Here is a 71,140-nt window from a genome sequence, read left to right on the forward strand (position 1 = left end):
CCAGCTCTGGAGACTGACACAGTGATCTCAGCGGCTCTATTCCACATTGCCGGGCGACGCCGTTCCATGACAGTCCGCAAAGGATATTCCTAAAGATGCACAAGCCAAGTCCCGTCCCGTGTCCCCCCCCCCCCCCCCCCCCCCGCCAATGTGCACTGGCCTTGCTCTTTATCATCCCCACATCACACTGGAGGAAACGGGTTCTGAGAGGGGGCACACGCGACCCAGTGCCACACAGTAAACAAGCCCCAGGCCTGACGGCCACACAGCAGCTGTCCATCTCAGCGGGGTTTTTATCTGGCTATTTGCACACTCTGGGATTTCCTCCAGAGCAAAGCCCTTGACATCACTTCCTAAGGAGAGCATTTTCTCGCCTCCCTAGGGCAGGCCAGGCTTCCGTACGCCCTGCCTAGGGTCTGCGTCCTGCTTCCTTCATTGCCGGGTCATGCTCTGGAGTCATATATGAATATCCACCACGTCTCTCTCCCTGAGCAGCCTGAAATCGCCCGGAGGTCAGGAGGTGCTGCTGCCCTACTCAGTGCATCCCCTGTACTCACCCTCCCTCTCCTTACATAACTGTGTCCCCCATGTCAAAAGGGAATGGGGGTGCGGGGGGGGGGGGCTGCAGGGGCTGGAGATCTGGTTCCATTGGCAGAATGCTTGCTTTGCATGGGTGAAGCCCTGGGTTTGATCCTCAGCCCTGCATAAACCAGGGGCCGTAATGTGCTCCAGTAACACCAGCACTCCTGGGGTCAGGGGTGAAGGCCAGAGCTGGAGAGATGGCTCAGAGGTTAAGAGCACCTGGGTTCCATTCCCAGCACCCACATGGCAGCTTATAATTGTCTGGTAACCCCAGTTCCAGGGCATCCGACCCCCTCTTCTGGTTCTGTGGGCACCAGGAACTCACACAGTGTACAGGTGTACATGCTGGCCAAACACCTGTACTCATAACAAATAAAACAATTCTTAAAAAAAAAAATTCAAGCTTATTCTTGGCTTAGTAAAAGGGCAACCAGACTCTGTCAAGGAACAAAGAACCAGGTCTTTTTTGGGGCAGCTGCCCAGCTAGCCATAGCGGTCTCTCTTAGAATCTCAGGCGAACCTCTGCGAGTCTGAGGCCAGCCTGGTCCAGAGTTCCAGGACATCCAGGGCTGTTAAACAGAGAAACCTCGTCTTGAAAAAGGCCACATTCTGGCCTATGCAATAGACGAGAATGGAAATTGCTGGGCACAGAACAGAAATTCCATCCAATACTGGACGTGCTGGGGGTTCTGGGGGAAGGTGAATATCCACCCTCTAACCGGGCCCAAAGCAAAGAACGCCTTGGCTGTCATTCTCGGTTTTTTTATTGGTTCTGAGATCAAAGGGCTAGGCGAGCTGGGACGGGCGTAGAGCTCAGGAGGGCGCTGAAAGGCTCTGCCCCGGGGCAGACATGCTGTGTGGGGTCTGCTGGTGGGCTCCCTGGCCCACCCAGCCAGCAGCGGCTGGGCACATGGCACTTGGCGCCTTGCATGTCCTCTACCGGCTTTGGCACTGCGGCCTCCTCGCCGGCGGGCGCCCCCCTTTTTTCCAGTTGCAGGAGTTGTGAGTCTTTCACAGTGCGGAGGGGTGGGGGTCCGGGTGGGCACCTCCCCGGGGTGCAGGCAGGCCCCATCCGCCCGTTGCATCCTGGGCTCTCGGCATCTACTGCGGAGTGAGGCGAGCTCGGCTCTTCTCCCCGCCTGTGGGAGTTGGCAGTCCTGGAGAAGCCCTGGCGGCCTCAGCGGGACATCATCCGGACAAACTCTGGGAAGGGCACAGGAGCGGGTGGAGACAGACAGAGGCAGTCAGGAGCCAGCACAGAACACCAAGGAGCCGCCAAGGCCCCTCCGGATCGCCCCTGCTCCGAGGCTGCGCCGTCCGCCCCCCTCCACCCCGCGTCTTAGTGAGGCAGATCTGGGAAGGGCTACAAAGGCCAGAAAAGAGGAGGTTCAGTCTGCAGAAGAGGGAAGGGGTGTTCTGGGAAGAACGCCTCCTACTGGGTCTGGGAAAACGAATAGGGTTTCACTCAAGGGTGAGTGAGATGTCTTAGGAGGTAAAGGTGCTTGATGCAAAGCCTGAAGACCTGAGTTTGATCCCCAGGACCCACTTGATGGAAGAAAAAAAAAATACAAAAACAAAAACAAAAAAAAAAAAAAACAACTCCTGCAGGTTATCTTCTGACCTCCGTACTCACGCCATGGAACACGAACACACACACACACACATACACACACACACACTTTCTAGATAGATAGATAAATAGATAGATAGATAGATAGATGAAATTAAAACATTTCCCAAGTGGAAAATATAACAAAAGGCACCGGGCACAAAGAACAGCGTATTCACGGGATGGCCTCACAGGTTCACATATCTCGAGTATTTCAGAGTGGAGGAATGGTAGATGCTATGGCAGGGCTGTGGTCAGATGTCAGGGGCCTGAGGTCAGGTCAAGGAGTGTGGTCCTCAGAAAATAGCATGAGTGGGGAACAGACAGGTGGGGCAGACGGACACAAGGATGGATACATGTATGAACAGATGGGTATAAAATGGATGGGGAAATGTCTGAACAGACAGAGAGACCGATGGAATTATGGGTGGAAACACAGGCAGCGGGAAGTGTATGACTATATGGACAAAGTACAGAGGTGTGGGGGAACAGAGAGATGTGGGCAGGGACAAGATACTGAGATGTGTGCGCGGATGGATGGATGGATAGCGGAAGGAAGGGATGCATGAATGGATGGATGAATGCATGAATCAGTGGTTGTGCGGATGGCTTTGAGAGATGATGAAAAACCTAACAGGCATCCGGGCAGATGCAATGGACAGGTGATGGCCAAGTAGATGGAAGGAAGGCGAGGAGGAAGCGTGAGAGCTTGCCTTGGATTGGTGACGGCATGGGGCATGCGCAGTCAGGGCGCTCCCCAGCTGGCTTGTTTCTCACCCACTTTTAAGCCCCGCCTACCTTCAAAGTCCACTCGTCCATCTCCATTGAGGTCCACATCTCGGATAATCTCCTCTATGTCTCGGTGACCCACCTGATGGCCCAGGAGCTTCCTCATGGCCTCTCGAAGCTCACTGGTGCTTATCTCCCCATCGCCGTTGGTGTCGAACTGGAGAGGGTGAAGGGAGGGGAGCGGGCGGCGCGGATGGAGGGCAGACCTCAAGACTGAGCAGTGCCCCCCACCCCAGGGTTCCTTCTAGCCAAGTTCCCTCCCGTGGCCAGGGACCCAGGAACTTAGAACTCTTCATAGTCATCCTGAGCCTGGGATTCAGCCTGCCCACCCCTGCCTGTCGCCAGCTGCCACTCACCTCCCGAAAGGCATCTCTCAGTTCCTTTACACCAATCATATCGGCTGTCTCCGCCAGGAGCTTAGGTCCCATTAGTTCCACAAAGTCATCAAAATCCACATGGCCACCCACTGGAGCAGAAAGAAGGGAGTAGGTCATCCTCAACCTCCCCCACTGCCCATCTCTCTCCAAGCAACCTCCTTGGTCTCCTCTGTAGGAAGATTTCTCTGGTCCTGCCCGGGCCCTGCAGTCGGGACAAATCTCTCACCCATGGTCCCATAGTCTTTTATAAAATAATCACAGAGGCTTAATATTATTTATAACTGCTTGGCCATTAGCTCAGGCTTATTACTGACTAGCTCTTACACTTAACTTAACCCATAATTCTTACCTATGTTTAGCCATACGGCTTGTTTTTTTGTTTTTTTTTTTGTTTTTGTTTTTGTTTTTGTTTTTTTTTTAGCTGAGAATCGAACCCAGGGCCTTGCGTTTGCCATATGGCTTGTTACCTTTTCTCAGTTCTGCCTTCACATCTTGCTTCCTCTGTGTCTGGCTGGTGACTCCTGATTCAGCCTTCCTCTTCCCAGAATTCTCCTTGCCTGCTCACCCCACCTATACTTCCTGCCTGGCAACTGGCCCATCAGCGTTTTATTAAACCAGTGTACAAGGGCATTATCCCACAGCACTCCCCCATCTCCAGGCCTGGGGGGTGATCGAGAACAGTGAGGACAGACCACAGACAGGTGGCTCGTCAAACAATGACTGGAGGAGCGGCCAGGGAAAGGGAACAGTCAAAAAGTGGATAAAAAGGGAACAGGAATAGGAGAAAGAAGCATCGGGCCACGGAGCAGGGTGAAGAATTTCAGAGATGGAGAGGCCAAGACGCTCTTGGAAGAAGGCTAAAAGAGCTTTACTTTAGCTGTGCAGATACAAACTCAGCTTCCAAGGGACTCTCAGGAGGTGGAAGGAGACAGGGCTGCTGACTAGGACTTTCAGCAGGGACCAACTGCAGCATGAGGAAGAAATATGAGGCTGGAGGGATGAGGGCTGGGGGACTCCAGCATAGCATTTATTTGTGTATGTGTAATGTGCCTACTGTATGCAGGTGTATGTCCTTCTATAAAGGCCAGAGGTCAATGTCGGGCATGTTCCTCCATTGTTCCTACCAACATATATATATATTTCAAAACAGGGATTCTCTGTGTAGCTTTGGTGCCTGTCCTGGATCTCTCTCTGTAGACCAGGCTGGCCTCGAACTCACAGAGATCCACCTGGCTCTGCCTCCTGAGTGCTGGGATTAAAGGCGTGTGCCACCCACCACCGCCCAGCTCCTACCTTATTTTTGGAAGCAGGGTTTCTCACTAACTCGTGGCTCACTGATTCAGCTACAGTACTAGACCAGCAAGGCCCAACTAGCTCTCCCTCTCCAGTGCCGGAGTGATTGGTACATACTGCCTCACTGGCTCTCTCCCCAGTGCTGGTGGCCATGTCAGAGGAGCAGCAGATGGCAGTTGACATCAGGGTGTCACCCCACCAGGAGGCAACTCCCTGATGGTTGATGATAGGCAAGGCCCCGAGACCACAGACCCCGGAATGTCTTTTGCTTCTGCTCTGCCTTCACATGTTTGCTGCTGTTATCTTTCTCTGGTATCTGGCACGGTGTGAATGGGTGTGGGGAGACCCCCACTGCCTGTAATGTAGTGTGTTTATCTCATGAAAACATCTCACCCTACTGGGCATTTTTACCTGTGGCTTATTATGAAGATGATTTCCTCTTAAGCTGTACTGTCTAATTGATAATAATAATAATAATGTTAGTTTAAATAGAGTTTTGGTGATTAAATATATAAACAAGGGAGTGTCACACTGCTACAACACATGAGTTTCTATTGAGGAGCCATATAGACTGTGGCTTAGGTTAATGATTAAGAAAAACAATTGAGGGTTGGGGATTTAGCTCAGTGGCAGAGCACTTGCCTAGCAAGCACAAGGCCCTGGGTTCGATCCTCAGCTCAAAAAAAAAAAAAAAAAAAAAAAAAAAAAAAAAAAAAGAAAGAAAGAAAAACAATTGAGTCCCAGTTAGCCCAGCTGGCTTAAATTCTTTTAATCTTAATGTTGGGAGATGTGTTCACAGGTTTCAGTGCAACATAGCTTTGAAAATAACTTGAAGTTAGACTAAGATGTTTTTGTCAAATAGCTTTGAGGTGAAAAACCCAAGAAGACAATCTAAAGGTTTAGAAAGGCACGTAGTCAGGGAACAAGAACAATTATCGTTAGCTGATGTGCCTTTCTTCCTAGGACTGGTTGATGACCAAAGGTGATGATTAATTCCTTATACTCATTTCTGCCCTCGATCTCCTGTATATAAAAAACTATTGATGAGTGGGTATGCACCCTAAAGATTTAAAGTAGAGCTGACTGATTGTTTTTCATGTATAAAAGTTTAGGTTTGTGATTCCTTATAAGATTACCTTTTGCTGGGGTGTGGTGGCGCACACCTTTAATCCCAGCACTCGGGAGGCAGAAGCAGGAGGATCTCTGTGAGTTCGAGGCCAGCCTGGGCTACCAAGTGAGTTCCAGGAAAACACAGAGAAACCCTGTCTCGAAAAACCAAAAAAAAAAAAAAATTACCTTTCAATATAAGTAATAAAGTGATTGGTCCTCTCTTTGTAACTGCCAGTAAAAGAACACCTTGCTTGCTTACATTGTTAGTCTATAACAAATTGCTTGGGTATGAATGCACGTGGGTTCTTGGGGTAATTTATTTTCACCTGTAATATGTAAAATGTTTAATCATGAAGGGATATGGAAAACATGCTGGTTTTTACTTGTATTCATTGTAATCATTCACTTGAGAAATAAAATGTAACCACATTGCAATTCCTATATTCCTTGAAAAATTTTTTTGGGGTATATAAGCTGTAGAGAAAAAATATATAGTAGAAGAATAGAGAAGAATAAAGAAGGAAATCATCAAGAGAGTGTGTGGTGTCTTTTCCCTAACTCCCTCAGATAAAAAAGTCATAGTATGCTGACTCTGTAGGTTCCCTTTGAGCCCTGTGCTGGTGGGGACTGGCCCCCCAGGCAGTGAAACTCCAGCCATCATTACCACCATCATCATCATTGTCATCACATCACATCATCATCACCACCACCATCATCACCACCACCATCATCATCATCATCACCATCATCATCATCACCATAATCACATAATCACCATCATCATCATCATCACTACCATCACCACCACCACCACCATCATCATCATCATCATCACTACCATCAACACCATCACCATCACCACCACCACCATCATCATCATCATCACCACCACCATCACCACCACCACCACCATCATCATCACCATCACCACCACCACCATCATCATCATCATCACTACCATCAACACCATCACCACCACCACCACCACCACTATCACCATCATCATCATCACCACCACCACCACCATCATCATCATCATCGAGACAGAATCATATGTATTACAGGCTGGCCTCAAACTTGCTATGTAGCTGAGGGTGACCCTGAACTTCTTCTTTTTAAACATTTTTTTTAAAGATTTATTATTTTATTTTATGTGTATGAGTTTTTCACCTGCATGCATGTCTACACTCCATGTGCATGCCTGGAGCCCACAGAGCCAGAAGAAAGGGTCAGAGCCTTATGGAGTTACAGTTATAAGCCGCCGTGTGGGTTCTGGGAATCAAACTTGAGTTCTCTGGAAGAACTCCAGCCCCCATGTAGAACTGATCCTCTCTCTCCATGTCCCGAGTGCTGACTGTGGCAGTCTGTGTGTGTACCTGAGACAGGAAGATCCCTCTAGCCAAATCATATGCATTCCTGAGGACCAAACCCTGGCCTTTGAACATGCTAGACAAGCGCTCGACCAACTGAGCTACATCCTCTGCCTGCAGTGCCTATTCTGTATCAGCTTCTTGAGTGGGCTGACACTCACTCCATTGCCTCCTGCGGCAGCTGGTGTGAGTCTACCCCATGTGGGCCCCTTCCCTCCCCATGTCCCTCCCCTTCCTGCGCTTCCTTATTTAATAGATGCCTTGAACCCAGATCCCTGTTTCTGGAGAACCCATATAAAGACAGAGGACTTCATTATGCTAACGGCATCCCCTGACTTCTTACTGTGAGCCACGTTTTGGGCTGTTACTCACCTATACCATAACTCCTTTCTTTTTTTTCTTTCTTTCTTTATTACGTATACAGCATGTATGACTGCAGGCCAGAAGAGGGCGCCAGATCTCATTACAGGTGGTCGTAAGCCACCATGTGGTTGCTGGGAATTGAACTCAGGACCTCTGGAAGAGCAGTCAGTGCTCTTAACCGCTGAGCCATCTCTCCAGCACCCCATAACTCCTTTCTACTGTTTCATTACAACCCTGTTCACGTGGGAGGAAACTGAGGCTCAGAGGACGAGTGACCTGAACTGGACCACAGAGCTGGACACAGATGTTGGCCCCAGGCCTGTGTGACCCGGAGGACAGGGACTCACAGTTCATGTTGATCTGCTGGGACAGCTCAATGAGTTCCATCTCGGTGGGCATGTAGCCCATGGTACGCATGCAGTTCCCCAGGTCCCGGCAGTTGATGTAGCCGTCCTTGTCCTTGTCGAATTCTCGGAAGGCCTCTCGGAGCTCTGGGGAAGTGAGTAAGGGTAGATGTGGTCAGAGAGAGGACCCAAAGAACATCTCAGGCAAAGACGGCCCCGGGCCAGCACAGGAAGTAGACCCTGGAGTCCTCTAGGGCTCCTGCTTGCCCAGCACGTCCTGTTTTGTGCCAGGGACTCTTCCCACCAACACCTAGAGGCACATGGGTCTCCGTGAGTTCAAGGCTGGCCTACTGTTCTACACAGTGAGTTGCGAGACAGCCAGGACTGTGTAGAGAAACCCTGTCTCAAAATACCAAACCAGCTGGGCATGGTGGCTCACGCCTTTAGTCCCAGCACTCGGGAGGCAGAGGCCTGGGAGAATCTACGTGAGTTTGAGACCAGCCTGGTCTACAGAGCGAGTTCCAGAGCAGCCAGGGCTGCACAGTGCTGTGGATATTGCTGTTTATAAATAAAACACTGATGGCCAGTGACCAGACAGGAAGTATAGGCGGGACAAGGAGAGAGGAGAATTGGGGAAACAGGAAGAAGGAGGGAGAGACACTGCAGCCACCGCCAGGACAAGGAACATGTAAAGATGCCGGTAAGCCACCAGTCACGTGGCAAGGTATAGATTTATAAAAATGGGTTAATTTAAGATAAAAGAACAGTTAGCAAGAAGCCTGCCACGGCCATAGAGTTTATAAGTGATATAAAAGCGTCTGAGTGATTATTTTATAAGTGGATTGTGGGACTGCGGGGCTTGGTGGAACCTGGAGAGAAGCCCTCCAGCAACAGCACAGAGAAACTCTATCTCAGAAAACCAAAACCAAACCCAAACCCACCCACACCTTCCTGTGCAGCTGAACAGCCCTCTCCCCGGGGACTTGCCCTTACCTTCGATCTCTTCTGGTCGTAATGATCTGTCCTGAAACAAAAGAACATGTTGCATTAGCAGTGGCAAGGGGCCTAGAATTCACAACATGCCCATCCAGTGGGGGCCATCCAAGTGGCCGCAGGAGCTAGGTGGGGCGTGACAGGACCTGAGCAGAGGTCTCTCTGGACCTTGAGGGGGAAAGATGCAGTCCCCAAGTCTTAGAGTCACAGCGGAGTGTTGACAGAGGAACCCAACAGTCCCCACAGAAACCAGGCCACCAAAGCACTGCACCCTTCTCCAGACACAAGAAGAAGCTGGGAACAAAGCTGGACCAGAGGCAAAAACCTGTAAATAAAACAGGGCCGGGGGAAGTCACCACCCAAGGACACCAGGAGCAGCCAGGCATCAGAAGCCTACAGGGCAATGGAAAATGGGGGACCACAGGAGGAGAGCAGGCAGGGACCACATAGGCAGCCCCAGAAAGAGAAAGGGGGATTCAGGCTATGTGAGGAAGGGTTGGAGCTGTGTCCTGCATCCTGGGTACTGTCCCCACCTTTCCCAAATGTGACCCCCACGCCTATACCCTGCCCATTATAGGGACACAGCCTAGGACCTGGGGCTGCCGATGTCCCAAGCAACGAATCTGCAACCTCCAGCAGGGCCCATACCTCTACAGGGAACCATAGAAACTTGGCATTAAAACTAGTACCAGAGAAGTCTCCAAAGAGAAAATTTAGGGAAATCCGGGGAAGGGCCCTGATGGTGATAGCCGGCACCCCAGGCCTGCCAAGAAAGGAGGCAGGCAGGTACAGAAGAGATACAGGCGGGCATCCATGTTCCAGCTCTCTGCCTTCAGATGGGAAGAGTACGAGGCAGATCTGTGACCCCAAGGAGGCTCACGGCAGGGACAGAGACCCGGATCATTAACGCAGACGTATAGGAATGCTCTAGTGAGTGCGAGGCATCTCGGCTGTGCGCAAAGGTTTCGGTCAGTGGGGCCAAGAAGGATGGAGACAACGGGGCATGGAGACAAGGGCTCCCGGATACCGGCACCCGATCTGAGGATCCTGTCCAAAAGAAAGGGCTGTGCTGCCATTCAAAGTGTGCGTGAGTTTGGAATGAGCAGGCTACCGACTTCCCGGGTCCTCCCAGGGGGCATTTCCAGCTGAGGGCAAAGAGTTCCTTGCAGGGAGTGCCCTCTCCACGACAGTGATGCAAGGATTTTCCCTTAAAAGGCTGGCAGGGCGTCTGTGCCACAAGGGTCACCCCTGCTCCCAGACAGAGACCTGTGTTCCCGGACATTCTCGGGTGGCCAAAAGGACGCATTTCCACGTATCCTAGCACCAGCAAGTGAAAATAAGTGAAGAGCAGTCACCCCTTACTATCAGTGGGGGACTGATTCCAGAAACCCCAGGCATGCCAAAATCCAAAGACGCTCAAGTCCTTTACATAAAATGGCATGCTATTTGCATATAATTTACATCCCTCCTCTGGTACACTTCAAATCATCTCGAGATGACTTATTCTATTTATATGATGCAAATGCTATGCAAATAGTTGCCGTGTTGTATTGTTTAGAAAATGAGGACAAAAAAATAAGCTGGGTGTTTTTCAGTGCAGGTACCAGGCTTTATCTTTTACCCTAAAATTTTTTTCAAGATTTATTTTTATTTGATGTGTATGGGTGTTTTTCCTGTACGTGTACCTTCAGGCCTGGTGCCCTAAGAGGCCAGAAGAGGACATCAGATCCTCCGAAACTGGAGTTACAGACAGTTGTGAGCCTCTGCTGAGTTTTGGGAACTGAACCCAGGTCCTCTGCAAGGACAGCAAGAGCTCTTAACTACTGAGCTATCTCTCCAGCCCCAGAGGAAAGGGTTTTTTTTAACAATTTATTTGTGATGTGTTTGTGTGTGTGTGTGTGTGTGTGTAGGTCAAAAGATAACTTGCAGGAGTCAATTTTTGCCTTCGACCGTGTGAATTTGAGGGTTGAGCTCAGGTCATCAGACTTGGCAGCAAGCACCTTTACCATCTCAGCAGCCTCAGACGTCAGTTTTAAAAATACTGTTTCTTGCCAGGCAGTGGTGGAGCACGCCTTTAATCCCAGAGGCAGAGACAGGCAGATCTCCGAGTTCGAGGACAGCCTGGTCTACAGAGTGAGTTCCAGGACAGCCAGGGCTACACAGAGAAACCCTGTCTCGAAATAAAATTATTTCTTGATCTACTGTTGCTTGAATCCCCAAATGTGGGGCCCCAAGGAAACGGGGAACTGGATGTACGCATGTGTACACAAGTATGCAAAGTTTCCTCGGTGGGACAAGCTACTTCACTAGAATTGGGCCTCTCCCATCCCAGACCCTAGGCGGCTTGCCGCTCTTCCAGGCCGAGTTCTGCAGGTCTGGGGAGGGAGTGCCCACTGCAGACCCTTCCACTCTGTTGTGTTCCCAGATTCCAAGGAGAGGCAAAGTGAGGCCCTCACTGCCTCATGGTGAGCCTGCAACAGCAGCCCTGGTAGCTGCTCCCAGGCTCACTTAGTGGCCCCCCAACCCCAGGCAGGGCCGTGGAGGAACACGTGTTGTGTCTGGAGCAGTTTAGTTACACACTGATATATGCACTAATTCCGGGGGTTGGGGGGAGCAGGCAGCATTGGGAACATACATTGTTCCTCCCCAGTTTGTGCAGACAGAAGAAGCCCCCAGAACCTAGAGTCAGGCAGACCCAGGGGCAAAAGAGGTAGCTGCTGCCTCCTAGCTGAGGATCACTCCTGTTCATTAAGTAACATGAACTCCATCATGGCCTCCTCCTCTGTAACATGGCTCCATGCCAGTACCTACCTCCTAGGGCCTTGGTGGGCGTTCCTCAAGGCAAGCATTTAGCATCTGAAATTTAATCAGTGCAATCTACAAATATTTGTATCCATACCATCCTCATTACCCGCTTCTCTGTGACAACTCAGACACCTTAGGAGGCTGCTCAGTACAGTAGCCACACGTGGTTACTTACATTTGAACTGGAGGGCTGGGAACTGCAGGGCTGGGGCATAGTTCAGGATAGAAGACATGTTTTGCATAGACAAGACCCCAGCTCAATCCTCAGCAAAAACAGAGCTTTTAATTAAAATAAAATAAAAATTAATAATTCTGTTCATAGCCGGGTGGCGGTGGCGCACGCCTTTAATCCCAGCCCTCGGGAGGCAGAGCCAGGCAGATCTCTGTGAGTTCAAAGCCAGCCTGATCTACAGAGCGAGCTCCAGGACAGGCACCAAAACTACACCGAGAAACCCTGTCTCGAAAAAAACAAAACCAACAGCAACAACAAAAACAATTCTGTTCATTAGCTACATCCTTACAGGTCAACAGCCGCATGTGGTCAGTGGCTACCACACTGGATATCACAGTGTAGAATACCAGGAGAGCATCTGAGTACAGGAAATTGCTGGTTAGAGCACAGCAAGTGTAGAATTGGGCTGCCTGAGTTTGAATCCCACCTCTGACACCTGCTAGTGTGACCTCAGATGTGCTACTGCATCAGACTCGGTTTTCCCACGTGTGAAATGGGGCTTTTGTGAGGCAATTCACCAAGACACAGCATAGTATTGGCTTCCTCAGCATACTGAGGGCATGCTGTAAGGCACCCAAAGGATTGTATATGCTTATTTATTTATGTGTGTGCAGGTGTGTGTGTGTATGTGTGTGTGTGTGTGTGGTGTGTGTAGAGGTGGGTGTGTAGGTGTGTGTGCAGGGGTGTATGTGTAGGGGTGTGTGTGTAGGGGTGGGTGTGTAGGTGTATGTGCAGGGGTGTATGTGTATGGGTGTGTTTAGAGGTGTGTGTGCAGAGATGCATGTATAGGTGCATGTGTGTAGGGGTGGGTGTGCAAGTGTCTGTGTGCAGGTGTGTGTGTAGTGGTGCATGTGCCGGTATGTGTGTGCAGATGTGTGTGTAGGGGTGTGTATGTAGGGGTGTGTGTGTGTGCAGGGGTATGTGTGCTTGCATATGAGCAGTGTGCATGTGGAGAACAGGGGTCAACCTCAACCTTGGGTGTTGTTCCTTAATCTCCTACCGTTTTTTGTTAGTTTGCTTTTTTATGGGGTGTGTGCACACACATGAATGCAGGTGCCCTTGGAGGCCAGAAGATGACATCCGATCTCCACAGAGCTGGGGTTAGAGTCAGCTGTGAGCCTCCTGATGTGGGTACTGGGAACCGAACTCAGGTCCCCTGAAAGAGTAGTACCACTGAGCCACCTCACCAGCCTGTTCCCTGCCCCGTCCGCCTTAGGTTTTGAGACAAGGCCTCTCCCTGGGGCCTGTGGTTCACTGGTTCTCGGCTGGCGAGTGAGGCCCAGCTCTGGAGGCCCTGTCTCCGACTCCTCGGCACCCATCACCGTGCTCGGCACGTTAGTGGGTGACGGGAACTAAATCAATGCCGTCTCCCCAGCCTCTGCTCTTATGATTTTGTTTTAAAAACTTTTATTTACCGGCCGGGCTGCAGTGGCACACACCTTTAATCCCAGCACTCAGGAGGCAGAGGCAGGTGGATCTCTGTGAGTTCGAGGCCAGCCTGGTCTACAGAGCGAGATCCAGGACAGGCACCAAAATTGCACAGAGAAACCCTGTCTCAAAAAAAACAAAAACAAAACCCCCCCAAAACCTTATTTATTTACACTTTATTTACACTTATCTTATTTTTGTCTGAGGGTTTTGCCCGTATGAATATGTGTGTATGATGTACATGCCTGATGCCCATGGAGGTCAGAAGAGGGCATCAGATGCCCTGGGACTGGAGTCACAGATGGTTGTTAGCCACCAAGTGGGTGCTCGGAACCCAACTCAGGTCCTTGGGAAGAACAGCCAGTGCTCTTAACCATTAAGCCATCTTTCCAGCCCCCTGCTTGAATTATGTCTTACTGGTTGACACAAATGCACTTTGGAGCCATGAGTGGGAGACTTCAAGAATCAGATTCACAAGCCGGGTGTTTGAAGACGGGGCCTGCTGTGTAGAGAACCCCTTTTCTCCCCCAGCAACCCCTCACACCCTGTGAAGCCAGGATTGGCCGGCAGCACTGGGCCAACTTACGTACAGGTTGTCTGTTCTCGGCAAAACCCTTTCGAAGGAAAATGCAGGCGGGACCCAGCAGGTTGTGCATGACTGCGCAGTTCTGGGCCAGCATCATGAGCGGTCCCGGAAGCTCGCCGCCGCCGGTGGCCAGGCCCTCCTCACTTGTCTGCACCACCATGTAGCTGGTCTTCTCCTCCTGGCGCATCTTCAGCCAACACCAAGCAAACAAAAAGAGAGGTGAGGTGTCACCTCCCTGTTCATCTGGATCCTCCCAGCCCCGGCCTGGCTGGTGATTCTAGGAGATCCTTGAGAGTCACATGGCGAAGTTCTGAGAGCGTTAGCATGTACAAGGACAGTATATAATTGATCCAACAGATGGAGACTCCAATCCTTAGCTGAAAGAGTTGTCCCATGGAGCATTCTATAGATATGATGCTTGAAGTAGGGTGTTAATTGCGCACAGGCTCACACTCACGCATGCACGCATGCACGCGCGCGCGCGCGCGCGCGCGCGCACACACACACACACACGTATACACAGGGTGCATGCAGTTCAGAGAGCAGAGCACTTCCGCCCTCACTCCAAGTGCCTCACAGAACCACGTCCTTCCCCCAAGTGCTCCCAGTGTCTCAGCTCAACCCTCGGACCTACATTCTGTCTTCCCAGTTTCTCATGGATTCAGCCCCTGCCCCCGCTGGACCCTCCCCCCACATACACTGGAAGGCCCAGAGGGTGAGCAGAGCTGGTTACCCCGAGAATAGGCTCCTTGAGTCTGCTGACTAAAGGTCACAAAGGTAGATGCCATCGCTGACAAATGAGGCAGGTAGGCTGTGAGAGGTGAGGACGGTGTGTGTGTGTGTGGGGGGGGTGCTGTGTGCCCACGCTAAATGGGCGGCTCTATTTACTGCCCACAGGTGCCAAACCTGGTTGATAGCACCGGTAGGTCAGACAAGACCCACCTGTACCCGGATTCCACCTGCTTATGACAGCAGGACTGGGCAGTCTTCCAGCAATTTTCCTTGCCTACCCTCCCTCTTTCCCTGGCTGCATGCCCAGGCTGGCTTGGCCTGCTTGACCTCTAAGAGGCTGAGGCTGGGGCCTCGCCAGCTGACCGAATATAGCTGCGCTCTCAGGCCCCGGCCAGGCTTTCGTCCTCCCCACAGATTCCCACAGTTATAAAAAGTCAGCACTGCCCCACAGACCATCCCGGACCCAGACACAACATATGGCTGGACCCAGGCCTCCCAGCATGCCAGTGCCTCTCAAGAATCCAAGTCCCAGCCCTGCAAGGGACAGCCGCTCTTCAGTGTGGAAGTCTGTAGCAGAACGTCCCCAAGGACAGGCAGGGTAGCTGGACCCCCAAGAGAACTATCTGTCCGAGACACACAGGGCTGTATTCTCTCTGTCCCATCCAGCCCTCTTCCAACTAGCTGCCGCTAGCTGAGCAAAGGTCACGTGTAGACGGGGCAGCCCGTCCCAGAGGAACCTCTCTTCTCTTGTCCTCTCATGCTTCTCCCCAAAGCCCCTTCCAGACCTAGAGGGGGAGGAACAGGATGTCAGTTCCTCAAAGGAGACGCAATGTCTCCGACCAAGGCTCAAGGGGAGGTTGTAGGAAATCTCTGAACACAAGGGATGTCGGACAGACCAAGGCCCACTCCGGCTTGAATCTCGGCTCCATTCACTCATACCTCTGAACCTATGCTTGGAACTAGTAAAGAAAAGAGAGACTCTCCTTCTAAGAAGGAGTCCAAGAGAAGCCCGGGACTAGATGGGGGCGTGTGTGGGAGGGGGGCTAACTCCAGGAAGCAATCTTATTGGAGACGTTTGTGGAGAAGCAGACTTGCCGTTTCTGGCTGAATCTCACGCATGTTGGCTCAGGAGAAGCACAGTCCAAGAAGGAGGCGGCAGCAGGTGGTACAGGATCCGAAGAGGGTTTGATGTGCTGGCTCCGGACACCGTCTTGCCCGCTCTGTGACCTCGAGCGGCTCTGTTCATCCCCCGTGCCCCAGCATTCTCCGCACATGGTGTGTGTGTGTGTGTGTGTGTGTGTGTGTGTGTGTGTGTGTGTGTGTGATCATCTGTATCCGCAAGGTTCTGGTGAGGAACGAGTGAGCTGCTGCCTATAAAGTGCTCCGCACAGTGTTTAGAACACAGTAAGAGCCAAATAAATGAAGTTGCCGTGGTTACGGCGATGGTGATGATGATGATGACAAGGATGATGTTGGTAGAGCAAGTCAAGAGATGTTGGGTGCCTTCTGGCTCCAGAGGAAGTGGGGGAACATCTGCCAATCAGTCAAGAAATGAGAAGGATGGAGAGGAATTTGCTCCCACGAAGAAGGAACCAGCGGTGGCTGGGGAATTTCCACTGCCTCTCTTGATTATAACTCTGCCTGGCACCAAGTTGCCCCGGGAGGCAGCTATTCTTCCCCAGTCAGCCATGATGGCACCTGACAGGCTGGTCCTGCCCAGTTCAGGGCCTGAAGCAGGCTACCTATCCCCATGTCCAGCTCCTCGGCTTCCAGTCAAGAGGCTGAGCCAGGGGCCAATAATGTCTGGCCTGGAACCAGGAGAGGCCAGCCTATTAGGGAACACCATGACCTCTGGCTCCCTAACAATGCAAGCTGGCTGAGGGCACACAGGTCAAAACTCCCTCCTCTGCTCACAGCCAGGGAGAGTTTGAAGGGCACAGGCTTAATGAGATGGGAAGAGGACATTTCGCTGCACGGAGTAGGGAGCCGGACTAGGCAATCTCGAAGGTCATATTTGGGAATTCATGAATAACGTTTCTGGCAGCGGGAGAAAGAAAAAGCACACATAAAACACCAGCTCCGACTTTACACTGTGCAGGCTCAAAATCCCAGCTCTGCTTGCTAGCGACTGAGTGACCTCGGAAACCCTTATCTCGGAATCCAGCTCCCTTCCCTGCCAACTAGCCAAGAGGACTATTTGGTGGAAAAGAGCAAGTGAGATGGCAGATGTCTGATATGCTGCGAATAACCCAGAAAAAGAAATAACTCCTAAGATTTAAGATCACTTATCCCGTGGACCTTGACCCTCGCCGGCTGCATGCACCGTGGCTCGGTGGTAGAGGCGTGGGCTTAGCATGTACGAGAGGCTCTGGGTAACAAGCTCTGCCTGGGTACGGTGGCTCATGCCTATACGATAGTTCCAACCTGCTGCAGCTAAGCCAGGAGGATCTTGAGTTCCAGGCCAGCCTGGGCTACAGAGCAAGTTCCAGGCCAGCGTGGGCTACCGACAGAGGCCTCACCTCAAAAACAAAACAAAACAAATACAATAAACAAGCAGCAACAACCAAACAGGAATCCTGAGAGCAGTGGCGACCATCCCCATGTTCTCCGATTTTCTGCTCTACCCTGTATCTCTGATGACGATGAAATCTTAACATGTGTCCGGTACTACACACTTGGCATTGTGCACAGCACACAATCATTTTGAGCGTTAAATACTGGGGAATGGGTGTGGTGATGCACACGCTTGATCCTCGCACTTTGGAGGCAGAGTTAGGGGATCTTGAAGTCTGGGGCCAGCCTAGTTTACTTAGAGAATTCCAGGCCAGTCACGGCCACACAGTGAGACCTTGTCTAAAAAGAAAAAAGGAAAAGGAAGGAGTTAAGTTTTAGGAGGCAGCTGTATTGCCTCGCACCTGAAATCCCAGTACACAAGCTGCTGAGGCATAGCCTCCAGCATAAGCCCGTTTTCTAAAAGGCAGAACAAAACAACAACAACAAGAGGCCACACATCCGGCCTGGGGGATGTGTAAGACTCTGGGGTTGCTCCCCGTTAATACACACGCATTGGAAGAGGAAGGTAGACATTAGCACTCCTTATTGATGGATGGGCCAAGGAACTCAGTCGCAGAAAGTTCAGTAATTTGTCCAAGATCACATGGCCCGAAAGAGAAGACCTGTGTGCTCTGACTTAAATTCCGCTGTGCGGGGGAAGATGGTCGGATGAGGCAGAGGAGAGGGCTCGTTCTTCAATTCACCTCCCCAAGCAAATGTTAGGAGCCTTTGCGTCCCTGTTTGCCTGTGATCCTCTCTAACTCAGATCGGTGTCTGCCTCCCCAAATCGCCTCCCTAAGAGGCAGAAGCCTCCTCCAAGAGAAGGACCGACGACGATGAGGCACTGGGGATACACAATAGAAATGCCAGGCCTCCCAGCAATCCAAGTAACAGCGAAGATTAAATGGAATTTGATGTGAGCAGCTTAGCCGAATGAGGAGGGCAGCAGGCTAAAAAGCCCCAAGTGTCCTAAATTGAGAGGTCAGAAACCTAATGGGAAAGAGGGGATGGGATCTGAGTGAAGGCTCCATCAACCAATCCAAAAACCTTACACGAGTCACCCGACCCTCCAGTCCCCGCCTCCTCAATTGGCAATCATTTCTTATTTGGAAAATGAAAATCCGGGAGGCAGATATCTTTATCAGTCATGTCTTCTTTGACGCATGAGTCTATGACCTGACTGCAGAGGGCTGGCGATCTAGGCAAAGCCCACCTGAAAGGAACCCGCTGCAGATGCGACCCAGACCTTCCTAAGGACGACAGAGGGGAGAACCCTCGCTCCCCCAAAGGAATTCTTGCAAAAGAATATTGTCCTAGCATATAAGCAACTCACTTATCCACTCAGGAAAGTGACACTCAGGTACACTCCTGACCCACGTATCTCTTGGGCACGCTACTTCTCAAAAGAAGCCACCCTGGTCCCTGAGACCTGGTCCTTTGACACACTCACACCTGACTCAAGAAAGGTTGTGGATAGAAGCAAAAGGAGAAATGTGCTTGGTTAATGGGGTTCCTTCAAGCCCCCCAGTTTTTGAAGGCTTAGAGAGTACCAGCAAAGAGCACAGACCCCCTACGGGCCCCCAGGCCTGCTCCTGGAGGATGTCTGATTCTTTAAGGCTCTACACTGACAGCCTATGAATCCACACTTTCATGTTACACCCCAGAAGTCCCAAAGTCACATGATTTCTTTCCTAGCTCTTGCGTGAATCCCAAATATGGCCTTCCCAGACCCTGCCGCCCCTCAACCCCCACCCAAGGCAGCTTTAAGCCCTAACTTTGGTTCAGAGCCTGCCTAGGACGCAAGAATCTGCTGAGGGAAGGTACCTTGAAGTTAGAACGGGGACACAACCTTGGGCAGACACCCTAGAAAGATGCCCACCCACTCCATGCCGTCTGGGGGCAGGCAGCAAGCTGCCCCCCGACCCCGGCAACCAGGACTTGGGCGCCCCGCAAACATACCTTTCTCGAGAGGTTTCTCAGCGGGGACTTGACACAGTTGCCCATCCTACACTGACGCAGCCCCTCTGGCGATCTCTGGGTCCATGAAGGAGGCTCCTGGGGGGCCAGGAGACCTCAGTCTGGGTCACTGCCAACCCCAGCGTTTCTCTGCCTGCGTCGCTCTTCCTCCAGGACAGAGCTGAGCCCGAGCGCGCGCGTGCTCGCCTGCCTGCTCCTGCTGATTTTTTTTTTTCTTTCCTGGTGGTTTGTATGTGTGTTTGTGTATCTAGGTTTAACTTTCTTAAGGAGACAAAGGCAGAAGAGTGCGTGGCACCGGAAAAAAAAAATCCCCTGGAGAGTTGATGGCAGAGGGCACTGGCGCTGGGAAGCCTTTCGGATCATCAACATCAGATTAGCCCGAGTCCCTTCTCTGCTTCTCTCTCTCTCCCCTTCCCTCAGCCCCTCCTTTCCACGCCGCCAAATATGCAGGGAGATTGCCTTGGGGAGGGGGACCCAAGGTGGCAGCTGCAGCTGGGAATTAGGCCAGCAGATCCAGAAGGGAAAGCTGGCTAGTTTGGACCCCCAAAGCCAGGGTGCCTCACAGCTTGCAAAGCTATCTTCGCACAAACACACACACACCACACCACACACACACACCACACACACACACACACACACACACACACACACACACACACACACCACACATGCATGCACACACAGGACCCCAGGGAGATGTATGCCTCTTCTGAAGAGCAGTGAGCCGGGCAAGCATGCTTCATCAGCCACTGGCACTTCCAGCTGGATGGACAGCGAGGTGGTTTTCGGTTGAGGGCCTGGGAGATCTTGTGACGTCTCTATTACGCTCCATTTTTCACACTTGCCTCATCGTTGACATGGGATGAGGCTCCAGGGCTGGCAGCAGCTGAACCCACAGCTGTAATCACCTCTTTCCTTCTGCTCTCTTTGCTCCGTAAAAGCTCCCTGACCCTTGGGAAGGCAAGAGATGGCCCTGAGGGGGGCGGGATGGAGGCGGTGCTGGCACAGAGGACGCGACCAAGGTCTCTCTGGTCCTCCTCATCCTCTGCCTAATCCTGACCGAGGGTCTTTCACTGGCTTCGTTGGAGTGCAGAACAGGGAGGCTGGTCTTTTGGAAATGATCCTCGAAGACCCACAGCTGCTGGGACTTTACAAATGACTGGATATTCCTCATCCCTCCACCTTCTTGCTTTGGCATGAGAATTCTTCCCAAGCCTCGGATGTTGGAGAGCGGCGATTGTGGCCGGTACCCAGGGATTCCTGTTTCCTTGCATCCAGCTTTGCCCCCAGCAGGGGGCGCCAGAGATAGCCCAGGAGGTTGACCCACGCCCAGGCCCTTGATGCAATCACAGACTTCAGCCCAGACGGCTTCCTCTCCTGGGGACTTGTGTCCTGTTTGGGTGTCTGGTCAGAAATCTCATTAGAGAAGATGACTGGGTGAACTGCCCAGTGGGTGGCACAGACTCCCTCCTAGGAGGCTGAAAGGGAGGCCGCTGGCTAGTTCACCGTGGCTGCGGTGCTGTGTGCCGGGGCTGTCCAGGGAATGGTATCACTAAGGCAGTTTCTTGGTGCCTAGCCTGTGCCCTACTCCAGGGGGAGGGGGAGAAGGGGGGAGGCCACTCCCCGAGGACAAAAGGAGGAGCCCGAGTGGGAACAGCTAAAGGGCAGGAAGGAGGGTAAAGATGCCGGGAAGGGAGGAACAGGCAGCTAACAGAAATGCAAAAACCCAGGAAGGAAGCACTCGGCCGGACCAGGGGTCAGGTTCCGTGGCCTCTGATGAGTGGGAAAGGATCTGGGGTCTGAGGTGGAGGCTCGGCTCTGCCTGTGATCCCCTTCCATCCCTGAGCTTCGGTTTCCTCCGTTAGAAAAGGGGACTTTCCCTGTCTGGCTAATATAGTGCGTACAGGAAAGCCTGTGGTACATAATAGGCACTGATAAGTAATTATTCAAGTGGACGAGGGAAGTATCGTTTGCCCAGCGTTTATGCGCCGGGTGCTGAGCTTGGCTCCGCGAACCAGGAGGAGGGACGGCCGGAGCTGACATCCTAGCTGGTGGGCAAGAGGTCGTGAGGAGCACGGCTCTTTACCCCAGTTAAGACAACCGCTAAGACAGAGACCCACACACCCTGATGAACGACGCTTAGTCCGGGGAGATAGCGAGAGGCTTGCCAACAGAACCTAGAAAAGGAGACATGGGCTACACTGGGTAATAAATAAATAGTGTTTCCTGTAAAACCTAGGAGACAGATTGTCTGGACTACTCTCTAGCCCGGGCTGGCCTCGAACTTATGGAGGAGACTCCTGCCTCTGCCTCCCAGGTGCAGGTGTATAGGTGTGCACCACCATGCCTGGCTTGTCAACTCTTTTTGTTTGTTAATTTTTTATTTGTTTTATTTTTGTTGTTTCGAGACAGGATTTCTCTGTGAAACTGCCCTAGCTGCCCTGGAACTCGCTCTGTAGCCCAGGCTGGCCTCGAACTCACAGAGATCCTCCTGCCTCTGCCTCCCGAGGGCTGGGATCAACAAAGGCGGGCGCCACCACCGCCGCGGCTTGTTTGTTAATTTTTAAAATCACGTTTATTGATTTGTGTGAGGAGAGGCAGTGTGTGGGAGCCAGAAGAGAACTTTTTGGACTCAACTTTCTCTTTCTGCCTCGAGGATCCTGAGTTTTGAACCCCGACCGTCACACTTGGCGGCAAGCACCTTTACCTGCTGAGACCCACATTGGCCTGGAGCTCAAGATGTCGTTGATTATGACCTTGACATGACCTCGTACCCTGGACCCTTCTATAGCTCCCTCTCTGTGCGCCGTCACACTCAGCTATAAATTCTTTCCAGCCAGCAGCAGGGCTGAGGTTGGGCCTCGGGTCTGACTAGATGGAGAGAAAAGTGCAGACTAAGGTGGGTTCTCAGCCCTGGCCGTTGGAACCTGCTCTGCAATCCCTGCTCAGTGGGTGTAGGTGGTTCTCAGAGCACCGAGGCTGTCTACTCTACTCCCTCGGGAACTCTAAGTGGCCTTTAAGACCCACTGAGAGGGCCTGGAGAGAGGACTCAGTGGTTAAGTGCACTGGCTGTTCTTGCAGAGGACCCGGGCTTGGTTCCCAGCACCCACGTGGCTGCTCACAATCCTCTGGAACTCCAGGTCCAGAGGATCCGATGTCCCTCTTCTGAGCCCTGAAGGCACCAGGCACACATGTGGTACACATATGTGCCTGCGGGGGGAAAATACTCATACACATAAAATAAAAATAAGTAAATCTTAACCAGGCGGTGTGGTGGCGCACACCTTTAATCCCAGCACTTGGGAGGCAGAGCCAGGCAGATCTCTGTGAGTTCGAGGCCAGCCTGGGCTACCAAGTGAGTTCCAGGAAAGGCACAAAGCTACACAGAGAAACCCTGTCTCGAAAAACCAAAAAAAAAAAAAAAAAAAAAAAGTAAATCTTAAAAAAAGGAAAAAGATAAAGATAAAAGATGCACGGAGAAAGGGGTCCGAGCTTGGAATGCAGAGGCAGAAGGACCTGGGGCGGACCGGATTCACACCGGACTTTGGGGGGTCTCAGGCTCACTCAGAGCACGAAACAATACTTACACAAGCCCCCCCCCCACCCCGAACACACACCACCACCACTGTCTGGCCCCTGAAAACTGTCCCTTCCTCTGCCTAGCATCTGTCTTAAAGGGCTAGGTGCAGCCTCCACTCAGTGTCTTCTTAGCCCTGGTGACTCCTGCCCCCTGCAGGCCAATCCCAGCCATAGCAGGTGCCGGCGACCTTGGACAATGCCTCTGTCCTTGGAAACAGGAGGCAGACTACGGCAAAACCAACCAAACACCTAACGGAAGCCCACTCTGGGGGTGCTCAGTGGATCAGAGTGCTTCCTGATGAGTCTCACAAACCCCAGCTGGATCCCTGGGACCCACATGGTGGAAAGAATCATCTGAAAGTTGTCTTCTGACCTATACACACGCGCGCACACACACGTGCAGATACACATACAGGAGGATGCACACATACAAATACACACACACATGCACATACACATGCACACAATATATGCACACACATACATACACACATATACGCACACATGCACAGTAGCACACATACACACATACTTTATGTATTCATTTTTGCTTTTTGTTCAGTCAGGGTTTCTCTGTGCAGCCCTGGCTGGCCTGGAACTCGATATGTAGACCAGGCTGGCCTCAAACTCACAGAGATCCACCTGCCTCTGCCTCCCAAGTGCTGGGATTAAAGGTGTGCGCCACCACACCTGGAATACACACATTTTAAGTAAGTAAATGTAAAAAAATTTGAAGTCCATTCTGCTTTGGGGTAAGAATAGGGCTGACACTAGCTTGGGGTTTAAGGTCAGCTAGGGGTCCAGGGGGGCCAGATCTGGGGTTTTAGAGCCTCCTTAAACTGAACTGGGTTGGCAGAGGGCAGGAGGAGGCACGAATGGCTTGACCTTCCCTAGAAAATGCAGCCTGGCTGAAGGTTGGGGGGGGGGCTTCCTCTGAGAAGCGAAGAGCACCTTGTACCCCCATTTTTTTCATCCATCAATAAAATGGCCTCTGGAGCCACACTTTGAACTCTGGAATGAAATAATAGGATGAGAGGGATGAGCTCATCACTGGTTATCCCTGATTAGCAGGGAGACTGGCCCTGGGTCTTGATCAGCTCTGTCAGCAGCAAATGAACTTGGGTGGCACCCTAGTGCCAGGACCCTCAGGGTGGAAGCTCGGGTACAGCATGGCGGTCCTCTGTGGACACTCCTGACAACTTCCCTCCCGGCCAGCACGGTGCCACTCAGGTGGCAGGTGTTACGGTTTGTTGACTATATGACCTCTGGCAGGCACCGCCCTCTCCAGCACCTGTGTCCTCATTTCTAAAATGGGGGAGGACAATGCCAACCCTCCCAGGTTGCTGTGGCGATAACGAGGACAGACTCTGATCATGGTGCAGGGGGCTCTGGACCGAGGTCTTGAGTACCCCCAGTGGTCACTGGAAACAGCTGGAGGCAGACGCAGACACCCAGACGTCCCAGAAGATGCTCATCCAACGGACTAAGCCACGTCTATCATCCATGATGGATACACACCACAAGCTGGCCTTCTCTTCCTTCATCCCCGGGCCCCAGAGGGGAGCTGGTGGGGCAGGAATGATACTTCACAGGCCTTCAAAACACAGGCTTGGTGCGGATGAACCCATAAGACCCAAACCATCATGACCTTGGCCGAACTCTTCATCCGGACCACGGGAACTAGGAGCCCTACATAGCCTAGACACAGGTGATATTAGTCACTCGTCCATTCATGGACACTGTGATCCCTTTACATGTTGGATGGACACTGGGCTGGTCGCGCCTGCCAGCCCCCCACCCCCACCCCAGATCGAGAGAGAGGTTTCTCTAGGATGGGACCAGAGCTGTGGGGTTTATTTGCATCCGTCTCTTCTCAAGCTGAGTGCTCGAGCAGAAGGTTTGTTTGTTCATAATGTGTCTCCTGAGACCCAAAGCCCCATATCACGCTTAACGGAGGAGGTCACTTCTCACACCACAGAGTCTGCCTAGGCGGCTGGGTGACACCGTCCTTAGCCGGCAGAACCAGGGACAGTCCACTGACATTGAGCTCTGGGTCCTTTAAAGCCCTTCTTCACGCGGCGCGGAGGCCGCTTCCCTTACACAGCACTTATTCAGACAACGCTCTTTTAATGACTATTAATGAGAGCAGCCCCATTAATGCAGGCTGCTCTCTAGCCAGCACTCACTGTGAGTCGGGCCTCTGATAGCCTTAATTCTGTGTGAGCCTCGTCAAGACCCTGCAAGGTACTTTTTCCCCCGGTCTCATTTCTGGATGAAGAAGCCAAGGCCATGGAGAGAAAATGCTGCCAAGGTCATAAATACACCAAGTGACAGAGGCAGGGTTGGAAGCCAGAGCTCTAGTACCTTCTCAGCCACCATACCCACACCTCAGCCTCAAAGCCACACTGTCTCCCTGCAGACAGCAAAGATGCCCCAGCTTGTCACGGGAGGAATCTTAATTCTCATTTCCCAAAGTCTATCTGGATACCTCTAGTATGCCTAATCCCGGCTCTCTCTGCCGCTGTTACCAAGAAAAAAGAAACGCATCCTCGGAGTTCATCGTCATCAACAAGAACAGTAATAATACCAGACACAGATACAGCCTTAGCTCTGTACCACGAAATGGTCTGAGCTCTGCACACGTGCCCGCATAAATCATCTGACCTCCCCAGTTCTCCTTGAGACACTATGATTGATTTCTATTTTTTCAAGTAAATAAAAAGCCTTGATGAAATAAAGCAATCCACCTGAGGCCCAACATAAAATAAGTTAAGAGGCATGAACCAAATATGTTTTGCCCTAAGCAGATCCATCTGAAAATTTCTGTATTCGGGGCCGCATTTGGCTGTCCCTCAGCCCCCATCCTGTCTCTAATGCAGAAAAGAGACAGTAAGGAAAGACTAATTCCTTTATGTCCCAGGAGACTCGAGGCTCTGACACAGTAACTCCAGACCGGTTCTGTCGTCCCAGGTCGCTGCTGATCGCCGCTGTTCACACGGATGCCTGGGAGGTGTCACCAGGAAACTCAAATTGAATGTGCTGGGGGTGGGGGCGGGGGTGGGAGTCTGCAGCTCCGTGAGGCCGGAGCCTCCAGAGGGAGGTAGTAAATATTTCATGGGACCTTCCAGCTGCTCCTGACTCAAGTGACCCTGTGACATTTCAGAACGTGGGGCTGGAGAAGAGTCTCCATTTAATGACTGGGAAGTCGGAAGACTGGAGGAGCGGGGTGCTGGAAGGCTCTGAGCCCAGAGAGGGCCTGTGTGGGCACATTCTGCAAGAGCAGGGAGCCGGGGTCCTTTTCCCAGATCACCGGCAAAACTGAGTCATCAGTCTGTGACTGGGCACCTTCCAAACTGCTAGGTCATGGAGCTCCAAAACAGCCCAAATCTTGGCTGTCTTTCCCACCGCTCTCTTCCTACCTAGTGTACCACCAATGCCCGGGCGCAGGAGGTATTCATAAATGCGTGGCACCTGAGTGGCTCGAAATCACCCGCTAACAACGTAGTATTTGGGTCACAACCCAGCCCAGACCCACAGATCGGTCCTAACATGCTACGGTTCCGAGACACTGCAGTGAACATTTTTCCCTCGGCATGTAGCCAAGCTAACTCTCTCAGGGCTCTGCATCCAGACCTCTACTCCTGAGCACCGGTGCGAGTTCGCTGAGAGAACCGCTAACGAGGGCTCCCTGCCGGAACAAAGCCGCGCGCCGCTGGCCCTGTCACACCATCTCAGCAGTCCCGTGCATCCCGAACCCACGTGCAGCCGCCTTCATGACAGAGCCCCACCCGCATAAGCCACCGCAGAGTAGTATTTTGAAAAGGAACGAGCAGATCTGAAGCAGCACACACACGCGCGGCCTCCTCCTTGTAGTGCTGATCCAGCACAGCCAGCCTCGAGCCTGAGGTAGTTTCCTTGCACCAGATCCTACCACAGGAACGCTGAGACCCCCCCCGCCCCCCCCCCCCCCGAGTCTGAAACCATGCCAGCATCCGGATTGAGCCTCTGCAGAACTGACCGCCGCGAGTTCGATTCAATGAACAGACTCGGAACCAGTGGAAAGCTTGGCTTTGCTCAGAAGTTCACAGGCTCCTAGGACACAAGCCCACACTGTAGCCTTGAACTGGATGGAGGGTGAAGCTGTTTGTAAATGCCCGGCTGACTGGAATCCTCGCGGGCAAAGGTGTGGGTGAAATTAAAGAGGTCTCTGGTGACCCTCGGTGGCCTCCCTGGCCCTAGAATGCACACCAACTCAGGCTTGTGTTTTCTGGGTCTTATCCCACAACTGCCTTACTGACATCCAGATGGCATCCCTAGAATGCCATCCTCCTTAACACGCTCCAAAGTTCCAGATGGAGCTGTACCTCTGGACAGACCCTCCACGCCTGCCCAGGCATCTCTTCTCCTCCCCATTTTTCCAATCCCCTAACTTTTCTCAGACCTTTGAGGACACTCTGGGTAACGGCTAGCGTCACACATCTACAAGCAAGTCCCTGTACTCCCAGGCCCTCCTCCCCTTTGCCTACCAGACCCCAAGCCCTTCGCTCCCTTGGGTAGCCAGAGGCCAGAGGAGCGGGTTTGGCACCGCCTCCTCCAAGCACCGCTCACGACCCAGGGAAATCTCCGGGAGGATTGCGGAGGTCGCTCCTGCAGGTGCCAGGCAGACTCGGCTGAGTGATGCCCAGGAAGAGGCCCGGAGTGTGGACAGCGCATAGGGTGCTGAATCAGACACGGGGGTGGAGGAGCACCAGGGCCGCGGGAGGACAAGATGAGTCGTGGTGCGCCCCGACCGGGCAGAGCGAGCAGGGCCAGGGACGCGCCGCCGCCGTAGGGTCCCGAGCGCCGGTGCCCCGAGCGCGGGCGAGGGGCGCGGCCCTTACCTGGCCGAAGGCGGAGCTGAGCATGGGGTGCAGCCGGTGGAGGAACGGGTCCGCCTCGGGGGCACCGGTGGGAGCCGGGTCCCCGCGACCCCGCGATCGCAGGGACCCCCGTAGACCGAGCGCCGGCGCCAGCCCCCGTTCCTCCCCATCGCTCCCGCGGGCTGGCGGCAGCGTCTCCCGGGGCCTGCAGTGCGCCTGGGGCAGCCCACGCCGGCTCCCGCGCGCGCCCTCGTCGCGCGGCACGGGCCGGCACAGGGGCCTCCGCGAGCTCGGATCCCCGCACGGTGGCGGCGAGCTGGGGCAGGGACCGGTCAGTCGGCGGCCACGCAGCGCGGGGTCCCGTGCAGAGCCGTGGCGGGGAGCCCGGCTGCCCCCGCTCGCCGCCGCCGCCTTGAGCAGCGACGTCTTGGACTCGCTCTTGGCGATGTGCGAGCTCATCGCGGCGGGGCCCGCGCTCGCATGGCCCGGCGGGGGTGGTGCGGGGCCCCCGGAGGGCAGGGAGCGGGCCGCCCGGCGGGAGCCGAGCCCGAGGACGCGCTGCAGGCGGGCGCCGTCCCCCGGCCGCTTAAATGCGGCCCCGTCGCCGCCGCCCATGTGACAGCGCAGCCTCTGCGCCCGGAGCCCGGAGCTCCCGGCGGCCGGCGTTGCGGATCTGGGGGGGTAGCCTGCTGTCCCCCGAGAGCCCACCCCCTGCTCTCCCGCGGCCCAGGTGCCGCTGCGCCCCGCCCCTCGCCCCGCCCCGCGCTCGGGGAGTCCCGCTTCCGGGTGCCTCTGGTGGCCAAGGGGGCGCTGCGGCACCAAACAGGAGCGCTAGGGAAGGGGCAGGCGAACCTCCCCAAAAGGACTGGCGGAGCCCCTTATCTTCATGTGTGCAGGATCCCACCGTGCCCGGGGTCAGCCCGTCGCCCCCAAACGCAAGCAAGGGTGCATGCACTCTTCAGAGGGAACAACTTTGGCTCTAGGACCAAAGGGGTGCAGGACACTAGAGACTCAGTCGGGATGCGGGCACTCTGTGACACCACCCCCACACACAGGAGTCAGATGACCTGGAAGGGCAAATGCTAGAAGGAATGCATCTATGCATCTTTCCATCCACCCTCCACCGAGCGCGGTGGGACGATCACCGCCCCGGCAAGTCAGCCACAGAATTCACAGTTGTCACAACAGAAGAAGAGCCAGGTGGCATCTGGCTGCCGTTTACCTGTCCCGGAAGTGCCTGGTGGCGATCAAGTTCCAGGTAGGACCCATTTGCTGCGTCTGTGTTTCCACCCACCTACCCACCCCCAGCCCTTCTAGCTGTTGGGAGACTCCTGCCCTTGGTAGGCAGCCAGGAAGTCACGCTGGGCTGGATTCAGTCTCAAATCCCAGCTCTGCAGTTTGCCATCTGGGTAGCTTGGGCAAGTGTCATCAACTTCCCCGAGCCTGTTTCCCCTCTTCTGTGAAATGCAAATTCTTCCAAACTGATTTCTTGGTGCAACCAGAAGACACGGTATACACGAAAGGCCGGACCAGGTGCTTGGACAGGGCACACACGCGGTGAGCGGGCTCTCTTCCTTCTACATCTCCTGAGGCCCATTGTCCACCGGTGTTTAGTAGTGGGAGAGCTGAGATCTGGAGGTGGGGACTTCTCCCTGTTCTAGACTCGGTCCCTGCTTTATCCCTACAACCCACTCACTGCTTAGCCTCGTTGCCATAGATGGGCAGACTCCCAATATTACACAGGCTTTGAGGAGGTCCCTCTTTTCTGCATGGTGTACTTTCGTGTATGCGAATGCGAGAAAGAGAAATGGATCTGGTGGTACATTCCTGTCATCTTAGCACTGAGCAGGCTGAGGCAGGAGGATTGCTGTGAACCTGAGGCCAACTTGGGCTCCTACCCTTGGGGGGAAAGGCTGAGTGTGGTGGCACATGCCCGTAATGCCTTGGGAGATGCAAACAGGAGGATTCGATGTTCAAGACTGAGAAGAGGCTAGTCCTGGCTTCGTAAAGATTTCCAGGCCAGCCTGGGCTACATGAGGCCCTACCAGGAGGAGGAGGAAGAGGAGGAGGCATGGTGGCATACACCTTTAATCCCAACACCCAGAAGACAGCGGCAGGTAGATCTCTATGAGGCTATCCTGGTCTACATAGTGAGTTACAGGCCAGCCAGGGCTACATAGTGAGTCCCTGTCTCAAAACAGGCAGGCAAGCAAATAAACAAAACACAGAGCAAGCAAATGGACAAACAAAACCAGGATGGCCCAGGAAAAGCAATTGCACAGAACCAATTGAACAAGGAAAATTTTTACAGTTTGTTCCCAGTTCACTTAGTATGAGGAATAGACTTCCCTTATCAAAGTGGCTCAGGTTCTTTTGTTTGGTTTTTTTGTTTTTGTTGTTGTTTTCCGAGACAGGGTTTCTCTGTGTAACAGCCCTGGCTGGCCTGGAACTCACAGAGATCCACTTGCCTCTGCCTCCTGGAGTGCTGGGATTAGAAGTGTGCATCACCACCATCTGGCGGGCATGACTCAGGTTCTTAACAACCAATATGGAGGAGTGGGGTAGGGGTGAGGGGAGAGGGGAGACAAGAAGGAATGCAACCCTAAAGACTCTTGGAACATCTGTTGGGAAATGCAGGGCCTAAAGGGCCCACCCTTGGGCAGCATCTAACCTGCTCCAGACCTGAGAATACCCAGTGTTTGGAGGACTGTGTACGATGTACACACAATGCAGACCTCAGAAGATGAAGAATGGAACCCCTCAGCAGCCGGTCAGCAGCAAAGGGCCGACGAAAGCCCTGCTGTGCTGTGGACTAACCTTTCCGAAACCTAACCACTCCCGAGAAAGACCCGTCGGCCACTTGTTTGGAAAACCCTAAGAACCCGGTCATCTCGCGATTATTAAAGCAAATGAAATAAACCAGAATTAAGCTCACAGAATAAACGACTGAGACATCTGTATTCTCGTCTCAGATCACCCTGGATGTGGGCTGGAACTCCGTTGCGTTTGTAAAATTTGTGAATTTGCTGGGTATCCAACACTGATGTATGTGACCAGGTGTTGTGCTACACATTCTGCTGTACAAAGAGGCACCCATTCAACAAGTACCTGTTCCTTTGTTAAACCGCACAGGGGTTAGAACTTGGGCCTAGCGTATGCTGGGCAAGCACCTGCCCATGCACTATGCCCCAGTTTAGACAGCTATCAGGAAAGGCATCTCTGCAGGGATGTGTGTGTGTGTGTGTGTGTGTGTGTGTGTGTATTGATCAGAAAACAAAAATGAAGTTTAAAAAAAAAGCGATTCATGTATCTTTCTGGGAAAAGAGTTTTCACAGAGGGGAGAGATTCAAATGTCCTGAGGAGAAGAGAACTTGTGTTCAGGACGGCCAAGAGGCAGGAAGGGCTGCTGTGAGCAGGACCGTGACGGAAGGGAGATAGGGGACAGATACTCGGAGGCCTCTGATCACAGGATGGCTCACCGCGACACAGCCTCATCGCCGTGGGTGGTGTCACTGTGGGCGGTGAGTGTGGAAATGAGGCGGCGGCAGGCCGGTGATGTCTCAAAGCACAGGTGAGGGGCGATGATGATGGCAGAACTGGGGTAACAGTTGGGGGAGGTGGTAAGGAAGAGGTGAGATCCAGCCGGGCAGGGGGGCACCTGCCTGTCATCCCAGCACTCTGGAGACTGCTGACACTGGAGGACCAGGAGTTCAAGATCAGCCTGGGTTACACAAATCCCTGACTCAAAGCAAAACAAACAAAATGTAACATCCATTCCCTGTAATCTGTGCTCCAGGAACTTGCAAAAAAAAAAAAAAAAAGAACCCCCAAACACAACAAAACAAACAGAGAAAGGAGAAAGCCAACTGTAATAGAATGGGAACTGGGCAATTAGGGAATTACAGGCTGGGTTCTCTGGAAGCCTGAAACAGAATCATCAGGGAGGGGGGGGTAGAGAAGGCTGCCGAAGAAGTGACATTTGAGATGTGTGTGTGTGTGTGTGTGTGTGTGTGTGTGTAAGGGAAAGTGAATTCTATCATCTGAATAAAGAGGGTCAGGAGAAGGTCGTTCCATACAGAGGGAAGAGTGTGCATCGAGGGCTGAGTGCTCTTGGGAAAGTGCCTGGCAACCGAGGAGGAGGAGGGAATAAAGGTTGTAACACAGGCCAGGAGAAGTGGTTTGGCACCAGACCAGGAAAGACCTGGGATGTGACATTGGAGAGTTGGAGCTTCATCTCACAAGCAATGGCGAATTCTTGAAGAAGCTGATGTGGGGCTATGACGCTAGCAGAGCTGAGTTAATTTGTTTTTTTTTTTTTTTTTCTAAGAAAATGCAGCTATTTTTGGGAAGCCGCTAACAAGACAAGAGGATCAGATCAATTAGATTTGTTCATCTAACAGAAGTTAATGGCGGGGGGGGGGGGGGGTTCTCCTGGTCTCCATCGGGGCAGATCAGGGTGAACTCTGCCTCGGTGTCTGTGTGGGCCAGACAGACAGACAGCTCTCGGGCCACACAGACAGATCGAGGGCCAGACCCTGTGTTCGCCAAAGCTAGATACACTGGCTTCAGGAAGATCGCGCTCACACTGCGAAGCAGTGGGGTGGGGGAAGGGAGGGACCGTAGAGAAGGGGCCCACGGGTCACAGTGTGACTTGGGGAAGAATACGCTTTGGTGTGGGGACCCAGGAAGACAGTCACCTGAGCATCACATACGACCCAAGCGTTGGTGTCTATGGCCTGGACTTCCACGTGGTGACGAACAGGCCAGGCTTCGTCACTGCAGACAAGAAGCACAGACAAGCTACGCTGAGGCCAAACAGAATCAACGAAGAGGAAGCCCAGCGCTGGTTCCAGTGTGATAGGTCATCCTTCTGCAGTGTGTGTGAGGAGGGGGGAGGGGAGAAATTATATTCCAAAAGGTCAGGAAAGGGCTGGAGAGGTAACTCAGCCATTAGAGGCCGGTTCACACTTCTAAATGTCAGGACTTGGGTTCCCAAAAGGCCAATAGAATGTTTTCATTGAGATGCGCAGAACCCGGTAACAACAAAGCATTAATGCATGCCCACTGTGTGCCAGGCGCCGGGAATACAACAGCCAGCGAATATCATGCCCTTCTTCATAGACTTTGTACTATGGATTACATTAAAAATGAGTTATTTACTGCTTGTGTGCCTGAGTGCATGTACGTGCGCCACATGCACGCAGGAGCCTGTGGAGCTCAGAAGAGGCACTGGGTCCCCTAGAACTGTAGCTACAGATGGTTGTGAGCCACCACACGGGTGCTGAGAACCAAACCTGGGTCCTCTGCAAGAGTAGCCGGTGCGCTAAACTGCTGAGTCAGCTCTCCAGCCCCACAATTTACATATTTATATAAAGGGGAGCGCACAGCATGCGTGATGGTCAAAGGTCAGACTGAAGGAGGTCTCTCCCTCTGCCATGTGAGTCCAGGCCATTGCATTCAGTCTGTGAGGCTTGGAGGCAAGAGCCTTGATTTGTCTAGCTATCTTTTTTTTTTATTTTTTTTTCTGAGACAGGGTTTCTCTGTGTTGTTTTGGTGCCTATCGTGGATCTTGCTCCATAGACCAGGCTGGCCTGGAACTCACAGAGATCCGCCTGGCTCTGCCTCGCGTGCTGGGATCAAAGGCGTGTGCCACCACCGCCTGGCTTGTCCAGCCATCTTAACCACTGTTTTGTTTGTTTTGAGACAGTATCTCATACTGCAGGCCAAGTTGATCCAGAATTCCCTGAAGTGTAGCCCAGGCTGGACTCACACTTGTAGCAATCCCTCTGCCTCAGCCTCCTGAGAGCTGGGATTTCAATGATGAACCAGTTAGCTTCATGGATCTTTAAAAGTTTGACCGGCAGGTACCGTGACCTTTGAGAAGAATTTAGTTCAGGTTTAGGGAGATTACAGACATATCATTAAGCGATGGGAAAGTGTCGATGTGGAAACCTAAAATGGCTTGCCTCACCAATGGTGAGATGTAATGGAAATGTAGGCACTGTGAGGTAGCCGGCCACGTAGGAAGCCGTTTTAAATGAACCCTTTGGGTTATACCTACCTCGGTCGCTTTCTGAGTACTTTCACACCAAGCCTTGTGTGCACCATTAGGTGTCGCCTTTATCACAATGGTTAAGTCATTACATGTTACTCTGCCATTTGACCGTACAACTCCCCAGGTGAGAAGTACGCAAAAGAGGAACTTCCTGGAGTTCTGGAAGGACGTCTCACCATGCCAGGGCAGTGAGACAGGGCAGAGGGGGCTGGACCATGGCGTCTGTGGCTCAAGAGAACCCACGGGAGAGTTTGGCAGGGTGAAGGGCCACACTCCCGATGTGTGCGTGGGTCCATCTCTCAAGGAACGTGGCTGTTGGATGATGGGCAGTTAGCAGACTCCTTCAGAGACAGCTCGTGGCTGCTGGAGTCTTGCAAGGCCGTCTAGCAGTGGCACAGTGGTGCCTGGATTAATCCTCTGGCGCTGGCCCTCGTCGACGCTTGTTTCTTTCTGTTGTCAGAATCAAATTCTGCACGTAATCTCCCCTTGTTTCCAGATCACACAAATCTCTCTGTTAGGTTTCAGAAATCTGGGATTACAAACTATTCTCAGGGCTCTCAGTCCTCTGAGTTGATTGGTGAGCACAGGAGAATTTTCTCTTGGGAGGCGGAGGGGACAGTCGGTGTGCTAAATAGAGGATTCCTTCTGAAAATCTGCCTTTGGTCATAAATGTTCATCACTTAAGAGGATTTCAAGATTTTTCAAGTAAAATGAAAAAGAGTGTGGGCTATAAGAATGCATATTTGGGTCAAAACCAAATGGCACACTTAAAGCCAAGCACCTCACTGTACGTAAATAATTCAACAAAAACCACCAAACAAGCAGGAGAGATTGAGCAAAAGTAATTAATGCCGACAAGAACAAACTATTGGAACAGCCTAAGGGTATGAACTATGGTTTTCAAAATGGTGGCATCAGAACCCATTTATTACATGGATGGAGAGAAAAGCCTGTTTTTGTTTTTATACTTAAGCAAAAAAAATCTATCAAATGGGGGAAATTCTGTCCCATATAGATTATTGCTTTTTCTTTTATTACATTTATTTATTGTAGGGAGCACGAAGGTCTTTGTGCTCAGACATGCACCAGGGGAACCCAGAATGTTAAGCACACAGTATGGTCCCTTCAAGGGAAGGAATGCAAAACCTGTTTTCTGCCCAGAAGGCTAAAGCAGCTGTGCTTTCTAGCCTGGGGACCTTTGTGCCGTCTATGTGGCCAGGGACTTTCTGGCCCGTTCTCGTAAACTTGGTGTTCCTCAGTCAATCTACAGAACCTATCCTTTATGGAAGGTGTCTCGTGTGCTTCACCGAGAGTTTCGATGCAGCCACGTCGGATCTGAATTCAGCTTACTCTGTTCCACAGAGAGATTTAGGTATGCTTCGCTTTGCACTCGGGCTTGAGTGAATCATCACAAGAATGGTTTCCGCCAGGTCGTGCTGTGTTTAAATACACCTAAAACAAACAACTTGGGGTCAGACTCCCAAAGTTTGAACTGACACCGGCTACAACACAGCATGCGTGCACGGAGAGGTCAGAGGTCAAGTTGTTGGTGTTGATTCTATCTTTCTACCGTGTAGGTTCTGGGGATCCAACTCAGGCCGACAGACTTGGCGTTAAGCAATGAGCCATCTTGCTGGCGCTGGTTCTATTTTTATTTATTTATTTATTTATTTATTTATTTATTTATTTATTTATATGCCCATCTGAGCTGTGTGTGTAGTCAATGGTATAAAGACTGCCTAGCATGCTTGAGGTCCTGGTCGGGTCCCTAGCTCTGTACACTTGATCTCCAGCTCTCAGGAAAGATCCCCATCATTTCCTAATATATTTTGACTATTCCTCATCCTTTTCTCTAAGGAGAACCATTCTCACCCTGTCTGGAAACTTGACTGGTTCAGGAAATGACAACTCCCCAATGCCTCCCTACCCCCTAGCCCTTTTGAGACGTTATATGTATGGCCCAGGCTGGCCTGGAACTTGCTACGTACAGGCCAAGCTAGGCTCAGACTTACGATTCTCACGTGTTAGCCTCCCAGGGGTGGGAATTACAGATGTACACCACCATGCCCAGCTCCTTAATTCTTCAAAGCTGATGTCACATACCCCACCGCTCTAGCGGCGAAGCTCGTAAGACAGCTGTGGACGACACGTAAGTCACCGTCACATCTATGCCGTTTGCATTTAACAAAATGCAACCCAAGTTCAGATGACCTACTGACACCCTAATCCCAGCGGTCCCCTTTACTGTCCGGCTCCCCCTCCGGCTACCACTCAACTCCTAGCACAAGGACTAACCCTAATGGTATCATAGGTACTCATCTAATATTTATGCTATTTTAAAAATTTTTTAAATATGATTTTTTTTTAAAATTTTGTGTTCATTGGTGTCTTACCTGCCTGCATGTCTGTGTGAGGGCGTCAGATCCCCTGGAACTGGAGTTACAGACAGTTTCGAGCTGTTATGTGGTTGCTGGGAATTGAACTCAGGACCTCTGGAAGAGCAGTCAGTGCTCTTCACTGCTGAGCCATCTCTGCAGCCCTAACATTTATTTTTAAATGTATTACATTTGTTTAGCGTATATGTTTGCACACAAGCACACGCGCCGTGGCAATGCACATAGGGGTCAGAGGCCAGCGTTCGGGCGTCCGTCTCTCCACCACGTGAGTCTTGGGAATCCAAGTTGGGTTGTTTAGCTTGGTGACCGGTGTGTTTACCTCATCGGCTCTCAGGGAGAGACTAACTGAAAAGGATCAAAATCAATGTGGGAGCGGTAGCACACACCTGTAAGGCCAGCACTGGGAGGTGGAGGCAGGGGGATCAAGTAGCCCAAGGTCATCCTTGGCTATATAACAAGTTCAAAGCCAGCCTGAGCTACCTGAGAGACCTGTCCAAAAAAAATTACAGAGAATTGTAACTGGTCTTAGTGGTTGAGATGTAGCCCAGTGAGTAGGTAGACTGATTGCCTAGCACTCACAACGCCCTGGATTCAGCCCCAGAATGTATACATCTGGGTGTGGGGCCATATGCCTGCAACTTCAACATCCATTAGGCAGAGGCAGCAGGCTCAGGGGTTCAAGGTCATCTTGGACCAAATGACAAGTTCCAGGCCGGCCTGGGATACCCGAGAGCCTGTCTCTAAAGGAAAATAGTAGAAAATCAGGGGTTTGGAGATTTAGCTCAGTGGTAGAGTACTTACCTAGCCAAGCGCAAGGCCCTGGGTTCAGTCCTCAGCTCTGGGGGAAAAAAAAATCAGTCTCCTGTGCTTAGATTCAGTAGAGGTTTTTGGATCAAATCCAAAGGACCATCCTACATCGCTAATTTTTCTCCCTCAGACAGGTCGTTTCCTCTGTATACACAGCCAGGACCCTGAGTGGCCTCCAAGCATAGGACAGATGACCTTCAAGGACCAGCCATGATTTTGCCACAGGCAGGAGGGTTCTGTGTTTTAATTGCCTGGAGGTTCCATCTGTGGCTCTTGGAGCGGCGCCTGGCCCTGCACCCAGCCGACTGACCTACTGGTTCTGCACGGTTGGAAACGAAGCGGCTTCGGTAACAAAGTAACAAAGAAGCCCAGGGCGGCGCGGCATGGAAAAGCAGACTGGCTTGAAATTTCCTACGGCTGGAGCCTCTCAACAGACCGAAGCATCAGCTGAGGCACCTAGAAACTCAAAAGTGTGTTTACCTCTGGGCAGGGAAGCATTCTGTACTCAAACACGCACGAAGCGGGGCGCCTTTGCTTCTGAGAGCTGGCGCCGACCACCGTGCTTCCGCAAGAACGTCTGAACGCCGTCTGGGCCGAGCTGGGAGCTTCTCACCTCGCAGTCATGAGTTAAGTTCTCCAAAGCAATGCTAACATTACTGGTGTAAGGGTGGATCCCAAGTCATTGCCGTATCTAGGGAGCTACCACTTCTACAAGGATGTGACTTGCTTGGTAAGACACTTTATTTTTCTTTTTAATTTTTTTTTCTCAATAGGTTTTTTTTTAGACACGATTTCACCGTGTAGTTTTGGTGCCTGTCCTGGATCTCGCTGTGCAGCCCAGGCTGGCCTCGAACTCACAGAGATCCGTCTGGCTCTGCCTCCCAAGTGCTGGGATTAAAGGTGTGCACCACCGCCGCCCAGCAGGAGACTCTTTGAGATGCCCCTGGGCAGATCTCTCTACCCTCTGAGCTCAGGCAACCCTGTTCCTACCCTCCTTTTAGCTTAACGATCCAGAGGACCCCGGGACCAGGCTGAATGAAGCCGTCTCCAGCTAAAACAGAGGAGGGCTTTGGTGGTGTTGCGGGGGCGGAGTCGAACATATTATTCTCTGCCCTATCCACTTTGCTTTCTGTTCCCTTTTTACGAGCTTTCGGCGTTTTCAAATTAATCTTGGAATGGTTATTAATCAGGAAGCCCGCGGTGCCCAAGGAAGGAGAAAGTGCAGACCGATGCAGAGAAAGAAATGCCAGCGAGGGACCCCACGTTGGAGAGACAGACACTGTGAGAGAGCCACTCTCAAGAGGCTGGCGAGGCGTGTGCGTGTGCGCGGGTCTCCGCGTTGGCACCATCTGCCGATTCCTCAGGAGGACGGAACGAGCCAGCGAGCCATGAAGATGCGATTATGTAACGCTGGAGGATTGCTTGTTTTCAAGAGACGGAGGCAAATGGAACGGATTGATTTGTTTGTCAGAGTCGTGTCACTAAAGGAGACCGGTCCCCTCCTCTTCCTAGAGGACCTCAGCAAAGAGGGGAGTGATTCCAGACACACAAGACGCCTGATGACCCACCTGGGTTGGACCCCTGGGACCCACAGGCTGGAAGGAAAAAAAAAAAACCAAAACCTGACTTCAGCAAATTGTCCCTTGACCTCCACATGTGCATACAGAGGCAAAGGCACACAGCTTCCCCCTGCGGAATAAATAAATGTATAAGAAGAAAAAAAAAATGCAAGACCACAATTCATTCCATTCATGAAAGCAAGGCCGTTTCCAGAGCGGTGCTGGCAAATCCTTTTCTGGTTTCTCTGCTTGAAAAATTGACTGTTCCCCTGCTACCTAAAAGGGCACAGCCATAGGAAGGGACGTAATTGCCACTGGCCCTCGCGAGCTTCCCATCCTGCCTGCTTTGCCTGGCCTCCCTTGCTTTCCGGGGATGTAACATCTAATCCTGAGACCCATGCAGTCCTATTACTATGCAGAACTCTAAACATGTGCTTTGAGAGAGGAGGCAAGCCTTCCCTTGTTAAAGATTTATTTTTAATTCTGTGTGTGTGTGTGTGTAGGACAAAGGACAATGTATTAAAGCCGGTCCTCTCCTTCCGCCGTGATGTGTCCCGGGCACCCGCCATCAAACTCTGGTCTTCAGGCTTGGCGGCAACTGCTCTATCCATGGATCCATCGTAGTGCCCCGCCCCCCCCATCACCTTTATTCAACATGGAGATTAAACCTATAGTATCGGATCCACCTGCTCGCTCTTCTCCATGCTGCTTTCTACCCTGGGGCTCTGCTCCCTCACCCTCCAGCTCTTGGGAGCAGCAGGCAGAAAGGGTATAAAACGAGGAGATGAATTCCCCCAGCTCCTGCCCTCCCACAGTGCCTCAGGTTGGCGGTGTCTTCCTATAGCAGGTCACCCCCCGACACACACACACATACACAAAGGAGCCTGGTCCCCAGAACCCTCTCTTTCTGGACTCTGTAACCTCTTCCGAGACTTCACATCTAAGACTGGGGAAGGCTATTTCTAGCTCCTTGGGCACTGTACCGATCCTAGAGTTCCCTTATACCCTACCCAAACTTCGTCAATCGTCCCTTGATTAAACCCTCCTCTAATCATCCAATTTGAGCACGCCATCTGTTTCTCATGTAGACCCTGTCTACACCGACCACACCGCGTCAGCCTGTCGTAGGCCCTACACTATGTTAAACTTAAAAAAAAAAAAAGCAACATTAATAATACAGCATGCTAGGCTTTGTGTAGATCGTCTGCGCATTCACCTTTTCCCAGAGCTATAATAACAACGTAAAGAGAAAGTCTAATTTCTCTTTACAACATAATTGTGCAGTGGAGTTTGTATGAGCTAAATATAATCCGGAGAACAAGCTTTTTCGTGCCATCAAAATTCATGTTAACAACTATAAAGAGAACACTCTAGAACTGATGCCCCTGAGTCAAGATTTAACGGAAAATAAATTCCAGTATTTAAATCCATCTACCATATTCGAGAGTACATGTGGCCAGTAAATTGGGGGGGGGGGGTGTACGTGTGTGAGCAGCAAGGGACGTGAGCTGAGCGGGTTTGGTCTTCTCTGTATTAAATAAATATACTTTCAAAGAGGGGAATGGGGGCTGGTGGGGTGGCCCGGTGGGTAAGGGCATTTGCCACTAAGCCTGACTACCTGAGTTCAGTACACGGTGGAAGGAGAGAACCAACCCCCCCCCCTTGTTCTTTGGCCTCCGCAGGCTTGCCCAACACCCCAACCCCCCCCCCACAGGAAGCAATGTAGAAAACAAACAAACAAACAAAAAAACAAAACAGGACCTCAACAGGGCGGATGCAGCTGGATGTGTGCTAACAGGTATACTCCCAAACTCGGGAGGCTGAATCAGGAAGCGTGAAGGTTTGGGCCTGGGTGGGCCACATATTGAGACCCTGTCTTTCAAAAGACAAAAACCAGAGAAGTTGGGGCTAGAGGGGATGGCTCAGTTAGGAAGCTCTCAGAAGATCGGAGTTCAGTTCCCAGCACCCCTCCCAGCGACTTCCAGCTCCAGGGAGCCGGGGCCTCTGGCTCCTCCTGCACCTGCACTCATGTGCGCAGACCCCGCCAACACACACCATGATTTAAAAACAATATTTTGAAAAGTTAGACGTGCCGGGCGGTGGTGGTGCACGCCTTTAGTCCCAGCACTCGGGAGGCAGAGCCAGGCGGATCTCTGTGAGTTTGAGGCCAGCCTGGGCTACCAAGTGAGCTCCAAGAAAGGCGCCAAAGCTACATAGAGAAACCCTGTCTCGAAAAACTTAAAAAAAAAAAAAAAAAAGAAAAGTTAGACGCAAATTTCATTTCCATAAATCTAACGGTATGTTTCGTGATCATGAGGAAGCTTGCTATCTGCATAATAAGTTAGTCAAATAACCACCTTTTGATGGTTAGAGCCAATCAGATTGCGAGGCACATCGACTCCGTGTCCTTCCAGTGGAATTTATCTTCAGTCTGCAGGGAGGCTTGCTCGTCTTCCACGCTCCTGAAATAGCAGAAATTATGGAATGGAATTTAGAGGAAAGATAAGGAAATTACCATTTATAGACTACACAGAAAACTTGAGGCAATTTGCATCTGTTAGGCACATTTAACCCTGAAAATAAACACGCATGCCATCGCTTTCTTATTTTCTATATCTGAAAAAAAAAAAAAAGAAAAAAAAAAAAACCACACCAAAAAAAAATCAGCCTGGCAAGTATACAAATCAAAATCCACTTTTTTTTCAAAGCAGAAAGCCAAGTGAAAACATTTCTCAGTGCAGGATTATAAAGCTCCCATCCACAGCTTCAGTGGCTCCCCACTGCTCTTGGGATCAAGTCCAGATTCCTTCACACAGCCTGGCTCCTCCAGCATCCATGCTCTCCAGCCTCCTTGCTGTTTCTGCCTCGAAGGCCTGAGCATTCCCTGTCCCTGCTGCACACTCCTCCACGTTCAAACTCAGATCCTTGCCATCTCCACACAGTCTGCACTTCCCGGGGAATGTCTGTCTCCCCAGCTGGGCCCACAGCACTGGCTCCTTAATGCCAAACACCAGTGAAGGGCTTGCCGCGCTGCCTGATGGGGGCCATTTGCCACGTTTCCCTCCTTGGTCGGGTTTCCTCTGGCCCTGGAAGGGCACCGCGCGCAATGCCTCTCTCAAATGCAGGGGCAGTCTAAACCAGGTATGATGGTATACACACATAACCCCAGCATTCCGGAGGACACAGGGGGATGAGAAGTTCAAGGTCATCCTTGGCTACATAGTGAGTTAAAGCCAGCCTGAGTTACTTGAGACCCTGTTTCCAAAAAAACAAATTAATAAACAGATAAAATAAAAATAAAACATGGGGAAGTCAACAAAGCTTTCCTGGAAGTTCTATAAGCTTCTTCCCTCATTGTATTTTCTTCCCTTCTCTCTCTCTCTCTCTCTCTCTCTCTCTCTCTCTCTCTCTCTCTCTCTCTCTCTCACACACACACACACACACACACAAACACATATATAATACATAACACACATATAATACATACCATATACACACCACACACACATACACACACACCACACACACATATATAATACATAACACATACAAACACACACCACACATACACACACCACACACACATACACATACACACCACACACACATATATAATACATAACACATACACACACACCACACACACACACACACACCACACACACACACCACACACACACACACACCGAGGGGTTCCCGCTGAGGTCCCAAAGACAATGGGATGTCCCTCAGGTCTTGCACCTGCAGATTTGTGGAGCACCTGGTCACATGACTATGACTGTCTGTTTTCCACATGCAGGACACATGTGCAGTGAGGTTGCCTCATCTCCAGGACGTCGCAGCTCCACATTTGGACTGGGCCAGCTCAAGGGCAGGAGGTAGTGAGGTCTCCGTGAGGATGAGGGTGCTGTGTTGAGCATGGCCCTATCCCGATCCCACGGAATACAGTCCTAACAATTTTGAGCAGTAAGGATTGGTGAGTCCATTTTACAGAGGGGAACACTGAGGCACTTGTGTGTTTTGTTCTTGTTTTTAGGATTTATCCAAAGATTCAAGTTATAGTGTCGGGATATCAACTCAAATTTCTCTGCTTTTCAAATGTCTACGCCCATCTTTATAACTTCAAAAGTGACGTCCTGGTCTGGGGTAATGGCTCCCTTGGTAAAAGCGTTTGCCACAAAAGCCCAAGGACCTGAGTTGATCCCCCAGTAACCCTGTAAAAGCAAACACAAAAACAAACAAACAAACAAAAAACCCTGAGCCCTGTGCACAGTTGTGATCTGAGGCCTGGGAGGTGGAGTCAGGCCACCAATCAGTGAGCTCCGCGTCACTCGGGCCATGTCTGAGAAAATGAGGTGGATGGCACCTGAGGAGTGACACTCAGGGAACAGGACCTCTCTCTTCCACAAGCACATGCACACCTGTACATACAAACACACACACCTGTACACACAAGCATGCACACCTGTACAAACACAAACATGCACACCTGTACAAACATGCACACCTGTACATACAAACACACACCTGCACACACACAAACATGCACACCTGTATAAACATGCACACCTACACAAACATGCATACCTGTACATACACACACACACACACACACACACACACACACACACACACAGGCATACCAGCCTTTTAAAACAAAGGAAACAACATTGACTGCCTTCCATTACTTATAAAAATCAACTTTTAAAAATTATTTTTATTTTGCTATGCAGTTGGTGTCGAACCTTTAGTTCCAGCACTTGGGAGGCAAAGGCAGGTAGATCTCTGTGAGTTCGAGGCCAGCCTGGGCTACAGAGTGAGTTCCAGGACAGGCTCCAAAGTTACACACAGAGAAACCCTGTCTTGAAAAATAAAAAAGAAAAAAAAAATTTTAAAGCATTTTTTTAAACCTGATGTGTATGGTTGTTTGCCTGCATGTATGTCTGTGTACCATATGCATGCCCGGTACCTGTGGAGGCCAGAATGGGCATCAGATCCCCTTGGGCTGAAGTTAAGATAGTTTCCAGCTGCCCTGTGGGTAATGGGAACTGAACCCAGGTCCTTTCTCTGAAAGAGCAGCCGGTGCTTTTAACCATGGAAAGATGGCTATCTTTCCAGCCCCTGAAAATTAATTTTTCCCAACATGTAGTGTTGTCTAATGAATGCCAAACACAGTGTTAGACCGTGAGGTGTGCCCAAACACAATGGACCCTGTTACGGACTGAGAGCACGGATTTAGACAATGTCCCACCCGCCTGCCTGCAGCCGGGTTTTATGGAGGCGTTTCCTCAACTGAGGCTCCTTCTGTGACTCCAGCTGTGTCAATCTGACACAAAAACAGCCAGCACAACTGACCCCTTGTCAGCGTGACACACACACACACACACACACACACACACACACACACACACACACACACACACACACCACTGTGAGGCCACAACCCTCCCTTCCTAGTTCATCCCCCAAGATCTCACATTAAACATAAATAACTTTACAGATACCAAAGTCTTTGCAAATTCTAACACATCAAAAGATCAGTTTGGTTTTGTTGTTGTTTTGGTTTGGTTTGGTTTTTTGAGACAGGGTTTCTCTGTGTAGCCCTGGCTGTCCTGGTACTCACTCTGTGGACCAGGCTGGCCTTAAACTCACAGAGATCTACCTGCCTCTGCCTCTGCCACAACCACCAGGCAAGACCAGTTATGTTTGAAAAAAAAATCTTTTTAAAATCCAAAAAGTGGGGCTGGAGAGATGGCTCAATGGTTAAGAGCACTGGCTGCTCTTCCAGAGAACCCGGGTTCAATTCCCAGCACCCACATGGCAGCTCACAACTGTCTGTAAGTTCAGATTTCCAGGATCTGACACCTTCACACCAACGCATATAAAATAAAGTTAAAATAAATTAAAAAAAAAAAATCCCAAAAGCCTCTCAACTGTGGGCTCCTTTAAACTAAAAAATAAGTTAAATATTTTATTTCAGGAGGGAAGAACCAGGACACAGTCACATTAACTCAAAGCAAAACCAAACTCTGTGTAAATAAGTCAATGTCCAACAAGGTCTGGGATCCGCTCACTATCATCTGGGCTCCTCCCAAGGGCCTGAGTCACCTCTCCGGCTCCGCCCTCTGCAGCACACACAGCTTGTCTTCTAGGCTCCGGCTGGCTCCACTCCACTGCTGCTTCTGTTCTTTGTGGCCGTCTCATGGTACTGGCATCTCCAAAATGCTGGGGTCTCTGCCGCAACTGGGCTGCACTTTCATCAATAGCCTCTCCTGGGCTCTCTTTATGGTTTGAAGCCTCAGCTTTTCTGAAAAGGGTTTATTTGTGTACACTTCCACACGGTAGTCCATCATTAAAGGAAGTCAGGCCAGGAACCCGGAGGCAGGAGCTGATGCAGAGGTCATGGAGAGGTGCTGCTTACTGGCTTGTTCCCCATGGCTTGCCCAGCCTGCTTTCTTATAGAACCCAGGACCTCCAGCCCAGGGATGGCTCCACCCACAGTGGGCCGGGCCCTCCCCCATGCCACCACTGCTGCTGTTCATGGTGGTCGTCCCACGGTACTGGCATCTCCAAAACTGCTGGGGTCTCTGCAGCAACTGGACCACACTTTGACCAGTCGCCTCTCCTGGGCTCCCTTCATGGTGCCAAGCCTCAACTTCTCTTCATGACCCCTTCAGTCCTGGGCCTTCAACTGCCCCTGAAGCTGCACTTTTGCCAATGGCCTCCCTGGCCTCTCACAGAGTCAAGCCTCAGCTGCTCTCCATGACCCCTTCAGGCCTTCAAAACTAATACCACCTGGTGACCTTTAGACTACCAAGTTCAGCTGCCAGCACGAGGTGCAACCTTGGCTGCCTCTGGAACACAGCTTCTGTGTGCTGACCCCGAGGGAACCCTTCCCAGCAGACTTCACCTCAGGGATGCTGGTCTCTTAATCACCGCTAATTTCGCAGCCCCAGCTGACCAGCATCAGTTGTCCTGGTAAAGCAAACATTTTATTTTGGTGGTGCCGGGCTCGTTATCCCAGCTGATTCTTCAGCCCCAGCTGACCAGAACCACTGACCCTTGATTCAACCGCCCCGATGATCTTTACATGGCTTTCAAACTTCCGTCTGGAACTTCAGCAGCCAGGCCTCTATTGTCTGCATCTCTCTCAATACTCTTCATGTGCAAGCTTCCACAGAAAGGCTCACCAAAGCTTTGAACACCCCAATTTCCAAAGCCCTTCCACAGTCCTCCTAAACACACATGGTCAGGTCTGTCACAGCAACACCTCACTATGCTGGTACTGAGTTTTGTCCCAGTCAGAGTTCCTATCCTGTGATGAAACACCATGACCAAAGCACCTTGGGGAGGAAAGGGTTTATTTGGCTCACACTTCCACATCACAGTTCATCATGGAATGAAGTCAGGCCAGGAACTCACTCAGGGCAGGAACCTGGAGGCAGGAGCTGATGCAGAGGCCATGGAGGGGTGCTTGCCTATGTCCTGATCTTATGGAGGCATTTTCTCAATAGAAGCTCCATATTTGTGTGTTTATGTTCCTGTCTGTGTGGATAATGGCAGGAGGATTCCTAGAATTCAATGGCCACACAGCCTAGCCGAATAGTGAGGTCCCGGTACAGTGAGAACCCTTGTCTCAAAAAATAAATAAAACAGCCGGGCGGTGGTGGTGCATGCCTTTAATCCCAGCATTCGGGAGGCAGAGCCAGGTGGATCTCTGTGAGTTCAAGGCCAGCCTGGTCTACAGAGTGAGTTCCAGGAAAGCTACTCAGAGAAACCCTGTCTCAGAAAACCAATAATAATAATAATAATAATAATAAATAAATAAATAAATAAATAAAACAAAAAATAAAGTGGAGTGCTATGAAGGAAGACAGCAGATGTTGACCTCCAAGAGAGCATGCATCAGTGTGTGCACACATGCATACACACACATGCACACAGACACAGATACACACACACATGCACAAACATGTACATACACTTCATACGTATACATATATGTAAAATTTTTTTAAAGATGATAAATTAGGGACTGGAGTGATAGCTCTGTGGTTAAGAATACTGACTGCTCTTCCAGAGGACCCTATTCTGTCCCCAGCACCAACATGGCCACTCACAACCCTGTTATTCTGGTCTCAGGAGATCTGACACTCTTCTGGCCACTGCAGGAACTGCATGCTGGTGAAACACACACACACACACACACACACACACACACACACACATACATATATAGGATGTAGGATAACAGATGAAGGTGAGTGGAAAGGCTGAGAGAATGAGGCATTGCATGGTGAGAAGTGATGTAGAAGGATCATGGAAGGCCTCATAGAGAAGCTGCTGACTGAGTAAAAACCTGAAGGAGGATTGGGAGGGAAACATCCCAGTCTCTGAAGGGAGAGTGTCCTTGAACGAGGAAATAGAGCAAAGCTTGAGGCCATGATGTGTTCCAAGCAGGTAAAAGAGAGGCTGATAGACCAGAGGGTGAGGAGGAGGGTAGAGAGGTCAGTGGACAGGAGAACAAGTAGGCACCTTGTGGGCACCATAAAGACTCTGGCTCCATGGCTGGACATGGTAGAGCACACCTTTAACCCCAGTACTGGGGAGGCAGAGGCAGTATGATCCCTTTGAGTTTAAGGCCAGGCTAGGCTACACAGTGAGACCTTGTCTAAATCAGAAAACAAAGTCTTTGGCTTCAGAGAAGATGGGAAAACCACAGGGAAAGCTAGGCTAGAGAACTGATATAATCTAACCAAGTATAAAAGGTAGATGCTATTTCCATCCACCCACCCATCCACCCACCCACCCACCCACCCATCCACCCACCCACCCACCCACCCATCCATCCATCCACCCACCCACCCATCCATCCACCCACCCACCCATCCATCCACCCATCCACCCACCCACCCACCCATCCATGCATCCATGCATCCATGCATCCATGCATCTATCCATGCCACCTGCTCAGGTGAGCGGGACAGCCCCAGAGTGACCCTGGGCAGTTGAGTGCGTTTTCTGTGCTGACTACAGAGCCCAGAGCAGAAAGGAAGAATCCTCAGCTTTGACCATGTCCACACCTTCCTGCAGCCCCAGAGAATGGCCCCAGGTAGCTGCAGGGCTCTGCACTCCAGAGGCTTTGGGAACCTGCAGGTTATAAATAGCCTCCCCTGTAGCAGGGAAAGGAATTGAGATGCTCTGTGAGTCAGTGCCGCAGAACCACAGCCCCCCCCCCACACCAGCGGCAGCACGGCTCCTACTCTGAGACACCCTGTCTGGGACACCCCCTTCTTACCATTTAACCAAGGTAGGGGCTCTGCTTTTAACCGTGACCACCCCCCCACACACACACACATACTCCTTCCTCTTCCCAGGTTCTAACTTCTGGAGCATCAGGAAGTCACTGTCTCCTTAGATCTGAGGCACAGGGTTGTATACTAGTTCAGCTCAGGATCTGCAGTTGGTCCTGCCTGGATTTCAGGCCCAAATTTTCTCTTTGTTTTTTGTTTTTGTTTTGTTTTGTTTTTGAAACAGGGTTTCCCTGTGTAACAGCTATGGCTGTCCTGGAACTCACTCTGTAGCACAGGTTGGCCTCGAACTCACAGAGATCCACCTGCCTGTGCCTCCTGAGTGCTGGGATTAAAGGTGTGAGCCACTACTGCCCAGTCTTTTTTAATTACATTGAGAGAGAGAGAGAGAAAGAGAGAGAGAGAGAGAGAGAGAGAGAGAGAGAGAGAGAGAGAGAGAGAGAGAGAGAGAGAGAGAGAGAGAGAGAGAATGTGTGTGTGTGTGCGTGCACACAAAAGCACATGTAGAGGTCAGAGGATAACTTTCCAGAGTCAGTTCTCTCCTTCCACCGTGGTTCGTGGACTGAACACCAGGTCCTCAGGCTTGGTGGTCCGGTCCGTACCTTGAGTCACTGAGCCGTCCCAGGAGCTCAGCTGTGCCAATTCTTACAACCCTGTGACCTTCACGTCACTCACGGGAGCCTCGTTCATAACATGGATGACGATGACCTTACCTGCTCTGAGCAAATGTACGGGGTCAAAATCCAGTGTGCAGCCCCGGGTGTGGCAGGAAGTAGCTGCTCAAGCAATGGGGCGAGAGCCCCGGTGCTTAACTGTACTATAATCCAGAAGTAAGCGACAAGGAGATGGCTTCTGTCCATCCTCTCACTCCTGCCGCGGCCCTGAAGCATGAAATCCTGACCTCCAATATCTCCAGTCCTTCCAAACTGCGTCTCACAGTCTGTCATCTACAGGAACCTGGAAACAGAGTCTGGGAGAGAACCATGTGGCTTGTCCAAGGCCACACTGTACCCCATATGGCAGAATCTGTAGTCAGGAGAAAGACACAGTCTTACTGCCAGAGGCCCAAGGACAGAAGCAGATGCTGTGTGTGGAAGCAAAAGAGTACAGCCCACAAGGAGGGGGTGTCTTCTGCTTCCCCTGGCCACGGCCTCTAGCCTGGGAGGTGAGAGGCTCCCTGCACACCCACTGTGCCCTGTAACTTCCCGCCAAGGATGGGGTTTTATTGTTGCTTTGTTTTTAGACAGGGTCTTCTCAAGCCCAGGCTGACCTTGAACTCACTATGCAGATGAGGGTGGCCTTGAACCTTTGGCCCTCATGCCTCCACCTCCAGAGAACTGGGATGAGGAGGAGTGTGCGCAGGCTTGTCTGGCTTATGTGGTAATGGGGATACAGGCTAGGGCTTCACACGTGCTAGGCAAGTACTCTACCAACTGAGCTACACCCCAGCCTTCCCATAAAGATGACTAATTCAGGCACATTGACTCACGCCTATGATCCCAGTGCTTAAAAGGCAGAAACTGGAAGATCTGAGAGTTTGAGGCACATGATGAGACCTTGTCTCAAATTTTTAAAAAATTTATCATTTCTTTGTATTTTTAGATTTGTTTTTATTTTAGTTATGTGTGTTTGTGTCTGTGAATGTGAATGCAGGTACCCTTGGACACCAGAAGAGGGCGACAGAGCCCCTGGAGCTGGAGTTACGAGCTGTTGTGAGCTGCCCGAAGTGGGTGTCTGGAACTATACTGAGGTCAGAGGAAGGTAAGTCTTGACTGCTGAGTCTTCACTCTCAATCTGTGTGTGTGTGTGTGTGTGTGTGTGTGTGTGTGTGTGTGTGTGTGTCTGTCTGTCTGTGTGTGTCTGTGTATGTGTCTGTGTGTGAGTGTCTGTGTGTGTGTATGTGTGAATGTCTGTGTGTGAGTGTCTGTGTGTGTGTGTGTGTGTGTGTCTGTGTGTGAGTGTCTGTGTGTATGTCTGTGTGTGTGTCTGTGTGTCTGTGTGTCTGTGTGTGTGTCTGTGTGTGTGTTTCCTTTTTTTTTTTTTTTTTTTTTTTTTTTTTGAGACAGGTTCTCTCTATGCAGCTCTGGTTATCTTGGGACTCCTTGTGTAGACCAGGCTGGGCTCTAACTCTTGCCTCTGCCTCCCGAGTGCTGGGATTAAAGGTGTACACCACCAAGCCTGGCCCATTATTTAAGGGGAAATGTTTTGGTAAGAATTTGGCTTCACTGATCCCACTACCCTTTGCTACTCTAGGGTTCTGTCTGGACATTGCCCGTTCTATTCCCCACGTTTCTAACTGATTGCCTTAAATTTCCTCCACCAGCTGGACGGTGGTGGCACACACCTTTAATCCCAGCACTCGGGAGGCAGAGCCAGGCGGATCTCTGTGAGTTCAGTTCGAGGCCAGCCTGGGCTACAGAGCGAGATCCAGGAAAGGCGCAAAGCTACACAGAGAAACCCTGGCTCGAAAAATCAAATCAAATAATAAAAAAAATAAACAAAAAGTGCCGTTTATTTTGAGTAATGGGTGATAAGAGCCGGCTGTGAGGTGCACGCCGCGGGAGAAGAAGGGTTTGGTGTGTCGAACTGGGGGCAGAGAGCGAGGGAGAGAGGGGGAAGAGGTGAAGTCAGAGGGTGGCCAGGGGCAGATCCACAGCTCCAGATGCCAAGAGCCTCCCAGCGTTTGGAGCAGGCGACCAGGCGGAGAGCTAGCGCAGGACTCGGCGTCCAGCAGGCAGGCGCTCAGCGCACAGTAGCTGTTCGGGCTGCTACCCCCCCATCCCACCCCCATCTCCGCGCTCCTCTCCTCCTCCTCCTCCTGCCGGGGACCCTCCTGCGCTCCCCTTACCTCTCTGCCCCTCTCCTCACCACCATCCCTCCCCGGCGGCGGCAGGAAGGGGATGGATCCCGGCAGCCAGGAAGCCTCATCCCCCCCCCCCACCACCCTCCACCCTCACCCCTCCCTCCCGTCCTCCTCCCCACCCTCCCACCGCAGCCCAGTGATTTTCCTGCCTCTTCACAAGGCGATTTTTATTAAACATCTCGAAAAAATATTCTCTCACTCCCTCTCTCTTTATTTATAAAAATCAACTTAACACCCTGCTCCTTTGTTCTATTTGGATTCTAGAACAGCCTGGTGTATATTTAGCTGAAATCCCGCTCCTTTCCCCACAGATTCCGGCTCAGCCCCGACTCCGGGGGCTGCGGGGGGGTGGTGGGGGGAGGAGGGGCTGGGAGCCCGGGGGGCTCGCGGGGCTCGCGGGGGTCGGTCCCTTGCGGGCCGGAGGAGCGTCCTTTCCGTGGTATCTAGCGATCCCAAGTCCAGGCTTGGCCACCTTCTCGGTCCTCCTGTCACGCTATCCCATACAGATGTCCTCGAAGAAGAGAGCGAGCGAGCGAGTGGATAGAGTGGAAGCCCTGAGCCCTGATCTGGAGTCAGCAGTGGAAGGTGGGCCTGGGTTCAAGCCCCAGCTCTCCTCACCCCCCTGCCCATTTGGGTGTTGCTGAGCGACAGTGGGTGCCAACATGCTTATGACACTTGAGAGGGCAAACCAGGGCTGTCCTTAAGGATGGCACCGCTCCGCACAGAAGCGGCTTCCTCCAGGAGGCCTTCCCACGTTAAGCCACCTCTATTCAAGCTAACAGCATCCGCACTGTGACCAACTCGCACCGGGGTTCAGGAGACAATGAGCAGGGTCCTTCCTCCCAGGACCTTAGCCTGAGCAGGGGATCTGGGAGTGGACAGCGCGGCACTTGTTTTCATGGATACACGAGGCCTCTTCTCCCTTTGCGCAGAGCCGAACGCGCACTTGGCACATAAGGAACCCACACAGGATAATGCTTACCGCATTATCTGGGGTAGTGTCTGGGGGTCAGGGACAGCACAGAATTACAGGTTTATTTTGCAAGATCCTGGCTCCATCACCAGCACAAAACAGGAGGACCAGGGGTGCAAATAAATAGGACTCAGTCATCAAACCGGGAAGGGGATGTTTTGCGGGGTCTGAAGGAGTGGGAGTGGGTGGGGTGGCGGGGATGGGCAGTAGGAAGTGCTTATAATCAAGACACATTATGTATGTCTTATGAAGTTGTCAAAGAATCGATGAAATACTTTATTTTATTTATTTATTTATTTTTTTGGTTTTTTTTCGAGACAGGGTTTCTTTGTGTAGCTTTGCGCCTTTCCTGGCACTCACTTGGTAGACCAGGCTGGCCTCGAACTCACAGAGATCCGCCTGCCTCTGCCTCCCGAGTGCTGGAATTAAAGGCGTGCACCACCACCGCCCGGCTGAAATACTTTAATAAAAGCAAATTGAGTAAAATTTCACAAAAGATTTGCAAATAAATAACCAATAGTCATATGCAAAGAGGCTCAAACATCTAGATGATGAAATACAAATTAAAATCACAAGATACACCGGGCAGCAGTGGCGCACGCCTTTAATCCCAGCACTTGGGAAGCAGAGCCAGGCAGATCTCTGTGAGTTCAAGGCCAGCCTGGTCTACAGAGGAGATCCAGGACAGGCATCAAAACTATACAGAGAAACCCTGTCTCGAAAAACCTAAATAAATAAATAATAAAATAAAATCACAAGATACCACGAACAAATTGGACCGGCTTACAAATGGGTAAATAAATTATGGTATATCCATACAAGTGATTGAATAGTACTCAGCTATGAAAAGGAATCAAATGCTGAGTTATGCTACAACGTGGATGAACCTCAAAAACACTATGTTTTTACCAGGTGTGGTGACACCTGCCTGTAACCCCAGCGCCTGGGGGCTGAGGCAGGAGGATCTGATATCCAAAGCCAGTCCTTCCATATAGTGAGACCCTGTCTCAAGGGGGAGGGGTGAATTAGGGTCTAGAGAGACAGTTCAGCAGTTAAGAGCACATGCTGCACCTGCAGGGGACCTGAGTTCAGTTCCCAGGACCCACACCAGGTGGCTCACAACTGCCTTTAACTCCAGTCCCAGGGGACCTGACATCTCTGGGCTCTTTGGGCGCTTGCATCCATGTGCACACACACAAACACAGGTACACACACATATACATATCATTTAAAAAATACCCAGCACTCAGGAGGCAGAGGCAGGCAGATCTCTGTGAGTTCCAGGCCAGCCTGGTCTACAAAGCGAGTTCCAGGAAAGGTGCAAAGCTACACAGAGAAACCCTGTCTCAAAAAACCAAAAAATAAATAAAAATAAAAATATTTTAAAATAAAATAAAGATCAACAGTAAGTATTCATGATATATAGCTATATATGAATATACATACCTGACAAAGAATGTGTACTTGGAATTAAGAACCCTGAGTACTTGAGTCAGGCTGTGGCGGCAGCGGTGGCGCACGCCTTTAATCCCAGCACTCAGGAGGCAGAGGCAGGCGGATCTCTGAGTTTGGGGTCAGCCTGGTCTACAGAGTGAGATCCAGAACAGCCAGGGCCACACAGAGAAACCCTGTCTCAAAAACAACAGCAACAACAACCAAGAGCCCTTAGTACTGAGACCAGGAGAGCAAACCCACCGCAGGCAGTGTCTGCAAGATGGCTCCTCCCCGGGTAAAGGTGCTCGCCACACAAGCCTGGTACCCTGAGTTCAACTCCTCGAACCATGTAAGGTGGAGAGGACCGGCAGAGGATTGTTCTCTTCTCCTCCCAGCCCCCCTACACTGTGGTGTGCGCGCACGCACTATAATACATTTTTATTTTATTAATGTGAGTGTTCGCCTGTGTGTACGTATGTGCATGCACCACACGCACGCCAGGTATCTCAGGAGGCCAGAAGAGGGCGTCACATCCCCTGGAACTGGAGTTACAGGTGGCTGTGTGCCACCATGTGGGTGCTAGGAACTGAACCTGGTTCTCTAAAAAAGCAGCCAGTGTTCTTAACCACTGAGCCATCTCTCCAGCCCCATCCATCCTTTTCTTTTCTTTCTTTCTTTCTTTTCTTTTTTTTTTTTTTTTTTTTTTTTTTTTTTGTTTTTTTTTTTTTTTTGTTTTTTCGAGACAGGGTTTCTCTGTGTAGCTTTGCACCTTTCCTGGAACTCACTTGGTAGATCAGGCTGGCCTCGAACTCACAGAGATCCGCCTGCCTCTGCCTCCCGAGTGCTGAGATTAAAGGCGTGCGCCACCACCGCCCGGCTTTCTTTTCTTTTTTAAGTAGGCAAAAATGACTGAACAAATGCTTTCACATAGGAAGACATGAAAATGGCCAGTAAGCACAAGAAAAGATCTCCAGACTGGGGATCAACTGGCAGGGAAGTATAAGCTAAAACCAAAAAAAACGACACCCCTGCACACAGGTTAGAATGAATTCCTCAGATGAGCAAAACTTCTAAACACACGGTATTGGTGGGCACACGGAGTGTCAAGCAGCAGTTATGCTGGGGGAGGCTGACAGTCCCTTATAAAGCTAAACACGCACCTCTCTGTGGTCCCGTTATTCGACTCCCAGCCATTTACCTGAGAGAAATGAAATGCGTATGTATACAAAAGGCTGACACATGAATTTCACAGCTTTATTCTTTAGAAAAAAAATAATTTGATGTGTCTGCGTGTGCACCTGAGTGTGCATATGTGTGCACCATGTGCGTGCAGGAGCCCAGAAAGTCGGCACAGGCTGTCAGCTGCCTTGGAACTGGAGCTACAGGTGGTTTGTGCGCCACCCTGTGGGTGCTGGGAACTGAACCTGGGTCATCTGCGAGACTGACAAAGGTTCTAACCCCTGAGCCACCTCTCTAGCCCCTCTGGCTAGTTTTTGTTGTCACAACCTAGAGTCACCAGGAAAGAGGGAACCTCAACTGAAGAATTGTCCAGATCAGATGGGCCAGGGGTCCTGTCTGCAAAACTTGTCTAGAACTCACTCTGTAGATCAGGCTGTCCTTGAACTCAGAGAATGCCTGCCTCTGCCTCTCAAGTGCTGAGATCCAAGGCTTGTGCCACCACACCAGTTTATAAAACACTGTCTTAATTGAACATTGATGAGGATGGTCTTGAACCCCTGGTCCTTTCTGCCAATACCTACGGAGTGCTGGGATTATAAAAGTACACTTCCATATCCAGCTTGTTGTCTTTTATTTATTTATTTATTTATTTAATTTATTTATTTATTTATTTATTTTAAAAGAAGGTCTTACTATGTAGCCTTGGCTGGCCTGGAACTTGCTATGTAGACAAGGCTGCCCTGGAACTTATTGAGATCTGCCTGCCTCTGTCTCCCAAGTGCCGAGATTAAAAGCATCCACTGCCATGCCTGGCCCCTGCTTTTGAAACAGGGTCTCACCGTATTGCTCAGGTTGGTCCAAACTCCAGGACTCAAACAATCCTCCTGTTTCAACCTCTCGACTAGCAGGGACTACAGGTAGATGATTGTACCTGGGTCTTCAGTTTTTCAAAGTAGGTCTTGTGTGGGTCCTGCCTCTTGGCTTTTGTACCCCAGGGTCACAACCTGAGTAGGGCTCACCTGCGTAATGAGTAGGACATTGTGGAGATGACAGTCTGTAGGTTTTTAGATAAACCCACTAGACACGCCAAGATCTTGCTCTTGGATTTTTCTGTAGAAGCCAGCACCAGGTCCCTGAGGACACATGCACACAGCCCTGGGGAAAGCCACCAGACTCCAGGGCAGCCAGTATCACCCAGTCCAGTGGCTCCTGCTTCCTGACTCAAAGGAACCTTGCAAGGTGTCAGGCAGTGGTGGCACATGCCTTTAACCCCAGCACTCAAGAGGCAGGGGCAGAGGGACCTCTGAGTTCGAGGCCAGCCTGGGCTACAGAGCTAGTTCTAGGACAACCAGGACTACACAGAGAAACCCTATTTCAAAAATAATAGATAGATAGATAGATAGATAGATAGATAGATAGATAGATAAAGGTTGGTCACATGATAAATAGAAACCATGCAAGGTAATAAATGTTCTTGCTCAGGCCAGGTTACTAACATTGCCAAAGTTAGTCCCAACTGCTAGAGAGGCTGAGGCAGGGGGATCCGTTGTGCTGAGGAGATCAAGGCTAGCCAGGGCAGTATAGCGAGACCGTGTCTCCTAAATCAGTAAGGAGACACTGCTGTTAGACATCATCACATTTGCGGGTAATTTCTTTTGCAGCCGTCATGACATAAGCTAACATTCACGGAGAGCACTGACCACGTGGTTTCTGTCGGCTGCCTGTTTGCCTGGCTAAATCCACTTTCTCCAGGTGTGCCGGCACACACACACCTGCGCTCAGCACTCAGGTGGGAGAAGCAGGTGGAGCTTGGAGCGTTCCAGGCCAGCCAGAGCTGTATGGTGAGCTCTTGCTTCAAAATAAATAAATCGGGGCTGGAGGGGAGGCTCAGCTCTTAACTGCTAAGAACATGCCCTGCTCTTCTACGGGATCTGAGTTCAGCACCTCATGTCAGCTGACTCACAGCCACCTGTAACTCCAGGGGGGTCCTTTGCCTCTGGCCTCCTGGGCACTGGCCTCCCAGAGGCACACAGCATACAGACGTGCACACTGAGACTAGCAGGATGGCTCGGTGGATAAAGACGCTTGGCCCCAAGCCTGATGACTAGAGTGTAATGCCTGGGACGTACATGGTGGGAGGAGAGAACTCACTCCTGACCTCAGACCTGCACGTGAGCACTGTGTCACACACACACACACACACACACACACACACACACACACACACACACACAGAAGCAAGGAGATCTCTGTGAGTTCCAGACCAGCCACAGCTGCACAGTGAGAAAGACCTTGTCTCAAAATAAATAGGGGCTGGCCACACAATAAATACATCTGTTTTTTTGTTTTTGGAGACAGGGTTTCTCTGTGTAGTCCTGGCTGTCTTGGAACTCTCTCTGTAGACTAGGCTGGCCTTGAACTTGCAGAGACCCTCCTGCTCCTGTCTCCTGAGTGCTGGGGTTAAAGGTGTGTGCCACCACTGCCTGGCAACTTGCAAGGTTTCTTTGAGTTCGAAAGCAGAAGCCACTGGGCTGGGTGATACTGACTGCCCTGGAGGCTGCTGGCTTTCCCCAGGGACCCGGTGCTGGGATTATAGGCCTGCGTGCGCCATCGCCGACAGGGCAATAAATCTTGAAGAGAGAAGACAGACTTCAAGAACATCACCCCCATCTATGTAACAAGTTTGAGGTCAGCCTGGGCTACACAAGACCCTGATGGCACAGCACTCAGGAAGCAGAGGCAGGGGAATCTCTGTGAGTTTGAGGCCAGCCTGATCTACATAATGAGTTCTGGGTCAGCCAGGGTTACATAATGAGACCTTGTCTCAGAGGAGGGGAGAGAAAAAAAAAAAGACTTTGGAGAGGGAGTGGAAGAAGATAAAATGGGGGGAAAGATCCCCTACTTTAGACAAGGAAGTAGATAATTTAAGAGGAACAGGGAGGAAACAGCAAACTGGACACCAAGGCCGAGTTCCGGTGCTCTGCGGGTCCCCGGGCACTAGCGTGAACGCGTGACCCGCTGGCACCGAGGATGCTCGCCTGTCCTTCCTCCTTGGCACCGAGGATGCTCGCCCGTCCTTCCTCCTTGACGGTTAACAGTGGCCACAGTAGTTTAACCCCAGACCTACTCCGCCGATGTTCACTGGTGAAGTTCTGGGGATTAACGCAGCCCCGGGACACCCAGGAAGCAGCCCTGGCCTCCCTCGGCGGCCGGCGAGAGACTCGAGTTATTTTTGAAAAGCAAGCGAGGCCTGCAGGCGGCCCTGGCAGAACTCGGAGCTGGAAGATGGGCGAGCCAGGAGCAGAGCGAAACAGACAGCTCCTGCCGAGCCCACGCCCGGTCCCTATGACGTCAGCCCCACGCATTGTGACATAAGACGGTGGCGGTGGCGGCAGGGGACGGGGGGAGGCCTCCTTGCAGCCCCCCCCCCGCCTTGGGTGCACTTTTATAAATTGTGGTAAGATATTCATAACCTAAAATTCATCCTTGGGAATTTTTAACAACTCCCCCCCCACCACCACACCGGAGGGGGCGGGGCGGGGCGGGGCGCTGAGTGACATTGAAGACCGAGTTCTTGCTGGAACAGGAGAGAGTGTGGATGCCGGCCAAAAAGACTGGTTCACCAAATGGTGCGGGGAGGTTTTGCTCTGTTTGGGAAGAATTCTGAGATGGGAGGTCAGGTCATCGCCCTGGGGCAGAGCCGGGGCCCGGGGATCAGGGAAGAGTTGACGGTCTTCCATCTCACTAAGGGAAGCGGGGTTAGGGAGGGGAGGGGAGGGGCGCGCAGGAGGGCAGGTGCTCGGGCTGGGAACTGACAGCCGCAGGGGGCAGAAAGCAGCCGAGCAGCCTAATGAGGCGTGCACTGTAAGGGAGAGGTGTTTGCAACTGGGCAGGGGGGGGTCATGGGCAGCAGCCAGAGGGAGAGCCATCAAGTCCCCAAAATAACTCACCGCTTCTGCGGGAGAGGCTGGAACGAATCGAGGTGGGAATAATCCGAAAATCCAGCGGAGAGGCTGCCGGGAGCATTGGAAGCCGAGGACAATTAGTGAAAGATGTATTTGTCGTCCCCCCGCCCCACACACACACGAGGGGTTGTGGTCCCAGAAAACTGTGCCAACCTAACCAGAAGATCTTGCCCTTAGTATATGGCTAAGCCTGCGGGCTCTGAAGTGGGGCTGTTGAGATTTGAATTCTCTTCTCCCTCACCCCCCCCCCCCCCCGCTTTGGTTTTCTGAGACAGGGTTTCTCCGTGTAGCCCCTGGCTATCCTGGAACTCGCTCTGTGAACCCGGCTGGCCCTGAACTCAAGAGATTTAAACCCAGAGACTGGAGGTGTGCGCCTCGGACTGTGGATCTCTCACTCCGAGCCTCTGTTTTCTCACCTGGAAAAGGGGATTCAAGTCATACTTGCCCCACAGGGTAGTGGAGAACAAGAAGTCAGCGTTTGGGGATTTTTATTATGATCCATAATAAAGAGCTATTGCCCGGTAGCTCTTCGGTCTCTCCCCCATCAGGGGAAGGGGCCAAGGCGTGCAGAGCCCAAGGCCAGCTGCATGACGTAGAAATGGAAGCCCCGAGTTTCCAGTTAAGATGGCTCAACAGGTAAGGGGTGCTGGCTGCACAGCCTGAGTTTGATCCCCAGAACCTGTAGTGGAAGGGAGAAGAGAACCAAAAGTTGTTCTCTGGGCCCCTCGTGCACGCTGTGGTGAGCAGCAACCCCCAGTTAGAATGGGAGGGGGCTGGGGAGATGGCTCAGTGGTTAAGAGCACCCACTGCTCTTGTAAAGGACCCAGGTTCGGTTCCCAGCACCCACAGTAAGAGCTCACAACCGGCCCAATGGTGGTGGCCCAGGCCTTTAATCCCAGCACGTGTGAAGTAGAGGCCGGGGGATCTCTGTGAGTTTGAGGCCAGCCTGGTGTACAGGGTGAGTTCCAGGAAATGTTCCAAAGCTACACAGAGGAACCCTGTCTCAAAAAACCAAATAAGTAAATTAATTAAATAAAGCTGGGCAGTGGTGATGCACGTCTTTAATCCCAGCACTCCGGAGGCAGAGCCCAGCGAATCTTTTTGAGTTCGAGTACAGCCTGGTCTACAAAGTGAGATCCAGGACAGGCTCCAAAGCTACACAGAGAAACCCTGTCTCAAAAAAAAAAAAAAACAAAAAATAAAAATAAAAGGAGCTCTTAACTGTCTCTGTCTCCACTTCTAGGAGATACAGTGCCCTCTGCTGGCCTCTGTGGCACCTGCACACATATGGTGCACATAAACTCAGGTAGGCACATATAAGTTCACATGAAGAAAAATAAATACACGTTTAAAAGAAATTTAGATTTTAATACGGTCTAGCTGCCCTGGCCCCTCACCACCTGCAAGCAGTTTCCAGCCCCTCCCCCCCACCTCTCTCCAGGCCCTGCAGGAGGCAGATCCAATAAGGACATTGGAGTGAGACATTCGGGGTTCAGTGAGGACGCTTTGCTTTGGACTCACTCTAGGGCACTGGTCAAAGCCCTTCTCAGAGCCTCAGTGGGAGAGGGTTTTTTTTTCTTTCAAACAGGCCCCCCCATCTGTTCTGAATCTCTCCCTTCCCCTTTGTGCCAATTAGCCGGGTTGAATCAGACCATGATGGCATGAGACACAGTCACCACATGTAATAAGCATGAAAGACAGAGGTCAGCTTGGCCACGTGGGCTTGCTAGCCCATTTGGGGTGTGGCACACCATTTTTACGAAAAAAGGAATCAATCCCCTTTCTGAACTAACTGCTCTCACTTTGTGTCCTTTGTGAGACAGTGACATGAGATAGTTGTTCCTCCACACTGTTTCCCTAGCTGCCGAGCAAGGGGCAGTAGTGGGAGATTCTAATCCTGGGGAGTCCAGCTTTTTGTTCCCTGGCTCTATGGATATTGGGGGATAGACCGTGGAGAGGGGTAAAGGTGGCGCCCAACACCAGCGTTCCCCTTCCTCCTCTCTCTTCCCTGGGGGATGGTTCCAAGTAGAGGGGCCGGGAGCAGGTGCTGTCCACGGGAGAGGCTGTGAGCAGACAGCCACAGCCTGCCTCCCTCCTGGGCGCCAGGCGCTATCCCGTGTAGTGGGGGTCACAGCATTCACAAAGTGTCTTGTCCTCACAGGACTCTTACTGGAGGAAACCCGAGAACCAAGTCATAACGACTCAACAGCCAGAATAATTTCAGGATGGGAAAAAATATGCTATGTGAGCAAAACCTGATGTCGTCGTGGAGACCAGGCTAGCTTCAAACTCACCGTCTTGTTAGGAATGACCTTTAATTCCCGGCCCTTCTGCTTCTGCCTCTTAAGTGTTGGGAACCCAGTCCTTACGCCACAATGCTCTGCTCAAAAAAGAAAAAAGGCCAAATCTTTGGAAAGCGAGTCCCGGGGGCCAGGCATTGCTAACAGATGTTAAATCACGTAAGTCCTTAGGACAGCCCTATGTGAGTCAAGGTAATATCGCCACCCTTATTTTACACCTGAGGGAATGGTAGCAGAGAGAGGTGAAGTTAATTTCCTAATGCCACACAGCCATTCAGAGGTAGAGCTGACATTGATACCCAGGCCATCTGGCTCCATGTGCTGCCTGCCCGGTAGGGGCAGCATTAAGTAGGGCAATTTGTCCAGAGAGGAGTCCTGTGAAGAGGCTGACATTTGAGCTGAAATGCAGTAAGACAAGGCAAGTCCAGGGGGCAGAAGGGTCCAGATGGTGAGGACACTGAGTGCAAAGCCCCGGAGGCTGGAACGCAAGGAGACTAGCGGTAGCTGAAGTGGAGGACAGACGCGGTCACAAGGGTGCTAGCCCAGACACATGGGGGTGACATGGCACCCCGTCCCTCCTCCAGGACATTCTGGATCTTCCTCGCTGTTCTGAGGAACACTCAGAAGTGTGGCCTAAAATGTTTCTTGACAGGAGCAAAGGGCCCTTTTCTCCAGAGTCAGGCCAATTAGGCTCAGGACAAGCTGATCCTCTGCCCTGCACTGTGAAGAAACAGCCTTTGCTGGTCACCCACCCCCCTGCTTAGCCTCTGCCCACAGCGCTCCCGGGTGATGGCCTTGGTGCCTGGCAGAGTGGCAGGTGGCTCTACGCTCCCTCACCCAGACACAGGAACACAGAGAACACCTTGCTTCTGCCCTGGCGGGTGCAGAGGCCAAAAGAATCCAGTCATAGTCTAGTGAGGGGGTGCAGCATCCCAAGGCTGGCTTTCGGGGGGGGCACTGTCAGGGGGACTAGCAAGGGCTCCTTTGTGCTTTAGATGGACCCTGTGCCATCTGCCATGTGGCTACCCTTCTGTCAGTATTAGGAAAACGAATTCTTACCCTATAGCGTTGTTGTGGAAATCAAACAGAGCATATGTGAGAAGGTACATTCTGGGGGCTGAGAATGTTCTAGAGCTTATCTGGTATGTAAGATGTGACAAGCTGTGTGTCTTTCTATATATATATTTTATGGCTCAATTTTTTTTTTCCAGCAGGCAAAGCCCCTGGCCCTTGGCTAATACCACATAATGTTAGCTAGCATTAGTATGGAATGTTCCATAAATATTTGTTGAGTAGGTCCCAGGACCTTTCCACACAGCATTTATCATTTATTTCATCCACAGAGCTCTGGAGGCCTCAGACTCGACACTGTGTCTGGGATTGAGTTCTTCTGCTCATCTCTCTCTTCCCCCTTCCTCAGGCTTCCCTAGCTGCCACAGCTTCAGCTCAGAAAAGATGTCTCCCAGCACTCCGGAGGCAGGATACAAGTGGATCTCTGAGAGTCTGAAGCCAGTCTGGTCTATATAGTAAATTCTAGGCCAGCCAAGCCAGCCAGCCAGCCCTACAAAGTGAGACCCTCAGAAAAAAATAATGAAGAAAAATGAAAATGTGTATGCCTATCTTGGCATAGCAGCCCACACCGCTAATTCCAGTCCTTGGAAGGCTGAGGAGATCTGTCTGCCTCTGCTTCCCAAGTGCTGTGATTAAGGGCATGTGCCACCACACTCGGTCCTAACTCTCTTTTTAAAAATTAAGGATGGGGCTGGGCAGTGGTGGTGCACACCTTTAATCCCAGCATGCTGGAGGCAGAAGCAGGTGGATCTCTGTGAGTTCAAGGCCAGGTTAGTCTACAGAGTGAGTTCTAGGACGGCCAGGGCTGTTACACAGAGAAATCCTGTCTCAAAAAAAACCTAAATAAATAAAAAGATGGGGTTGGAAAAAAACTGGCTCAGTGGTTAGAATACCCTCTTCTGGCTTCTAGGGGTACCTCACCCCCACCCCACACACAGAAACACACATAAATGAATTTTTTTTTTTTTTAATTAAAAGAGGGCTGGCAAGATGGCTCAGTGGTAAAAGTCCTTGTGACCAAGTCCAGTGACCCCAGTTAAATCCTCTGGACCTGCAGGGTGGAGACAACGGACTTCTCGAGGTAGCCCTCTGACTTCCACATGCATTCAATGTCATTCAGGCCCTCCCTCCCACAGACACAGACACAGACACAGACACACACACACAGACACACAGACACACACACACACACACACACACACATAAAATGTTTAAAAAATAGTTCAGGAGCTGGGCGGTGGTAGCACACGCCTTTAATCCCAGCACTCTGGAGGCAGATCCAGTCAGATCTCTGTGAGTTCCAGGCCAGCCTGGGCTACAGAGTGAGTTCCAGGAAAGGCACAAAGCTACACAGAGAAACCCTGTATCGAAACCCCCCCCAAAAAAAAAAAATTCAGGGGCTGGAGAGATGGCTCAGCGGTTAAGAGCACTGGATGCTCTTCTGGAGGACCTGGGTTCAATTCCCAGCACTCACATGGCAGGTCACACATGTCTGTAACTCCAGTTCCAGGGCTTCTGATACCCCCCCCCCAGACATACATGCAGACAAAACACTAATGAACGTAAAATAAAAATAAATTAAGAAAGATAATTCAATGTTGTTGCTCATTAGTTAATCTCAAGACCCTCCTAAAGGTGGAGAGAGGGTGGGAGGTAAATGTTGGCAAGGAAGTGAAAAAAGGAGGGACTTCTGTCATTTTTGTTGTTTGTTTTTTCGAGACAGGGTTTCTCTGTGTAGTTTTGGCTCCTGTCCTGGATCTCGCTCTGTAGACCAGGCTGGCCTCGAACTCACAGAGATGCGCCTGCCTCTGCCTCCCGTGTGCTGGGATTAAAGGTGTGCGCCACCATTGCCCGTCTGACTTCTGTCATCCTAACCAATTAGAACAGCTGTAATAAAGCACCACGGACTGGGTGGCGTGACATCTAGACCATTGCAAGTTCTGGAAGCTAGAAGTCTGAGGTGAAAGTGTCAGTCAGCTCAGCCCATTTCTGGCGAGGGCCGACTCCTGAGACAGACCACTGTCTTCACGGTAGGGAGACAGGAGAGCTCTCAGGTGTCCTGCTTTGGTCAGGGTGTCTACTGCTGTGATAAAGCACCGTGACCCAAAGCAATCTGGGGGAAAAAGGGTTTGACTCATCTTCCAGTTTAGAGACCATGATACATGGAAGTCAGAGCAGGAATGGAAAGCAGGATCCTGGAGGCAGGAGCGGATGCAGAGGCCATGGAGGGGTGCTGCTTACTGGCTTGTTCCCCATGGCTTGCTCAGCCTGCTTTCTTATTAGAACCCAGGATCTCCAGCCCAGGGATGGCACCACCTGTAGCAGACTGGCCCTCCCCCATCAATCACTAGTTAATAAAACGCCCTACAAGCTTGTCTACCGGCCAATTGGATGGGGACACTTTCTCAGTTGAGGTTCCCTCTTCCCAGATGATTACAGTTTGTGTTGAGAAAAGACTAGCCAGCACAGGGACTCTTTTTTTAAAGCTATTATTATTATCAATTGTGTGTGTGTGTGTGTGTGTGTGTGTGTGTGTGTGTGCCTGTGTGTATGAAGGGGTGCATGCATGGCACAGCATGTCTGTAGAGGACACAGAACAGTTTTGTGGAATCGGTTCTCTCTTTCAATCTTTACATGGGTTCCAGGGATCAAACTCGGAATGCCAGGTTTGCATCACAAGCCCCTGTACCCTCTTGCGCCACCTCACCAGGCTGGAAGTGTCTCCTTTTGTAAATTTTATTTTATGTATACGGGTGTTTTGCATACATGTCTGTGCATCGCTTATGTGCCTGATGCCTGTGGAGGCTGGAAGAGGGTGTCAGAGTCTCTAGATTTGGGGTTATAGATGATGGTGAGCTGCCATGTGGGAACTGAATCTGGGTCCTTTGCAGCAGCAGCGAAATGTCTTAAGCAAGCATGGAGCTGTCTCTCCAGCCCCACTGAGGTCTTTTTGTTTGTTTGAGGCAGGGTCTCACTAGATAGCTCTGGCTATCCTGGAACTCACTATGCAAACCAGGCTGGACTTCAATCCACAGAGATCCACCTGCCTCTGCCTTCCGAGTACTGGGATTAAAGGTGTGTGCCACCACGCCTGGCTCCACTGAGATCTTTTCTTTTCTTTTTTTAAATATTTATTTATTTATTATGTATACAGTGTTCTGCCTGTATGTATCCCTACAGGACCAAAGAGAAAACCAGATCTCATTACCAATCTTGAAGACAATAAGCTAAGTGAGAGAAGCCAGACACAGAAGGTCACATAAGATTTCTTTTATATGAAATGTTCAAAATAGGTAAAGCCACGGAGACTGAAAATAGTTTTCAGCCACCATGTGGTTGCTGGGAATTGAACTCAGGACCTTTAGAAGAACAGCCAGTGCTCTTAACCTCTGAGCCATCTCTCTAACCGGAGATCTTTTCTTAAGGGTACTTATCCCACTCAAGAAGGGTCGAGCCCATCTTATTCTCCTAAGAGCCACCTCCTCACGGCATCAAGCTGGATGTTCAGATCTTGATATGTGAACCCAGTCCACCACATTCGAACATTGCCCGTGGGAGTGTAAAAATGGTGCAGCCATGGTGAAAAAGTTTGGCGTTGCCTCAGAAAGTTAAACATAGAATTACTATAAAACAATAATTCCATCCCTAAAAGAATTGAAACGGACTCAGGCACTTGTTCACCAATGTTCATAGGGCTATCCACAACAGCCCTTTACAGGTGGATGGATAAATTCTAGTGATAAAATTGTAGTGGTGGCACACACCTTTAATCTCAGTACTCAGAAGGCAGAGGCAGGTGGATCTCTGGGAGGTTTTTTTTGTTTTGTTTTGTTTTGTTTTGTGTTTTTCTAAGACTGGGTCTCACTATGTAGCTCAGGCTGTCCTGGAACTCGCTCTGTAGACCAGGCTGGCCTTGAACTCACAGAGATCCACCTGCTTCTGTCTCCCCAAATACTGGGATCAAAGGTGTGCGCCACCACATCAAGTTGATCTCTGGGAGTCTGAGGCTAGCCTAGTCTACATAGCAAGTTCCAGGATAACCAGGGCTACATAATAGAGAGGCCCTTTCTCAAAAAAGAGGGAGAATGAAAAAAGGAAAAAAGATACTGTAGTGTACAGACATACAGTGAAGCATTATTCATTCAAAAAAAATACGTCTTATGGCTTGGATGAATCTTGAAGACACTAAGCTAAGTGAGAGAAGCCAGACACAGAAGGTCATATAAGATTTCTTTTATATGAAATGTTCAAAATAGGTAAAGCCACGGAGACAAATTGGATTAGTGGTTGCCAGGAACCGGAACAGAGTGGAAGCCGTGAGTGATTGCTTCATGTGCATGGAATGATGAAAATGTTTTGAAACTAGGAAGGTGGTTGCTGAATTCCGCAAACCATTGCAAATGTACCCCATGTCCTTCAGTGGACATGTCAGAATGCATACACAGAACGATCACAGCAAAGAGAGTTTCTGTCCCCTCCCTTGAGTCAGACTGCTTTGGGGACTGTTGTTGGCAGAAATGATGTTCTGAGACCAGACTAGATAGGACATCATAGTTGCTTCTGCTTTTATTGTAGCTAGAGTTTTCCTGCCTTGCCCACAGTCAAGACAAATCTTTGTCACCCGCCAGTTCCACAGCCGCTCAGACCCAACCAAGTAAACACAGAGACTTATATTGCTTACAAACTGTATGGCCGTGGCAGGCTTCTTGCTAACTGTTCTTATAGCTTAAATTAATCCATTTCCATAAATCTATACCTTGCCACGTGGCTTGTGGCTTACTGGTGTCTTCACATGCTTCTTGTCATGGCAGTGTCTGGCAGTGTTTCTCTGCCTCAGCCTTCTGCTTCCCAGAATTCTCCTCTCTCTTTGTCCCACCTACTTCCTGCCTGGCCACTGGCCAATCAGTGTTTTATTTATTAACCAATCAGAGCAATGTGACATACAGACCATCCCACAGCATTTTATTATTAATTTTTCGTTCAGTGTGTGTGTGTGTGTGTTGCAATACATGTGAGTGTGTGCCCATGTACACATACATGTAGAGTTCAGAGCATGATGTCTGGGATCCTTCTGTACTCTGCCTTTTTGCCTTGAGACAGGGCCTCTCCCTGAACCAGAAGCTCTCCATTTTGACTAGCCTGGCTGGCTCTTGAGATCTGCCTGTTTCTACTGCAAATGCTGGGATTACAGGTGTGCAAGCCACACCCAGCTTTCTATGGGGTCGCTGTGGATTTGAACTCAGGTCTTCATGTTTGGAGGGCAAGTGTAGCTAGAGTTTTTTCCTTTGGGTCCCACCAAGCCCCGGCAGTCCCGTAGCCCACTTATAAAATAAACACACAGATGCTTATAATATTTAAACTGCTTGGCCATTAGCTCAGGCCTACCATTGTCTAGCTCTTACTCTTATACTAAGCCCATTTCTGTTCATCTATACTTTGCCACGTGGCTCGTGGCTTTACCTGCTGCCTCTACATGATGCTCCTTGGATCTCCTCCTCTCCGCCTTCCTGTTCTCCCAATTCTCCTCTCTGCTAGTCCCGCCTATACTTCCTGCCTGGCTACTGGCCAATCAGTGTTTTATTTATCAATCAATCACCCACAGCAGGCAAGTGCTTCCCCACTGAGACATCTGCAGCCCCTGCTCTGTCTTTGTTTTGAGACAGGGTCTTGCCATGGAGCTCAGGGTGGTTTTGAACTCTTGCTCCTCCAGGCACCACCTCCCAGGATGCACCACAGTGCAGACCCCTCTTGCTTCTGGGTTTTGGAAGCCAGTGGCTATGCTATGAATGTCCTCCGGCCCATGGAGAGGTCACTTGGAGGTGTACTGAGGCCCAACTGTCCCAACTAAGGGCCCAGCTCACAGGACGACTATCCACGTGAATGGAGCCATTCCAGCTAGCCTCTTGTCCTGCTGAAACCTCTCCACGGATCTGCCCTCGATGCATGAGAAAGTCGAAGTTGCTGTTTTTAGTCACAAAGCTTCAGGGTGACATTGTGCAGCAACATGTCTCCAGTGTTAGCTTTAAAATAATTACTGGCGAGGTGGGCATAGTGGCGCACACCTTTGTTCCCAGCACTTGGGAGGCAGAGGCAGGCAGGTCTCTGGGAGTTCGAGGCCAGCCTGGTCTACAGAGTAAGTTCCAAGCCAGCCAGAGCTACACTGTGAGATCTGTCTAGAAAAACAACAACAATAAATCACTCGTGTGTGTAAATGGGTGTATGGACCACAGTGCATACAAGGAGTTCAGAGGACAGCTTCCGAGAGTTGGTTCTCGCCTTCCACCATGCGGGTCCTGGGGATTGAACTCAGGCCGTCAGGCTTGGCAGCAGGCACTTTGGCCCACTGGGCCATCTCATTGGCCCCACCAGCGCGACCTCTAAACCCTTTACAGGACCACCGGTTTGGATCGCTACTTCCCTGGTCTCTCTCTCTCTCTCTCTCTCTCTCTCTCTCTCTCTCTCTCTCTCTCTCTCTCTCTCTCTCTCTCTCCCCCGCCTCCCAGCAGGCAGCTGAGCTTCCCTACCGGGTCCCACCCAGCCTCCTGAGCTCTACTTGGCCCTGCAACTAGATGGAATCTTCTAGATCCTTTCTCATTCCTCCAGACAGGAAGCAAGCTCTTAGTGCGGGGAGCAAGGCCCTGAAGGACCACGCCCTGCCCGTCTCCGTGGCCCAGATGCCCTTCCCACTTTCCCCTCTATTATTCAGTTTCTGGAACTCAATCCTTCCCCTGCCTAGCAGCTGCTGTTCCCTCTACCTACGCTGTTCCTACCACCTCCCTTCAGTTCAGATGCTGCTGCCAACTCCAGGAAGCCCTCCCTGATGTCACCGGCTGATCCCATTCATCTTCTGGGCACCAATCTACTCCTTCTTAGCCTGTCACAAGCGTCTGGGTTTCTCCAGCCTTCCTTGCAGCCGGTCTCCCACCTTGAATGGGGCGGGGACAGTCATGGAGGCCTGCAAGGAAAGCCCAGGGACCGGAGCTCCCGGCTGGGGCGACCTCACCCTGGGCTGCTGTGAGAGACCCTGCCGATCAGATCACACAGACCTGGGGCAGAGGTCGGAGAAAGCATGCCAGAGCAGCAGGGAGGTGCGACCCCTTCGCCATGCACCGGACACCAGCCCAGCGCAGAGCTAACAGCCGAACCAACCGCTCCCCCACCTCCCCACAAAGAGCGCTGTACAGGAAGCTTTCACATCCCGCCTCCTCTAGCTTTGGCTGTGTGGCTCTGAGGCAAGGATTTCAGCTCTCTGATCCTTTCTCTCCACATCTGCAAAAGGGAACCGTGGTAATGGCTCCTCGGGGGTGATCATGAGGAATTGGATGAGGGAATGTGTCTAAGAAAAACCTTGAGTACCTGCAGGGTCCACAGGCCTTTAATCCCAGCACGCGGGAGGCAGAGGCAGGTGGCTCTCGGTGAGTTCTGGGTCAGCCTGGTTTACCCGGTCTCAACACACATCCGGCACAGTGGCTGGCTCAGAGAAGACGCCCTGGAATGTGAACTGCACTAATCTAGGTAGTAGTGGTAGTCAGCACACAATAGGTACCCACCCAGTGCTTTTGGTGTTTGGTTTTGGTTTTGGTTTTTCTTCGAGGCAGGGTTTCTCAAGGCAGGGTTTCTCTGCGTAGTTTTGGTGCCTGTCCTGGATCTCGCTCGGTAGACCAGGCGAGCCTTGAACTCACAGAGATCTTGAGTGCTGGTGTTAGTCATTTAGCTGCGTTGTGTTCTTACCCTTCAAGGAAGTGTCACAAAACACGACAGAATCCGCTTATAAGAGTTTTATTAGAGATAAAGGGATAGAGAGTGTGCAGGCCTGTGGGAGAGACACATGCGTAGAGAGGAGGGAACTGGGAACCCTTCAGCTGGGATTAAAGGCACGCGCCACCGCCGACCAGCTTTACCCAGTGCTTTAAGACTGAAAAATGTGGTAAGGAAACCCCAGTCATAAGGACATCGACACGTCACCTTATTTGGCCATCAGAAACACTATGGGAAGTGGGTGTTTATTGTGCTCAATATTTTAATATTGTTTGGTATGGAGGGGATAGGGCCTTGGTATTTAGCCCAGGCTAGGCCTTAACTCCACAATTCTCCTGTCTCAGCCTCTCCTGTGCTGGGTTTGTAGCCATCCATCGCCACATCCAGCTTGTTCTACGCACTTTACAGGTCAGGACATCGAGGCCCGAGGGCCTGCAGCACACAGGATGTGGAGGCTGGCTACAGACCAGGCGGGCTTAGTTCTCAGCCCTCTAAGCCACCACCTCTTACAGCCCAGAGGCCACCTCAGCTGTTATTCTGGCCTCTGCCTGACCATGTGATGTCATGTCATGTGACTCTGGATAATAGTCACTCCATCATCTGCTATAAGAGAACCGTAGGAGGCAGAGGTAAAGGGCACTTCAGACCCCTCAAACCAACCAGGCTATGGCCACTGCCTGGCCAGTGCTCGTGACTGACCAGTTGAGACACCTCTGATGCCTGGATTGCCACAGACAGGTTACCACATGAAGACTACTGAATTATCTCCATACGTATCACGCTAGGGGAAGGGGTTGGCCTCTGCCTATTCCCAGCCCCCAAAGGCCCTGAGGGAGGCTGAGGCAGCCACCCCCAGATGTCTATTCCTGTCTCTGGCCTAGCGCCGGGCTGGGGAAGCAACAGCTATTTTGAGGCCCTTCTCCCTCCAAGCGTGAGCAGTGGGAAGGTGCTGGGAACATCCCGAACCGGGAGGCTGTCCATCACAGACGTGCCCTGGGTGTTGGCCACCCCAGGCTTCTGTGACTCCGCCACTTCCTCCAGCTGAGGTGGGGGTCCAGCTCTGAACACAGCCATCACACTGGGATAAGCAGAGATGACAGATCCCGAGGAAGTTCTGCTGGGGTCTGGAGCAGTGTGACCGGCCCTGCCCTTTGGAGGCAGAACAGGAGCAGGCTGGACATGCGGGTCTCAAAAGGCTGCTCTGAGCTTACAACACTCAGAAAAGATGCGATGGTGAGCCTTCTCAGGACTGACAGAAACCGTCTAATCATCATAAAGAAGAAAGGGAGATTCAGGGAAGGGACCAGCAGGGGGTCTGGGCTCATCTCCAATCCCAGCATTCCCTCTGCCAAACCAGTCAGATCACTTCGGTGGGCTCAGCTCTATTCCCTCAGCTGAGGTGAATGTTAGTAATAATATACTTGGGAGGACTGGGTCCCGTAACTTCTTTAACTTATGAAACCAACCTATGCATGCGTCTAGTCATCTGCTCAGACTGTTGTGACTAAACACCACCGTGTGGTTTAAACAACGAACATTTCTTTGTTCACAATTCTGGCAAATTCCAAACTTGGTATCTGATTAAGGCCCACTTCCTGGTTTATACAGAGTTGTCTCCTTGGGGTGTCCTGCGCATGGCAGGAAGGGTGAGAGAGCTTTCTGGGGTTCCTCTCATAGGGACACTATTTCCATTCATGAGGATTCCAACCTCATAACTTAATCGTTTCCCAGTCCCCTCACACCACGGCAAGGTTAGGATTTTAACAGGAGTGGGGGTTGATGACCAGATAGTGCCCAACATCAGGATAAAATGGTACAGAAGGCCACATGGGAGCTGAGGGCAATGGCTCCTATTTGTAATCCTAATGAGAAGCAGGAAGGATCATTC

General features: G+C 51.2%; 1 protein-coding gene and 1 long non-coding RNA gene across 3 annotated transcripts; one reads left to right on the forward strand and one right to left on the reverse strand.

The window, feature by feature from the left end:
* Positions 1 to 1,330: 1,330 nt before the first annotated feature.
* On the reverse strand, positions 1,331 to 28,325 carry Cabp1 (calcium binding protein 1). Of its 2 annotated transcripts, XM_028854755.2 has the most exons (7): positions 19,126 to 21,455; positions 13,886 to 14,068; positions 8,831 to 8,861; positions 7,841 to 7,984; positions 3,337 to 3,446; positions 2,990 to 3,137; positions 1,331 to 1,785 (listed from the first exon to the last, which is right to left on the reverse strand). In XM_028854755.2, the coding sequence occupies exons 1-7, from the start codon at positions 19,168 to 19,170 to the stop codon at positions 1,760 to 1,762; spliced, it is 687 nt and encodes a 228-aa protein (XP_028710588.1). In that variant the 5' UTR covers positions 19,171 to 21,455; the 3' UTR covers positions 1,331 to 1,759. The 2 variants fall into 2 exon arrangements, with proteins under 2 accessions (XP_028710588.1, XP_028710587.1); XM_028854754.1 differs by lacking the exons at positions 13,886 to 14,068; positions 19,126 to 21,455 and adding an exon at positions 27,603 to 28,325.
* A 51-nt stretch (positions 28,326 to 28,376) lies between these two features.
* On the forward strand, positions 28,377 to 39,560 carry LOC114681312. The gene is made up of 3 exons (XR_003732889.2): positions 28,377 to 28,839; positions 36,970 to 37,569; positions 38,030 to 39,560. It is a non-coding gene; the product is annotated as an uncharacterized LOC114681312 (long non-coding RNA).
* The last annotated feature ends 31,580 nt before the right edge of the window (positions 39,561 to 71,140 follow it).

Source organism: Peromyscus leucopus, chromosome 23 (genome assembly GCF_004664715.2).
Source record: "Peromyscus leucopus breed LL Stock chromosome 23, UCI_PerLeu_2.1, whole genome shotgun sequence".
Taxonomy (NCBI): domain Eukaryota; kingdom Metazoa; phylum Chordata; class Mammalia; order Rodentia; family Cricetidae; genus Peromyscus; species Peromyscus leucopus.

Bases quoted from the DNA above. Each gene is read 5' to 3' on its own strand.
- Cabp1 (XM_028854754.1), bottom strand. From the start codon at position 28,196: ATGGGCGGCGGCGACGGGGCCGCATTTAAGCGGCCGGGGGACGGCGCC. The intron at 8,862-27,602 runs GTAAGGGCCGCG...CTTTTGTTTCAG, and splicing joins TCAGCTCCGCCTTCGGCCAG to GACAGATCATTACGACCAGA. The intron at 7,985-8,830 runs GTAAGGGCAAGT...TCACTTCCCCAG, and splicing joins ACGACCAGAAGAGATCGAAG to AGCTCCGAGAGGCCTTCCGA.